This window comes from Coregonus lavaretus (genome assembly GCF_964263955.1).
Source record: "Coregonus lavaretus genome assembly, contig: HAP1_SCAFFOLD_536, whole genome shotgun sequence".
Lineage (NCBI taxonomy): Eukaryota > Metazoa > Chordata > Actinopteri > Salmoniformes > Salmonidae > Coregonus > Coregonus lavaretus.
The window spans coordinates 123,506-195,594 of record NW_028159977.1 but is presented as its reverse complement, the minus strand read 5'-3'; the positions used below and the strand labels follow the sequence as shown (position 1 = coordinate 195,594).

At 41.7% G+C, this 72,089-nt stretch overlaps 1 protein-coding gene across 1 annotated transcript; it reads left to right on the top strand.

Annotated features, from left to right (window-relative positions):
- Positions 1 to 44,096: 44,096 nt before the first annotated feature.
- LOC311122298 (uncharacterized protein) lies at positions 44,097 to 61,862 on the top strand. The gene is made up of 2 exons (XM_084196682.1): positions 44,097 to 44,679; positions 60,607 to 61,862. Exons 1-2 carry the CDS (start codon positions 44,139 to 44,141, stop codon positions 61,146 to 61,148), a joined length of 1,083 nt encoding a protein of 360 aa, XP_084052808.1. The 5' UTR covers positions 44,097 to 44,138; the 3' UTR covers positions 61,149 to 61,862.
- Positions 61,863 to 72,089: the final 10,227 nt, after the last annotated feature.

Sequence of the window (72,089 nt, the reverse complement as noted above, 5' to 3'; positions counted from 1 at the left end):
CTGTCCAGGTTAAGGGGTCTCCTACGTGGTATCATTTGTCACATTGTGTTAAAGCGCCTACAGAAGAGGTGCCACGCGCAGAGAGAGAGGATGGAGATAGGGGAGAACAGGAAGAGGGAGAGATTGTCAGTGTTGGGGTTAACGTTGATACTGGTGACACTTCTGATGATGCCAGAGATGACTATGCAGGGGATGGAAAGGACAGGGGATTTGGGGAAATTGATTTTCAATACGTCCCAAAAGCAACAGGGAATATTTCAGTGGGAGGTGAAGCAGCAGAGATCACCAAGGGCAACTCTGTTGCAGGAGAAGCTAGTGAGTCAGTTGGACAAAGTAGGCCTAGACCAGTTAGGAGAAAAGTCAGACCAAAACGTTACGAAAACTAGGAATGTAATAACAACAATAACACCAACACGTCAGTCTGTTATAACAACGGTGGGAAACAATTTAACTCTTTCAACTTTGATAGTTATTAAAGCCATAAATATATCGCATTCGATTACAAGGGAACCAATAGTGCCAGCAACTAAATCAACTACTTTAATGGTAACTTTGGAAGGATTTAATGGGACGACGGCAATAACAAATGTAGGAGGTATGATACCGACACCAACAACAACTTTTCTAAAAGTAAACGATGTAACAGAAATGACTCAGCAAATAGTGGTAGAGAACAATATAGGTTCATCTGAAATAGTACAGGATAATATAATGGAAGTACAGGAGGAGTTCTTTGGGGTAAACCTAACATCAGAAGATACATCTGATCAATATCGCTCGGTAGGGAAAAGAGACGCTAAATGGAAAGCATATGGATTTGATTCGGCTGTTTTGAAAATTAAAGATCAATGGGCAGGGAGAAATCTTTGATTCTAGCAATTAACTCATGCAGTAAGATCAGTGAGGAATCTTGAGGGTCCATGTCTGTTGAGAATTCCAGCACCAGAGACGTGGGGTTCAATTTTACAGACGGTCGCTCAACCGTTGTCGGGGGGGTGTCAGGCCTATGCGATGAGATGGCTGTTGTATCATCAACAAGCATTGACAGATAAAGACATGTTGTTGTCACAACATTTGTTTAAGCCTAGGTATAAGTGTTCTTGGTTAAGTGAGTTTCCCTATGTGAATATGTTGGATGGTAAAGAAAGTCAGGTGACAGCGCTCCCTGAAGCATTTGAGGTGAGAGCAGTGAGGGCTAAAAGTTGTGTTTGTTCTAATAATACAGATGAGGTAAATGGTATGTTCATGGGAATATCAGATTGTGATAATTATATGATGACTTTGGATAAACACGGACAAAAGGTTAAAGTTGACCAATATAATGTAACTTTTTATGCACCAGGTAGTAAGAAGAGCAGGACTTTGATGGTGAGAGATCAATTTTTCACTATGAATGTAACTATTGGGAATTTTAGAGATATTTGGTGGGTTTGTGGTGATAAAGCCTATATATTCTTACCCCATGGATGGAAAGGATGTTGTTACATGTCAACGTTGAAGCTTCCATATGAGGTTTTTACAATTAGAAGAGGAGTAGCACCGACCCCAGATCAATCTGACACTACTGTTGAAAATAGGGTGAAAAGAGACATGGCTAAATTTAATAATCTTGAAGCCTACCATTGGAGAATAAGTCTGGGAGAGAAGTGGGGACTTGGTCTTTTTCCATGGTATGGTGTAACATTCTTAGCAGATCATATTGATAATATTACATATACGTTGCAGGGCTTTGCGAATGAAACAATAAGAGGGTTTAACCTTCTGTCAAATGCTCAAAGAAGTCACAGACTGACGCTGTTGAAACATGACATGGCTCTTGATTATATTTTGGCAAAACAAGGTGGATTATGTTTGGCTATGAATCTGACGGGGGATGATTGTTATACTTTGATCCCAGATAGTTCAGATAATATCACGAGTGTTATCGATGCCTTGAAGAATATCAGGGATGCATTTGGAAGATCTGAGAAAGCTGGATGGTCAGCAAAGTCTTGGTTGCAAGATCAGTTAGGCCCAATAGGAGCAGTGATGGTTCAGATTTTAGTCGCAGCTCTGATAGCGCTGTGTGTGATGTTTTGCTTTTGTACTTTGTTACTGACCTTTGCAAAAGCTATGATATTAAGATGGGTTGGTGTTGTGATGCCTGGAGACAACACTCAGATGCCGTTGTTGATTGTTCCTGATCTGGACGAAGATGGACGAGGGGATCTAGATGGACTACTGATGGATAAATATCCTTTTTGATTATTTGATCATTTTACAATGTTTTTTTCAATATTAGTGTGATTTTTAGTATGATTTATGAATCAAGGGGGGAATGGGTTTATGTGATTCATGCATCATTTATATATCAGTTTTATAGTCTTAGTGGATAGTGATGTTTAATTTGAAAGTGTTTTTTGGGAAAGATACTGTTTGGTCTTTTTCTTTTTCTTCCAGAGGCATTTGGGAGAACATGTGGAGATTGGAATACTCAAACAAAGACAATATGAAGGGACAATATGACTGGAGGAGATGAAACAAGGAGGGTGTGGCTGATTCCATCATCAACAAGTCCATTGGAAGGGGACACTACAGGGAGATGAAGTGTAGTGGACTACATTCCAGTGTTGGCAATGAAATATAGACGTGTAATACATAATTGTGTCATATTCTTAGGTATTGATTTTAGTAGAATGATGTTTGATGTTATTGAATGCAGATGAGGATCTTAGATGCTTTTGTTTATTTCGATGGGTTTAGGGACAGAAGGTTTAGGAAGGGAGAGATTCATTGTACGATTCGATGGGTTGACCAGCCGTACAATGGATATTTTTGGATAGGATTTTGTTTACAGGGGTTTACATGTGTAGTTAATTGTATTATAGTTTCAAATGTATTTACATGGTTTATGAGGTTATCTGGAGTACCGACGGTGGTTGCCTGGGGCAGAGGGACCGTGAGAGAATTTTACTGTCTTGATTGATGGATGGATATCTGAAAAGATGGCTGCCGGACAGTTTTTCGCTCTTACACTCCATAGAGATTTCTTCATATGTCATAGTAATGTATTCACACTTCATAAACAGTTATTTCATAGAAAGGTATTTACACTCTAGAGAAGAATGTTCTTGGTTTAAGGTTAAAGATACTCAATGGGATAAATTGTTACTGGTCATAATCCTATTGTTGTCGAGACTTTTTAGTTTTGTCTCGAAGGGGGGAATATGTAGTGTATTAAAATTATGTCTTTGTTAAATGTTTTTCATGAAGAAATGGAAGGTTGATTATTGATATCCAGAGGGAAGGTTTTAGCGTGACGTCACCTATGACAGACAGGAAGGGGGTGGTAAGATACGGGGATTGAACAGTAGAGGGAGCCAGTCAACTCTTGGGCTATATAAAGGGGGGAGCAATGACGAAGAGTTAGAATACAGCAAGATATATTTGGGATCTGGTTCTCCGGATATTGTGTCCGTACTTACGCTGGAACCTCGTGGTTTGAATAAAGGCCTTTGAACACGATCCAACCTAAGCAGACTTCTTGATTGACGACAACACCTACAAATAACCTACACTACACCCTTCTTACATCAGCTAATATCTCGAAGTGCTGTACAGAAACCCAGCCTAAAACCCCAAACAGCTAGTAATGCAGGTGTAGAAGCACGGTGGCTATCCATTTAATTTCATATTTACGGTGTTGTTGTTATTGGTCAGCTAGCTGGCTGGTTAAGTTAGCACTAGCCTAGCTAGCTAACATCCCCGACCATGAGCTCACTAAGCTACTCTCCTCCTGCTAAAGAAGAGGAGGTCTGCTGGACGGAGAAAGAAGCTCTAGTGAAAGAGGAGGAGGAAGAGGAGGATGTTACAATACAAAAACAAGTAGAGGGTGAAGCTGTTACCGTGAAAGAAGAAGAGAAAGACATTACAGTGAAAGAAGAGGAAGACGCGTTCAGAGTGAAAGAGGAGGAGGATGTTACAGTGAAAGAAGAGATAGAGGAGGATGCCGTTTTTGGAGTGAAGAAGGAGGGAGAGATTACTGTCACGTTAAAAGATGAAGAGGAGGAGATAGGAGATCTGATTAACACCAGTAAGTACCGCCTTAAATTAGTTTTTCACTTTGGATATTTGGAGTTCGCTCGTCAATTCAATGGTGAGAGATGCTATGCTACTTGCATCATGTTATGAATTTGCAAAGCCATCTCCTATAGTGTTTTTTCTCTAAGTTGTCGGTATGTCACGTGTCCTACTTATCAGTACACTCAGAACAACTTAAGCATTACGAAACTTCTATTCGATCAAAGTAAACATCACGTAGCACGTAAACCATTCATTTTGTTGACCAACTTGGACCAGCTCATTGACCTCCATACAAAAACTCCACCTGCTGGAAGGAGAGATATTCCCGTGAGTTGGTTCTCTCTCTTCCTCTCTGGCTACACTAGCTTGTGCTAGCTAGCTAGTAATCTCCTTCCCAGACACTTCCACGCAGTGTGGGGACGAGGTTAGCCAGCTAGCTACATTCCCTCGGCGTAAAGCAGTGCTCGGCAGGCCGGGGCTAAGGACACAGTGTACCGATGCAAAATCGGCAGTGTATCAAATACTTGTTCTCAAACATATACTCATTAAAATACAAAAACACAGTCATGGGAAGATATATTGAGACCAAGGTGTCTTTTACACATGTATATACAGTGGGGAGAACAAGTATTTGCTACACTGCCGATTTTGCAGGTTTTCCTACTTACAAAGCATGTAGAGGTCTGTAATTTTTATCATAGGTACACTTCAACTGTGAGAGACGGAATCTAAAACAAAAATCCAGAAAATCACATTGTATGATTTTTAAGTAATTCATTTGCATTTTATTGCATCACATAGGTATTTGATACATCAGAAAAGCAGAACTTAATATTTGGTAAAGAAACCTTTGTTTGCAATTACAGAGATCATACGTTTCCTGTAGGTCTTGACCAGGTTTGCACACACTGCAGCAGGGATTTTGGCCCATTCCTCCATACAGACCTTCTCCAGATCCTTCAGGTTTCGGGGCTGTCGCTGAGCAATACGGACTTTCAGCTCCCTCCAAAGATTTTCTATTGGGTTCAGGTCTGGAGACTGGCTAGGCCACTCCAGGACCTTGAGATGCTTCTTACGAAGCCACTCCTTCGTTGCCCGGGCGGTGTGTTTGGGATCATTGTCATGCTGAAAGACCCAGCCACGTTTCATCTTCAATGCCCTTGCTGATGGAAGGAGGTTTTCACTCAAAATATCATGATACATGGCCCCATTCATTCTTTCCTTTACACAGATCAGTCGTCCTGGTCCCTTTGCAGACAAACAGCCCCAAAGCATGATGTTTCCACCCCCATGCTTCACAGTAGGTATGGTGATCTTTGGATGCAACTCAGCATTCTTTGTCCTCCAAACACGACGAGTTGAGTTTTTACCAAAAAGTTATATTTTGGTTTCATCTGACCATATGACATTCTCCCAATCCTCTTCTGGATCATCCAAATGCACTCTAGCAAACTTCAGACGGGCCTGGACATGTACTGGCTTAAGCAGGGGGACACATCTGGCACTGCAGGATTTGAGTCCCTGGCGGCGTAGTGTGTTACTGATGGTAGGCTTTGTTACTTTGGTCCCAGCTCTCTGCAGGTCATTCACTAGGTCCCCCCGTGTGGTTCTGGGATTTTTGCTCACCGTTCTTGTGATCATTTTGACCCCACGGAGTGAGATCTTGCGTGGAGCCCCAGATCGAGGGAGATTATCAGTGGTCTTGTATGTCTTCCATTTCCTAATAATTGCTCCCACAGTTGATTTCTTCAAACCAAGCTGCTTACCTATTGCAGATTCAGTCTTCCCAGCCTGGTGCAGGTCTACAATTTTGTTTCTGGTGTCCTTTGACAGCTCTTTGGTCTTGGCCATAGTGGAGTTTGGAGTGTGACTGTTTGAGGTTGTGGACAGGTGTCTTTTATACTGATAACAAGTTCAAACAGGTGCCATTAATACAGATAATGAGTGGAGGACAGAGGAGCCTCTTAAAGCAGAAGTTACAGGTCTGTGAGAGCCAGAAATCTTGCTTGTTTGTAGGTGACCAAATACTTATTTTCCACCATAATTTGCAAATAAATTCATTAAAAATCCTACAATGTGATTTTATGGAATTTTTTTCCTCAATTAGTCTGTCATAGTTGACCTGTACCTATGATGAAAAGTACAGGCCTCTCTCGTCTTTTTAAGTCGGAGAACCTGCACAATTGGTGGCTGACTAAATACTTTTTTACCCCACTGTACAAGCTTATGTTTTGGTTTTTGATGGGGAAATACATTTGAGGCATTTATAAGTTATATTCTTCAAGAATCAATGGCTATACAGTATATGGGTCTTTCTATAACTGCCAGTGAGGGTTTCCTTGCATTTATGGCAGTGTAGTTCCCTTAAGGGTCAGTCAACTTTGGTAAAACATACTATGGGGAGTCACACTCTCGCGACTTCGAGGCTATATACAGGGGGTACCTGTACCGAGGTAATGTGCTGGGGTACAGGTTAGTCAAGGTAATAATGAGGCTATATACAGGGGGTACCGGTACCGAGGTAATGGGCTGGGGTACAGGTTAGTCCAGGTAATAATGAGGCTATATATAGGGGGTACCGGTACCGAGGTAATGGGCTGGGGTACAGGTTAGTTCAGGTAATTTGTACATGTCGGTAGGGGTAAAGTGACTGTGCTTAGATAATAAACAGCGAGTAGCAGCAGTGTAAAAACAAAGGAGGGAGGGGATTAATTGTTCAGCAGTCTTATGGCTTGGGGGTAGAAGCTGTTAAGGAGCCTTTTGGTCCTAGACTTGGCGCTCCGGTACCGCTTGCTGTGCGGTAGCAGAGAGAACAGTCTATGACTTGGGTGACTGGAGTCTTTGACGATTTTCCTCTGACATGCCTAGTATCTAGGTCCTGGATGGCAGGAAGCTTGACCCCAGTGATGTAAAAAAACAAACAAAATATAACTATTGTAAAATAGATTGTGTCCGTAAAATGTTGGAAATAGAAGCCTAAGTGTTGTTGTTCATTAGTTTGCTGCAATTAGGGGAGAGGTGGTAGGGTTAGTGGAAAATAATACATTTACATTTAAGTCATTTAGCAGACGCTCTTATCCAGAGCGACTTACAGGCGCAATTAGGGTTAAGTGCCTTGCTTAAGGGCACATCGACAGATTTTTCACCTAGTCGGCTCGGGGATTAGAACCAGCGACCTTTCGGTTACTGGCACACCGCTCTTAACCACTAAGCTACCTGCCGCCATAATAAAGGAAAATATATTTTTAAAAGATATATATATATATATATATATGTCTGTGTATATTTATATGTGTATATTTACATTTGAGTCATTTAGCAGACGCTCTTATCCAGAGCAACTTACAGTTAGTGTACACTATGTACACTACCAGTCAAAAGTTTGGACACACCTACTCATTCAAGGGTTTTTCTTTATTTTTTACTATTTTCTACATTGTAGAATAATAGTGAAGACATCAAAACTATGAAATAACACATATGGAATCATGTAGTAACCAAAAAAGTGTTAAACAAAGAGATTCTGTAAAGTAGCCACCCTTTGCCTTGATGGCAGCTTTGCACTCTTGGCATTCTCTCAACCAGCTTCATGAGGTAGTCACCTGGAATGCATTTCAATTAACAGGTGTGCCTTAAGTTAATTTGTGGAATTTATTTCCTTCTTAATGCATTTGAGAAAATCAGTTGTGTTGTGACAAGGTAGGGTTGGTATACAGAAGATAGCCCTATTTGGTGAACGACCAAGTCCATATTATGGCAAGAACAGCTCAAATAAGCAAAGAGAAACGACAGTCCATCATTACTTTAAGACATGAAGGTCAGACAATACGGAACATTTCAAGAACTTTGAAAGTTTCTTCAAGTGCAGTCGCAAAAACCATCAAGTGCTATGATGAAACTGGCTCTCATGAGGACCGCCACAGGAATGGAAGACCCAGAGTTAGCTCTGCTGCAGAGGATAAGTTCATTAGAGTTACTTAATGTGAGTTTCCTTGAGTAGCACTCCCGATCTTGCTCTGATAATGTGTGGTAATATTCAGAATACATTGTGAGATCTTTGCTCACCATTGTTCCTCCATGCAGATATACTACATCCATAACTAGAGGTTATTAGCATGGAGGAGTTCAGATATACTACATCCATAACTAGAGGTTATTAGCATGGAGGAGTTCAGATATACTACATCCATAACTAGAGGTTATTAGCATGGAGGAGTTCAGATATACTACATCCATATCTAGCGGTTATTAGCATGGAGGAGTTCAGATATACTACATCCATAACTAGAGGTTATTAGCATGGAGGAGTTCAGATATACTACATCCATAACTAGAGGTTATTAGCATGGAGGAGTTCAGATATACTACATCCATAACTAGAGGTTATTAGCATGGAGGTGTTCAGATATACTACATCCATAACTAGAGGTTATTAGCATGGAGGAGTACAGATATACTACATCCATAACTAGAGGTTATTAGCATGGAGGAGTTCAGATATACTACATCCATAACTAGAGGTTATTAGCATGGAGGAGTTCAGATATACTACATCCATAACTAGCGGTTATTAGCATGGAGGAGTTTCTGCAGCCAAATTGTGTTGCATAGCAACAAGCAGCAAACACAGAAAGGGTCCTATATTGGAGAGTAAAAGTCGTCTGGCACTCTGCTTAGGATTTCAACAACTAATAACTTATTTCTAGCCTAGAATCATCGATGTTACTACTAATGTGAAAAAATGACAAAATATGACTTGTTGCTCACTTGACCTTCTTAAGACGATTGTCAAATCATGTGCATTACCTTTTAGCTTAAATAAACAATGGATTTCTGCGGTTGTGGGCCTTTAACCATCTGTCTGACTTTGTTGTTCACACAGGAGAGAGACGTGACTATCGTGGATCCTCTGGGGAACCTCAACAACATCATGATGCTGACAAGGCAGAGAAGAGTCTCTCCAGATCAGAACACCCCAAGAAACACCAGCAGAGACCCACAGGGAAGAAATGTCACTGCTGCTCTGACTGTGGGAAGAGTTGCAAATCTTCATCAAAACTTAAAATACACCAGCGAGTACACACAGCAGAGAAACCTCATCATTGTTTTGACTGTGGGAAGAGTTACTCAAGATCAGATTCACTAAAAGTACACCTGAGAACGCACACTGGAGAGAAACCTCACTGCTGCGTCGACTGTGGGAAGCGATTCACCTGTTCAGCAGACTTTAAAATACATAGAAGAATTCACACTGGAGAGAAACCTTTCAGCTGCTCTGACTGTGGGAAGAACTTTACAAAATCATATACATTACAATCACACCAGAGAATTCACACTGGAGAGAAATCTTATGGGTGTGATCAATGTGGGAAGAGTTTTACTCAGCCAAGCAGCCTGAATTCACACCAGAGAATACACACAGGAGAGAAACCTTGTAGCTGTACTCAATGTGGGAAGAGTTTTACTCATTCAAGCAGCCTGACTATACACCAGAGAACACACACAGGAGAGAAACCTTATAGCTGTGATCAATGTGGGAAGAGTTTTACTCAGTCAAGCAGCCTGACTATACACCAGAGAACGCACACAGGAGAGAAACCTTACCACTGCTCTGGCCGTGGGAAGAGTTTTGGTAGTTCAAGACATTTAAAATCACACCGGAAAACACACACAGGCGAGAAACCTTATAGCTGTAATCAATGTGACAAGAGTTTTACTCAGTCAAGCAACCTGATAGTACATCAGAGAACACACACAGGAGTGAAACCTTATAGCTGTAATCAATGTGACAAGAGTTTTACTAATTCAAGGTGCCTGATAGTACATCAGAGAACACACACAGGAGTGAAACCTTATAGCTGTGATCAATGTGGGAAGAGTTTTACTACATCTAGTAGTCTGACTATACACCAGAGAACACACACAGGAGTGAAACCTTATAGCTGTAATCAATGTGACAAGAGTTTTACTCATTCAAAGAGCCTGACTATACACCAGAGAACACACACAGGAGTGAAACCTTATAGCTGTGATCAATGTGGGAAGAGTTTTACTACATCTAGCAGTCTGACTATACACCAGAGAACGCACACAGGAGAGAAACCTTACCACTGCTCTGACTGTGGAAAGAGTTTTGGTAGTTCAATACATTTAAAATCACACCGGAAAACACACACAGGCGAGAAACCTTATAGCTGTGAACAATGTGACAAGAGATATACTGATAAAAGATATCTGATCAAACATCAGAAAATACATACATGAAGGAGTTGTTTCATGATATCAATGAAATAATGTCACAATGTAGAATGTTTTAACATTGTAGTAGGAGTATTTTAATTAATAATGTCACAATGTAGAACTCTAGTCGTTTGCCCCCTGTTCTATTGATTTCTGCGTGATATGGATATCAGGGGGAAAATATCTGTACTTTGCTCCGTTCATCTTTCCCTCGATCCTGACTGGTCTGCCAGTCCCTGCCACTGAAAACATCCCCAAAGCATGATGCTGTTGCCACCACCATGCTTCACCGTAGGGATGGTGCCAGGTTTCCTCCAGAGGTGACGCTTGGCATTCAGGCCAAAGAGTTCAATCTTGGATTCATCAGACCAGAGAATCTTGTTTCTCATTGTCTGAGATTCCTTTAGGTGCCTTTTGGCAAACTCCAAGCGGGCTGTCATGTGCCTTTTACTGAGGAGTGGCTTCCGTCTGGCCACTCTACCATAAAGGCCTGATTGGTGGAGTGCTGCAGAGATGGTTGACCTTCTAGAAGGTTCTCACATCTCCACAGAGGAACTCTGGCGCTCTGTCAGAGTGACCATCGGGTTCTTGGTCACCTCCCTGACCAAGGCCCTTCTCCCCCGATTGCTCAGTTTGGCCAGGCAGCCAACTCTATGAAGAGTCTTGGTGGTTCCAAACTTCTTCCATTTAAGAATGTTGGATGCCACTGTGTTCTTGGGTATCTTCAATGCTGGAGAAATGTTTTGCTACCCTTCCCCAGATCTGTGCCTCGACACAATCCTGTCTCGGAGCTCTACGGACAATTCCTTCGACCTCATGGCTTGATTTTTGCTCTGACATGCACTGTCAACTGTGGGACCTTACATAGGCAGGTGTGTGCCTTTCCAAATCATGTCCAATCAATTGAATTTACCACTGGTGGACTCCAATCAAGTTTTAGAAACATCTCAAATATGATCAATGGAAACAGGATGCACCTGAGCTCAATTTTGAGTCTCATAGCAAAGGGTCTGAATACTCATTTAAATAAGGTATTTCTGTTTTAAATTTTTAATGAATTTGCAAAACAAATCTAAAAACCTTATTTTGCTTTGTCATAATCGGTTATTGTGTGTAGATTGATGAGGAAAACAATTTATTTAATCAATTTTAGAATAAGGCTGTAACGTAACAAAATGTGGAAAAAGTCAAGGGGTCTAAATACTTTCTGAATGCTCTGTATATGCTATTGGTTTACTGTTAGAATTGGTTGTAGGACTACAACAATATTGTTAAAGCAACAATGTATAGACCTAGAACATGCATGGCCAACCTTACTGCTAGAGATCTAGCTACTGGGTGGGCAGGTTTCTGTTCCAGCCCCTGATTATTTGGATTAGACACTATTCATTCAACTATTCATTCTCTTCTTTTGGAGTTAGATGAATGTCTTAACCCGCCAAACCATTTACATAGGCGTTCTTTGTATGATATGAAATAAAGTGTTGATTCTTTGAATGAGGTATAGTGTCTTTTTTTGGTCCTTGAACATTCCCTGTTTGTCTGTTTTATTTGGTTGTTGCTCGCTCTAATTTTGTCTGATGATATTGATGTTCAGCTGCAGATGATGTCTGATCATTGGTGTAACAATCCCTGTATGGCTGACCCAGGATGAAACCCCTTTCCACAACAGCACTTCATACCCAAAAAGCAGCAGCCATTATCCTACCAAAACCCTGATCATGGTTGGGCAGGACAACAGTAGTGTAGGTCTCAGGGTGGGTGACATCACCACAAGATGGCTACTAGGGCTTTCTCACTTTGTCTTTCCTTGATTCGCATCCTGTTTCCTCACCTGTATTGGATCAACTGTATTGGAGGAGAAGGTACAAGGTCCCTCCCCTCTGACCTTCTTCTCCAATGGGTTTTAGAAGGAATGGAGGAGAGGAATGGAGGAAGAATGATTTGAGAAAGAGCCCTTTCCACAACAGCACTTCACGTTGTCTACAATCAGGTGATTTAATATACTAAATACCCAATACTAAACCAATCAGGTGATTTAATACACTAAACACCCAATACTAAACCAATCAGGTGATTTAATGTACTAAATACCCAATACTAAACCAATCAGGTGATTTAATATACTAAATACCCAATACTAAACCAAACAGGTGATTTAATATACTAAATACCCAATACTAAACCAATCAGGTGATTTAATACACTAAATACCCAATACTAAACCAATCAGGTGATTTAATATACTAAATACCCAATACTAAACCAATCAGGTGATTTAATGTACTAAATACCCAATACTAAACCAATCAGGTGATTTAATGTACTAAATACCCAATACTAAACCAATCAGGTGATTTAATATACTAAATACCCAATACTAAACCAATCAGGTGATTTAATATACTAAATACCCAATACTAAACCAATCAGGTGATTTAATATACTAAATACCCAATACTGAACCAATCAGGTGATTTAATGTACTAAATACCCAATACTGAACCAATCAGGTGATTTAATGTACTAAATACCCAATACTGAACCAATCAGGTGATTTAATATACTAAATACCCAATACTAAACCAATCAGGTGATTTAATATACTAAATACCCAATACTAAACCAATCAGGTGATTTAAGAAACTAAATACCCAATACTAAACCAATCAGGTGATTTAAGATACTAAATACCCAATACTAAACCAATCAGGTGATTTAATATACTAAATACCCAATACTAAACCAATCAGGTGATTTAATATACTAAATACCCAATACTAAACCAATCAGGTGATTTAATATACTAAATACCCAATACTAAACCAATCAGGTGATTTAATGTAGTAAATACCCAATACTAAACCAATCAGGTGATTTAATGTACTAAATACCCAATACTAAACCAATCAGGTGATTTAAGATACTAAATACCCAATACTGAACCAATCAGGTGATTTAATATACTAAATACCCAATACTGAACCAATCAGGTGATTTAATGTACTAAATACCCAATACTAAACCAATCAGGTGATTTAAGATACTAAATACCCAATACTAAACCAATCAGGTGATTTAATATACTAAATACCCAATACTAAACCAATCAGGTGATTTAATATACTAAATACCCAATACTAAACCAATCAGGTGATTTAATATACTAAATACCCAATGCGGAGTAGCAGTGCGGTCGTGGTTTTATTCTGTGTCCTAGTGTAAATATCCAGTTTCTTGTTTTTTTGTGTCTATTTTGTATATATTTCTCAATTTTACTTTTCATTCTTTAACTAAATATACTTTCCTGCAACCCGCCTCACCCAACGTGGAAAGGATTCTATTATTTCTTTATAACTTTCATCAAGAACCTTAAGCTGAAACTAGTGTAGCTGCAACTGAATGGCTACTTGCTATTAGCCACCGTTAGCGTCTTCACCATTGTCCGTGGCCTACACTATCCACCAGCCAGCTCTAGCTCTAGCCTGGACAATTCGTCGGCCAGTCTGCACAGCGTGCTATCGACCCAGAGCATATCGGATTTTCTGCCGGAATCACTGGACCCTAGCGCCGGATCATCGCAACCAGCTAGCTGCAACCTGTTGTTGGCTAATTACCATTGCCCCATAGCAAGCACCAGTTAGCCTTGAGCTAGCCTCGAGCCAGGCCTATCTCCCGGCTATCTACCTCTCTGTCAACCGGACGGGACCTCCTAGTGTTGACACTGAGCCCCGCTGATCCAACACGACTGGTTCGCCGACGAAATCGTCTGATGTGGTTTCAACAGGCTTCCCGTTGCGACGACCACGAAGATCCATCTGCTAGCCCCGGCCCGCTAGCACACGCAAACTACAACTGTGCTTCCTGCTAGCTGTGCTGAAGCACCAATTTGAACTGTTCTCGGACTCACATATTGCTGTTCACTGGATCTTATGATCACTCAGCTGCACAGCTGATGCCTGCTGGACTGTTCCTTTACACGGTACCCTGTCCTGTTTATTCTGTTTAGCCTCAGCCCAAACTTTATCGCTATTACCAGTTGTTGTCTTAGCTCTAACCTGTGATTGCTTTATGCCTCTCTCCCATGTCAATATGCCTTGCCTATTGCTGTTTGGTTTAGTTCTTATTATACAATTTCACTGTAGAACCCCAAGTCCCTCTCAAACTGCCTCAAATAGTTCCTTTGTTCCACCCCCCATACACGCCGAGACCGGCTCAATCGGTGCCTCCAGTGATGCTATCTCTTTCATTGTTACCCAACGCTTAGGTTTACCTCAACTGTACTCATATCCTTCCATATCCTTTTCTGTACATAATGCCCTGAATCTTTTCTACAACGCCCGGAAATCTGCCCCCTTTATTCTCTGTACCCAACGCACTAGAAGACCAGTTCTTAAAGCCTTTAGTCATATCCTTATTCTACTCCTCCTCTGTTCCTCTGGTGATGTAGAGGTTAACCCAGGCCCTGCAGCCCCCAGTATCACTCCTACTCCCCAGGAGCTATCATTTGTTGACTTCTGTAACCGTAAAAGCCTTGGTTTTCTGCACGTAAATATCAGAAGCCTCCTTCTTAAGTTTGAGTTATTCACTGCGTTAGCACACTCCGCCAACCCTGATGTTCTAGCAGTGTCTGAATCCTGGCTTAGGAAGGCCACCAAAAATTCTGAAATGTCCATCCCCAACTATAACATTTTCCGTCTAGATAGAACTGCCAAAGGGGGTGGAGTTGCAATCTACTGTAGAGAGCCTGCAGAGCTCTATCATACTATCCAGGTCCGTGCCCAAACAGTTTGAGCTTCTACTTCTAAAAATCCACCTTTCCAGAAATAAATCTCTCACTGTTGCCGCTTGCTACAGACCCCCCTCAGCCCCCAGCTGTGCCCTGGACACCATATGTGAATTGATTGCCCCCCATCTATCCTCAGAGTTCGTACTGCTTGGTGACCTAAATTGGGATATGCTTAACACCCCGGCCATCCTACAATCTAAACTAGATGCCCTCAATCTCACACAAATTATCAACGAACCTACCAGGTACAACCCTAAATCCGTAAACATGGGTACCCTCATAGATATCATCCTGACTAACTTACCCTCTAAATACACCTCCGCTGTCTTCAACCAGGATCTCAGAGATCACTGCCTTATTGCCTGCGTCCGTAACGGGTCCGCGGTCAAACGACCACCCCTCATCACTGTCAAACGATCCCTAAAACACTTTAGCAAGCAGGCCTTCCTAATTGACCTGGCCCAGGTATCCTGGATGGATATAGATCTCATTCCGTCAGTAGAGGATGCCTGGTTGTTCTTTAAAAGTAATTTCCTCTCAATCTTAAATAAACATGCCCCATTCAAAAAATACAGAACTAAGAACAGATATAGCCCCTGGTTCTCCTCAGACTTGACTGCCCTTGACCAGCACAAAAACATCCTGTGGCGTACTGCATTAGCATCAAATAGCCCCCGCGATATGCAACTTTTCAGGGAAGTTAGGAACCAATATACACAAGCAGTTAGGAAAGCAAAGGCTAACTTTTTCAAACAGAAATTTGCATCCTGTAGCACTAACTCCAAAAAGTTTTGGGACACTGTAAAGTCCATGGAGAATAAGGGCACTTCCTCCCAGCTGCCCACTGCACTGACGCTAGGAAACACTATCACCACCGATAAATCTACAATAATCGAGAATTTCAACAAGCATTTTGCTACCATGCTTTCCACCTGGCTACCACTACCCCGGCCACCAGCTCTGCACCCTCTGCTGCAACTTGCCCATGCCCCCCCCCTGCTTCTCCTTCACACAAATCCAGACAGCTGATGTTCTGAAAGAGCTGCACAATCTGGACCGCTACAAATCATCTGGGCTAGACAATCTGGACCCTTTCTTTCTAAAACTAGCCGCCAAAATTGTCGCAACCCCTATTACTAGCCTGTTCAACCTCTCTTTCGTAACATCTGAGATCCCCAGAGATTGGAAAGCTGCCGCGGTCATCCCCCTCTTCAAAGGGGGTGACACTCTAGATCCAAACTGTTACAGACCAAGTTAACAAACAGATCACCGACCATTTCGAATCCCACCGTACCTTGTCAAAAATGTTATAAATTGATTTGCATTTTAATGAGGGAAATAAGTATTTGACCCCTCTGCAAAACATGACTCAGTACTTGGTGGCAAAACCCTTGTTGGCAATCACAGAGGTCAGACGTTTCTTGTAGTTGGCCACCAGGTTTGCACACATCTCAGGAGGGATTTTGTCCCACTCCTCCTTGCATATCTTCTCCAAGTCATTAAGGTTTCGAGGCTGAGGTTTGGCAACTCGAACATTCAGCTCCCTCCACAGAGGGAATAAGGTCTGGAGACTGGCTAGGCCACTCCAGGTCCTTAATGTGCTTCTTCTTGAGCCACTCCTTTGTTGCCTTGGCCATGTGTTCTGGGTCATTGTCATGCTGGAATACCCATCCACGACCCATTTTCAATGCCCTGGCTGAGGGAAGGAGGTTCTCACCCAAGATTTGACAGTACATGGCCCCGTCCATCGTCGCTTTGATGCGGTGAAGTTGTCCTGTCCCCTTAGCAGAAAAACACCCCCAAAGCATAATGTTTCTACCTCCATGTTTGACGGTGGGGATGGTGTTCTTGGGGTCATAGGTAGCATTCCTCCTCCTCCAAACACGGCGAGTTGAGTTGATCCCAATGAGCTCCATTTTCGTCTCATCTGACCACAACACTTTCACCCAGTTCTCCTCTGAATCATTCAGATGTTCATTGGCAAACTTCAGACGGGCCTGTATATGTGCTTTCTTGAGCAGGGGGACCTTGCGGGCACTGCAGGATTTCAGTCCTTCATGGCGTAATGTGTTACCAATTGTTTTCTTGGTGACTATGGTCCCAGCTGCCTTGAGATCATTGACAAGATCCTCCTGTGTAGTTCTGGGCTGATTCCTCACCGTTCTCATAATCATTGCAACTCCACGAGGTGAGATCTTGCATGGAGCCCCAGGCTGAGGGAGATTGACAGTTATTTTGTGTTTCTTCCATTTGCGAATAATCGCACCAACTGTTGTCGCCTTCTCACCAAGCTGCTTGGCGATGGTCTTGTAGCCCATTCCAGCCTTGTGTAGGTCTACAATCTTGTGCCTGACATCCTTGGAGAGCTCTTTGGCCTTGGCCATGGTGGAGAGTTTGGAATCTGATTGATTGATTGCTTCTGTGGACAGGTGTCTTTTATACAGGTAACAAACTGAGATTAGGAGCACTCCCTTTAAGAGTGTGCTCCTAATCTCAGCTCGTTACCTGTATAAAAAGACACCTGGGAGCCAGAAATCTTTCTGATTGAGAGAGGGTCCAATACTTATTTCCCTCATTAAAATGCAAATCAATTTATAAAAATGTTGACATGCGTTTTTCTGGATTTTGTTGTTGTTATTCTGTCTCTCACTGTTCAAATAAACCTACTATTAAAATTATAGACTGATCATTTCTTTGTCAGTGGGCAAACATACAAAATCAGCAGGGGATCAAATACTTTTTTCCCTCACTGTATATTTTGTTGTATTTTTGACTTTATGTTTTGTTTTACCCCATATGTAACTCTGTGTTGTTGTTTTTATCGCACTGCTTTGCTTTATCTTGGCCAGGTCGCAGTTGTAAATGAGAACTTGTTCTCAACTGGCTTACCTGGTTAAATAAAGGTGAAAAAAAAAAAAATAATAATAATAATAAACATATACTAAATACCCAATACTAAACCAATCAGGTGATTTAATATACTAAATACCCAATACTGAACCAATCAGGTGATTTAATATACTAAATACCCAATACTAAACCAATCAGATGAATTAATGTACTAAATACCCAATACTAAACCAATCAGGTGATTTAATATACTAAATACCCAATACTAAACCAATCAGGTGATTTAAGATACTACATACCCAATACTAAACCAATCAGGTGATTTAATATACTAAATACCCAATACTAAACCAATCAGGTGATTTAATATACTAAATACCCAATACTAAACCAATCAGGTGATTTAAGATACTAAATACCCAATACTAAACCAATCAGGTGATTTAATATACTAAATACCCAATACTAAACCAATCAGGTGATTTAATATACTAAATACCCAATACTAAACCAATCAGGTGATTTATTATACTAAATACCCAATACTAAACCAATCAGGTGATTTAAGATACTAAATACCCAATACTAAACCAATCAGGTGATTTAATATACTAAATACCCAATACTAAACCAATCAGGTGATTTATTATACTAAATACCCAATACTAAACCAATCAGGTGATTTAATATACTAAATACCCAATACTGAACCAATCAGGTGATTTAATATACTAAATACCCAATACTAAACCAATCAGGTGATTTAATATACTAAATACCCAATACTAAACCAATCAGGTGATTTAATATACTAAATACCCAATACTGAACCAATCAGGTGATTTAATATACTAAATACCCAATACTAAACCAATCAGGTGATTTAATATACTAAATACCCAATACTAAACCAATCAGGTGATTTAATATACTAAATACCCAATACTAAACCAATCAGGTGATTTATTATACTAAATACCCAATACTAAACCAATCAGGTGATTTAAGATACTAAATACCCAATACTAAACCAATCAGGTGATTTAATATACTAAATACCCAATACTAAACCAATCAGGTGATTTATTATACTAAATACCCAATACTAAACCAATCAGGTGATTTAATATACTAAATACCCAATACTGAACCAATCAGGTGATTTAATATACTAAATACCCAATACTAAACCAATCAGGTGATTTAATATACTAAATACCCAATACTAAACCAATCAGGTGATTTAATATACTAAATACCCAATACTGAACCAATCAGGTGATTTAATATACTAAATACCCAATACTAAACCAATCAGGTGATTTAATATACTAAATACCCAATGCTAAACCAATCAGGTGATTTAATATACTAAATACCCAATACTGAACCAATCAGGTGATTTAATATACTAAATACCCAATACTAAACCAATCAGGTGATTTAATATACTAAATACCCAATACTAAACCAATCAGGTGATTTAATATACTAAATACCCAATACTGAACCAATCAGGTGATTTAAGATACTATAATAATAATAAATAACATGCCATTTAGCAGATGCTTTTATCCAAAGCGACTTACAGTCATGCGTGCATACATTTTTGTGTATGGGTGGTCCTGGGGATCGAACCCACTACCCTGGCGTTACAAGCGCCATGTTCTACCAGCTGAGCTACAGAGGACCACATACTAAATACCCAATACTAAACCAATCAGGTGATTTAATATACTAAATAAATCAGGTGATTTAATGTACTAAATACCCAATACTAAACCAATCAGGTGATTTGTAGATCAACCAGATCGTGACTACATTTACATTTTAGTCATTTAGCAGAAGCGCTTATCCAGAGCGACTTACAGGAGCAATTAGGGTTAAGTGCCTTGTTTAAGGGCACATCGACAGATTTTCCACCTAGTCGGCTCAGGGATTAGAACCAGCGACCTTTCGGTTACTGGCACAACGCTCTTACCCACTAAGCTACCTGCCGCCAAACCAAAGCAATTGGAACTTAAACTGTTACAGTGAATGCATGGAAGGATGTGGGTTTGAGAGTGAAAAGAAACACAGATTTGTTAAAAACAAATTATGAAAATAAAGAGTAAAGCGGAGTGGTTTTGTAATACGGCAGATCATATGAAGAGGGTGGACTTGAAGGGAAAGGTTGAGAGAAGGGGGAAGTCCTTGAGCTGTCTGTGTGGGCTAGATCACAGGTCCATCATGCTGAGGATCATCTCAGGGGTGAGATCTCCGTTGGACGCCAACCTCTGCTACAGGCAGCGCCTCCTCTGACTGCTCAACCACCACCTCTATGGCAGCCTGCTCAGCCTCTGGCTCATTCTTCACTACAACTAAGTTACTAAGTCTTTAAAACGACACTGTGTTGTTACATTGGTGAGTAAAAACTCATGCTTCCTAACCCTTTAACTTTTTGTCTGAAAATAAAATCTACATTTTTTTCTCAACTTCGTTACCCACTCCAGTCAGCAGATGGCGATGTGGGACTTTAAGGCTATGCTGCTAGTGTGACGTATAATCTAGTGGACGGGACGCTTCTTTCAACAGCAGCAACAGTTAGTCAGACACCTCGGTAGCTTGCTAGACAAAATAGCCCAACCAATAAAGCTCTTTAGACGCTTTCGTGTATATTAGCCACTGTGTTTTAAACCCACTTCTGTCGTCTAGTTAGTTATCCCATTTAATTTCATATTTACGGTGTTGTTGTTATTGGTCAGCTAGCTGGCTGGTTAAGTTAGCACTAGCCTAGCTAGCTAACATCCCCGACCATGAGCTCACTAAGCTACTCTCCTCCTGCTAAAGAAGAGGAGGTCTGCTGGACGGAGAAAGAAGCTCTAGTGAAAGAGGAGGAGGAAGAGGAGGATGTTACAATACAAAAACAAGTAGAGGGTGAAGCTGTTACCGTGAAAGAAGAAGAGAAGGACTTTACAGTGAAAGAAGAGGAAGACGTGTTCAGAGTGAAAGAGGAAGAGGATGTTACAATGAAAGAAGAGGAAGACGCGTTCAGAGTGAAAGAGGAGGAGGATGTTACAGTGAAAGAAGAGGAAGACGTGTTCAGAGTGAAAGAGGAGGAGGATGTTACAGTGAAAGAAGAGGAGGCTCCCGTGTTTGGAGTGAAAGAGGAGGAGGAGGAGATGACTGTCACATCGAAAAAGGAGGAGGAGGAGGAGGAAGAAGAGGAGGAAACTGGATATCTGGTTCCGGTTTCCCAAAGGCACCTTAAGGCATCCAATGGTTCTAATGATGAACTTAGCAGTAAGATGCTTTTGAGAAACCGGGCCCTGATTAACACTAGTAAGTACTGTCTTAAAAACAGAGGCACAAACTCTGCAGTTGTTGAACTGATGTGTGGTGTTAAAGGGGGAATCTGCAGTTGCTACATCCATATTTGGACTTTTAAATTATTTATATATATCCATTGATTCTTGAAGAATATAACACATGCCTCATAAACTTAGTTCAACTGTCGTACCCCATCAGATCCCAAAATAAGCTTTTTTTACTCCAATGTTTAGAAACAGTGTAAATGTAAATCAACATGGTTAAATCTATAATGTTGATACCATGGATGGTCAGTCCTTGCATCCATAGGTCTGTCTATGATTTTGAGAGTAGTTACATTTCTCCAGTCCCATCCTCATCTTATTACCAAAACAGTGGTGGAATGACAGCTTTGTTATTGTTTGAACTGCAGATTGGTGGATTGATTGATGTGTGGCTTTTTTAAAGGGACAACCTTGGATTTAAACATAAACAAAATGGCTGCCCTTAGACTTGGTTTGGTAAACAGCTGAGGGATGGGGGCTGGAGAAATGTAACCACTCTCAAATTCATAGAGAAAGCTATTGTAGCAACCTTAACCCAAAACCTAGTGACCTCATCAAGAAGTTTATTTATTTATTTATTATTTATTTTTATTTTATTTATTTTATTATTTTATTTTATAAGAAGTTCAGACATCTTGGTATAACAGTTATAAGGTGTTGGCTTGACAGTCTCTGGACCCAGGTTTGAGTCCAGCTCAGGGCTACCCCTGGAATTCACTACACTATGAATACAAGGACTGGCCACCCATAAGGTCAAAATCACAGTTTTAACCAAATTGAGGCTATACAGTGTTTGTTTACAAACAGTGGCGTTATATGAGCTTATGTTTTGGTTTCTGATGGGGTAAGACAGTTGAAACATTTGAGGCATTTAAAAGTTATATTCTTAAAGAATCAATGACTATCCAGTTTATGGGTCTTTCTATATCTGGCAGTGAGGCTTTCCTGTGGGGGTCAAATTGTTGGAGCTGTTGATAAATCATTGTATAATATTCTGCAAATGTATTTTCATTTTTTTTAGGGCTGACCCTAGTCGACTGGTCGATTGTTTGGTCGATAGGCTCTTTTGTCGACAGAGATTTTTTTAGACTGAGATTTTTTTAGTCGAGCAGTCGCAAATACACTATATATACAAAAGTGTGTGGACACCCCTTCAAATTAGTCGATTCAGCTGTTTCAGCCACAACCGTTGCTGACAGGTGTATAAAATCGAGCACACAGCCATGCAATTTCCATAGACAAACATTGGCAGTAGAATGGCCTTACTGAAGCGCTCAGTGACTTTAAACGTAGCACCGTCATAGGATGCCACCTTTCCAACAAGTCAGTTCGTCAAATTTCTGCCCTGCTAGAGCTGCCCCGGTCAACTGTAAGTGCTGTTATTGTGAAGTGAAAACGTCTAGGAGCAACAACGGCTGAACCGCGAAGTGGTAGGCCACACAAGCTCACAGAACGGGCCCGCTGTGTGCTGAAGCGCATTCCAAACTGCCTCTGGAAGCAACGTCAGCAGAATAAAACTGTTAGTCGGGAGCTTCATGAAATGGGTTTCCATGGCCGAGCAGCCGCACACAAGGCCCAGATCACCATGCTTAATGCCAAGTGTCGGCTGGAGTGGTGTAAAGCTCGCTGCCATTGGACTCTGGAGCAGTAGAAAGGCGTTCTCTGGAGTGATCAATCCGACGGACGAATCTGGGTTTAGCGGACGCCCGGAGAACACTACTTGCCCCAATGCATAGTGCCAACTGTAATGTTTGGTGGAGGAGGAATAATGGCCTGGGGCTGTTATTCATGGTTCGGTCCCCTTAGTTCCAGTGAAGGGAAATCTTAACGCTACAGCATACAGTGACATTCTAGACGATTCTGTGCTTCCAACTTTGTGGCAACAGTTTGGGGAAGGCCCTTTCCTGTTTCAGCATGACAATGCCCCTGTGCGTAAAGCAAAGTCCAAACAGAAATGGTTTGTCGAGATCGGTGTGGAAGAACTTGACTTGCCTGCACAGAGCCCTGACCTCAACCCCATCGAACACCTTTGGGATGAATTGGAAGGCCGACTTTGAGCCAGGCCTAATCCCCCAACGTCAGTGCCCCGACCTCACAAATGTACTTTCTCCCGCTTTGGATACTGTCGCTGTCCGCGGCTCTGAATGTAATTATATGCACAAGCACAAGCACAAAACACCACATCTGTAATTTTAGTTCCGTCTGAATCTGCCATGTCAGTCATTTTTACATGGCAGGAGAGTAACAATTCAAGCCAGAATAACCTACTGTTTTTTGGCGAACTCCAAGGTCCTCTGGTAATACTAGTCCCGTGGGAATCGACATCCCTGTGTTTTGAGAGAAATGAGTTTGACAGGTGTTGCTCCACGGTTTGATCAAGAAAACAATAACTGATTTGATCAATTTAACGAAGTGCTGCTCATAGCCTACATATGAAGGGCCTGCAAGTATCAACTTTCACAGTGGATGATTTTGTTCATATGTTTTGTGCGTATTAATATTTCTAGCCTACAATCATCGATGTTACTACTAATGTGAAAACAAGACAAAATATTACTATTATTGCTCACTTGACTGTCTTAAGACAATTGTCAAATAATTTAACAGATGTCAATTGTTGTACAGCTTCATGGGTACGCTCTGGGCATCACCTTTTACCTCAAATAAACAGTATTTCTGCTGTTGTGGGCCTTTAACCATCTGTCTGACTTTGTCGTTCACACAGAAGAGAGACGTGACTATCGTGGATCCTCTGGGGAGCCTCAACAACATCATGAAGCTGAGGAGGCAGAGAAGAGTCCCTCCAGATCAGAACACCTCAAGAAACACCAGCGGAAACCCACAGGGAAGAAATCTCACTGCTGCTCTGACTGTGGGAAGATATTCAACTCTTCAGCAGACCTTAAAAGACATATGAGAATCCATACAGGAGAGAAACCTTATAGCTGTAATCAATGTGGGAAGAGTTTTACTCACTCAAGCTGCCTGAAGGTACATTTGAGAACACACACAGGAGAGAAACCTTATAGCTGTGATCAATGTGGGGAGAGTTTTACTTCATCTAGCCATCTGACTATACACCAGAGAACACACACAGGAGAGAAACCTTATAGCTGTGATCAATGCGGGAAGCGTTTTGTTACATCTAGCCATCTGACTATACACCAGAGAACACACACAGGAGAAAAACCTTATAGCTGTGATCAATGTGGGAAGAGTTTTGTTACATCTAGCCATCTGACTATACACCAGAGAACACACACAGGAGAGAAATCTTATAGCTGCGATCAATGTGGGAAGAGTTTTACTCACTCAAGCAGCCTGAAGGTACATTTGAGAACACACACTGGAGAGAAACCACACGACTGTGGGAAGAGTTTTGTTTTGTCCCAATATTTAGAATCACACCAGAGAACACACACAGGAGAGAAACCTTATAGCTGGGATCAATGTGGGAAGAGTTTTAGTCAATCAAGCAACCTGATGGTACATTTGAGAACTCACACTGGAGAGAAGCCTTATAGCTGTGATCAATGTGGGAAGAGTTTTAGTCAATCAAGCATCCTGATGGTACATTTGAGAACGCACACTGGAGAGAAACCTTATAGCTGTGATCAATGTGGGAAGAGTTTTAGTGATTCAAGCAACCTGATGGCACATTTGAGAACACACACTAGAGAGAAACCTTATAGCTGTGATCAATGTGGGAAGAGTTTTAGTCGATCAAGCATCCTGATGGTACATTTGAGAACGCACACTGGAGAGAAACCTTATAGCTGTGATCAATGTGGGAAGAGTTTTAGTGATTCAAGCAACCTGAAGGTACATTTGAGAACACACACTAGAGAGAAACCTTATAGCTGTGATCAATGTGGCAAGAGATACGCTGGTAAAATAACTCTGATTAAACATCAGAAAGTACATACATGAAGGAGTTGTTTCATGATATCAATTAAATAATCAATCAATCAATCAATTTTATTTTATATAGCCCTTCTTACATCAGCTAATATCTCGAAGTGCTGTACAGAAACCCAGCCTAAAACCCCAAACAGCTAGTAATGCAGGTGTAGAAGCACGGTGGCTAGGAAAAACTCCCTAGAAAGGCGAAAACCTAGGAAGAAACCTAGAGAGGAACCAGGCTATGAGGGGTGGCCAGTCCTCTTCTGGCTGTGCCGGGTGGAGATTATAACAGAACCATGCCAAGATGTTCAAAAATGTTCATAAGTGACAAGCATGGTCAAATAATAATCAGGAATAAATCTCAGTTGGCTTTTCATAGCCGATCATTAAGAGTTGAAAACAGCAGGTCTGGGACAGGTAGGGGTTCCATAACCGCAGGCAGAACAGTTGAAACTGGAATAGCAGCAAGGCCAGGCGGACTGGGGACAGCAAGGAGTCACCACGGCCGGTAGTCCCGACGTATGGTCCTAGGGCTCAGGTCTCTCAGTTGGCTTTTCATAGCCGATCATTAAAGAGTTGAAAACAGCAGGTCTGGGACAGGTAGGGGTTTCGTAGCCGCAGGCAGAACAGTTGAAACTGGAATAGCAGCAAGGCCAGGCGGACTGGGGACAGCAAGGTGTCAGCATGCCCGGTAGTCCTGACGTATGGTCCTAGGGCTCAGGTTCTCAGAGAGAAAGAGAGAACGAGAGAATTAGAGAGAGCATACTTAAATTCACACAGGACACTGGATAAGACAGGAGAAGTACTCCAGGTATAACCAACTAACCCCAGCCCCCCGACACATAAACTACTGCAGCATAAATACTGGAGGCTGAGACAGGAGCGGTCCGGAGACACTGTGGCCCCATCCGAAGAAACCCCCGGACAGGGCCAAACAGGAAGGATATAACCCCACCCACTCCGCCAAAGCACAGCCCCCGCACCACTAGAGGGATATCCCCAACCACCAACTTACAATCCTGAGACAAGGCCGAGTATAGCCCACAGAGGTCTCCACCACAGCACAAACCAAGGGGGGGGGCGCCAACCCAGACAGGAAGATCACGTCAGTAACTCAACCCACTCAAGTGACGCACCCCTCCCAGGGACGGCATGAAAGAGCACCAGCAAGCCAGTGACTCAGCCCCTGCAACAGGGTTAGAGGCAGAGAACCCCAGTGGAGAGGGGAACCGGCCCGGCAGAGACAGCAAGGGCTGTTCGTTGCTCCAGCCTTTCCGTTCACCTTCACAATCCTGGGCCAGACTACACTCAATCATATGACCTACTGAAGAGATAAGTCTTCAGTAAAGACTTAAAGGTTGAGACCGAGTCTGCGTCTCTCACATGGGTAGGCAGACTGTTCCATAAAAATGGAGATCTATAGGAGAAAGCCCTGCCTCCCGCTGTTTGCTTAGAAATTCTAGGGACAATTAGGAGGCCTGCGTCTTGTGACCGTAGCGTACGTATTGGTATGTACGGCAGGACCAACTCGGAAAGATAGGTAGGAGCAAGCCCATGTAACGCTTTATAGGTTAACAGTAAAACCTTGAAATCAGCCCTTGCCTTAACAGGAAGCCAGTGTAGGGAAGCTAGCACTGGAGTAATATGATCAAATTTCTTGGTTCTAGTCAGGATTCTAGCAGCCGTATTTAGCACTAACTGAAGTTTATTTAGTGCTTTATCCGGGTAGCCGGAAAATAGAGCATTGCAGTAGTCTAACCTAGAAGTAACAAATGCATGGATTAATTTTTCTGCATCATTTTTGGACAGAAAATTTCTGATTTTTGCAATGTTACGTAGATGGAAAAAAGCTGTCCTTGAAACAGTCTTGATATGTTCGTCAAAAGAGAGATCAGGGTCAAGAGTAACGCCGAGGTCCTTCACAGTTTTATTTGAGACGACTTTACAACCATCAAGATGAATTGTCAGATTTAACAGAAGATCTCTTTGTTTCTTGGGACCTAGAACAAGCATCTCTGTTTTGTCCGAGTTTAAAAGTAAAAAGTTTTCAGCCATCCACTTCCTTATGTCTGAAACACAGGCTTCTAGCGAGGGCAATTTTGGGGCTTCACCATGTTTCATTGAAATGTACAGCTGTGTGTCATCCGTATAGCAGTGAAAGTTAACATTATGTTTTCGAATAACATCCCCAAGAGGTAAAATATATAGTGAAAACAATAGTGGTCGTAAAACGGAACCTTGAGGAACACCGAAATGTACAGTTGATTTGTCGGAGGACAGACCATTCACAGAGACAAACTGATATCTTTCCGAAAGGTAAGATCTAAACCAGGCCAGAACTTGTCCGTGTAGACCAATTTGGGTTTCCAGTCTCTCCAAAAGAATGTGGTGATCGATGGTGTCAAAGGCAGCACTAAGGTCTAGTAGCACGAGGACAGATGCAGAGCCTCGGTCTGACGCCATTAAAAGGTCATTTACCACCTTCACAAGTGCAGTCTCAGTGCTATGATGGGGTCTAAAACCAGACTGAAGCATTTCGTATACATTGTTTGTCTTCAGAAAGGCAGTGAGTTGCTGCGCAACAGCTTTTTCAAAAATTTTTGAGAGGAATGGAAGATTCGATATAGGCCGATAGTTTTTTATATTTTCCGGGTCAAGGAAAATAATGTCACAATGTTTTAACATTGTTGTATGAGTATTTTAATTAATTTCACAATGTAGAACCATTTACATTTTACATTCTTTGTCATTTAGCAGACGCTCTTATCCAGAGCAACTTACAAGTGCATACATTATTTTTTTATTTTTCATACTGGCCCCCCGTGGGAATCGAACCCACAACCCTGGCGTTGCAATCGCCATGCTCTACCAACTGAGCTACATCCCTGCTGGTTATTCCCTCCCCTACCCTGGACGACGCTGGGCCAATTGTGCGCCGCCCCAACCGTTTCCCCCCTGTTCTATTGATTTCAGCGTGATATGGATATTAGCCTCATCCGGGGGAAAATCCAGGCTCTGAAATGAGTTGTGTTACACTTACCACGTTGGCGACCCACTTGAATCAAAATTTAACACTTCTAAATGTAGCTAGCTGTTTTCTACAAATTGTCCTCTGACCAGTGATGTACACATTATTCAACATGATATCGATATGAGTGATGACAAATAAGTGTTGCGTTTCTCTTCGTTTTGGGGACCGCTAAATTTATATGCATCACTCCAAAATGTAGCTGACTGTCTTCTGCAGGTTGTCCTCTAACCAGTGAAGTAAAAGATATCGCCCGTTTCCATGTGTATTTTTTTGTTGTGTTAGTTTCAACAGCAGGTACAACCTGATTTCCCCCCTTTATTTTATTTATTTATTTCACCTTTATTTAACCAGGTAAGCCAGTTGAGAACAGGTTCTCATTTACAACTGCGACCTGGCCAAGACAAAGCAAAGTAGTGCAACAAAAACAACACAGAGTTACATATGGGGTAAAAAAAAAACATAAAGTCAGAGATACAACAGAAAATATATATACAGTGTGTGCAAATGTAGCAAGTTATGGAGGTAAGGCAATAAATAGGCTATAGTGCAGAATAATTACAAAAGTATTAACACTGGAATGCTAGATGTGCAAGAGATTATGTGCAAATAGAGATACTGGGGTGCAAAAGAGCAAATTAAATAACAATATAGGGATGAGGTAGTTGGGTGGGCTAATTTCAGATGGGCTGTGTACAGGTGCAGTGATCGGTAAGGTGCTCTGACAACTGATGCTTAAAGTTATTGAGGGAGATAGGAGTCTCCAGCTTCAGAGATTTTTGCAATTCGTTCCAGTCATTGGCAGCAGAGAACTGGAAGGAATGGCGGCCAAAGGAGGTGTTGGCTTTGGGAATGACCAGTGAGATATACCCCCTAATGGATATCAGTGATTTATTGCCACTTGTCAAAACAACTGTGTTTTTGGTGCTTGTGCAGTTAATAAGGTGGTTGTTTAAAAAAATACAAGTATTATGATTACTATTGTGGAACATGTTTGTGTCGATAGTACATGTTATGTTTAGGTTTTCCATTTATCACAAACTATTTCTGCATATTGGTTATTGATTTGGACACGTTAAAACTGTGTTTTGACATTGGGCAGTATCCCCCCTTGCAAAATATAGTTGAAAAATTGTTGAAAAGAAGACTATGCTCGAGGTCCAATCTACGTTTGGTTTTGGTTGAAAGTTAAAGTTAGAAATATGTATTCTTTAGGTCGTTGTTTCAACGACTTGAAAACAACTTCATTTCAACGTACTTGCAGCCTATAAACATTGACGCAGGATAACACATGCGTCTATGAACTGTTTTATTAACAATCTTACATCACTCCAGTATTTCTTTACAATATTCAAGAGCTAATTGTCTTTATTCCACTACTGAAGAAGCATGACTCAAATCACCTACTCATATTTCAAACATCCAGCCTGACAAAATATACATTTTTTATTATTCCATGCCTCCCTATTGGAAATGAATTATTGCCAATAAATATGAACAAAGGGGTGTACATTCGGTTTTGATATTTCATAATATTTCCATTTCATGTAACATTTAGTAATCATAATAATTTATGTGACTAACTGATTATTTTTTTTTGCACAATTATATTGTTTATAAACAGTGTAGTAAAACCAGCTTATATTTTGGGCTGGATATTACATCATATTCTTACTGTTTTAATCAATGTTATTTCCTTAGATGCTCTTTAGTCTTTCAGCTTTTATTGATATTCTTTAATTTTTTATCCACTGTTTGTTGTCTAGTAAATATTTCCGTTTTTATTTTCATAGCTTTTATTCATTTTTTCCTGTGAATTGCATTGCATTTCATGTCTGAAATGTGCTATATAAATAAACTATACTGAACAAAAATATAAACGCAACAACGTAAAGTGTTGGTCCCATGTTTCATGAGCTGAAATAAAAGATCCCAGAAATGTTCCATACTCACAAAAAGCTTATTTCTCTCAAATGTTGTTCACATCCCTGTTAGTGAGCATTTCTCCTCCTTTGCCATAATAATCCATCCACTTCACAGCTGTGGCATATCAAGAAGCTGATTAAACAGCATGATCATTACACAGGTGCACCTTGTGCTAGGCACAATAAAATGCCACTTTAAAATATGCAGTTTTATCACACAATGCAATGCCACAGATGACTAGAGTTTTGAAGAAGCATGTAATTGGCGTGCTGACTGCAGGAATGTCCACCAGAGTTGTTGCCAGAGAATTGAATGTTAATTTCTCTACCATAAGCCGCCTCCAACGTTGTTTTAGAGAATTTGGCCGTACGTCCAACCGGCCTCACAACTGCAGAGCACGTGTATGGCGTCGTGTGGGTGAGCGGTTTGCTGATGTCAACAGAATGCCCCATGGTGGGGTTAAGATATGGGCAGGCATAAGCTACGGACACAAATGCATTTTACTGATGGCAATTTAAATGCCAAAGATACCGTGACGAGATCCTGATCCTTTTTTTTGCGCCGCCTCATGGGTCTCACAGTCACGGCAGGCTGTGACACCGCCTGGGATCGTACCCGGGTCTGTAGTGACGCCTCAAGCACTGCGACACAGTGCCTTAGACCGCTACACCACTTGGGAGGCCTGGGTAAGTTACTTTCTAAATCTACAGTCCAGAATTCTCATCAGTAACTAACTTTTGGATTACTGACACTCAGTAACGTAATCGGATTACTTTCAGTTACTTTACACTGCTAACCCTAATGCCTAACCCTAACATGAAATAACCCTAACCTTAACCACACTGCTAACCCTAATGCCTAACCCTAACATGAAATAACCCTAACCTTAACCACACTGCTAACCCTAATGCCTAACCCTAACATGAAATAACCCTAACCTTAACCACACTGCTAACCCTAATGCCTAACCCTAACATGAAATAACCCTAACCTTAACCACACTGCTAACCCTAATGCCTAACCCTAACATTAAATAACCCTAACCTTAACCACACTGATAACCCTAATGCCTAACCCTAACATTAAATAACCCTAACCTTAACCACACTGCTAACCCTAATGCCTAACCCTAACATTAAATAACCCTAACCTTAACCACACTGCTAACCCTAATGCCTAACCCTAACATGAAATAACCCTAACCTTAACCACACTGCTAACCCTAATGCCTAACCCTAACATGAAATAACCCTAACCTTAACCACACTGCTAACCCTAATGCCTAACCCTAACATTAAATAACCCTAACCTTAACCACACTGCTAACCCTAATGCCTAACCCTAACATGAAATAACCCTAACCTTAACCACACTGCTAACCCTAATGCCTAACCCTAACATTAAATAACCCTAACCTTAACCACACTGATAACCCTAATGCCTAACCCTAACATTAAATAACCCTAACCTTAACCACACTGCTAACCCTAATGCCTAACCCTAACATTAAATAACCCTAACCTTAACCACACTGCTAACCCTAATGCCTAACCCTAACATTAAATAACCCTAACCTTAACCACACTGCTAACCCTAATGCCTAACCCTAACATTAAATAACCCTAACCTTAACCACACTGCTAACCCTAATGCCTAACCCTAACATGAAATAACCCTAACCTTAACCACACTGCTAACCCTAATGCCTAACCCTAACATTAAATAACCCTAACCTTAACCACACTGCTAACCCTAATGCCTAACCCTAACATGAAATAACCCTAACCTTAACCACACTGCTAACCCTAATGCCTAACCCTAACATTAAATAACCCTAACCTTAACCACACTGCTAACCCTAATGCCTAACCCTAACATTAAATAACCCTAACCTTAACCACACTGCTAACCCTAATGCCTAACCCTAACATTAAATAACCCTAACCTTAACCACGCTGCTAACCCTAATGCCTAACCCTAACATGAAATAACCCTAACCTTAACCACACTGCTAACCCTAATGCCTAACCCTAACATTAAATAACCCTAACCTTAACCACGCTGCTAACCCTAATGCCTAACCCTAACATTAAATAACCCTAACCTTACATTTGTGTTTTCATGAAAATTGACAGTATAGCCAATGTTGACTGCAGCTGGCCCATCTAGCAGAAATCCCTCAGTTCTGCCTCCAGGACAAGACTCATCACAATAAACGTCAACCTGCTTAAGAGGCATTAGAAGAAGACACATTTAATATTACCAATTGAACATCTATTGCAGGATAAGTCAATGTTAGAGGTTATGTAGCTGGCCATATTAGATGTTGCATTTAACTTTATGAGTTTGTTATGTAGGCATCTTCTAACCCATTGCTTTCTACTATAGATAATAATATGATTAGGTTATATATTTAGGCCTACAGAAAAAAACAGCGCACCGCTAACTAGCTAGCCATTTCACACCGGTTACATCAGCATTGTCAACGCTGGGAGAACAAGTACAGGGAACAAGTAGGATGACCCGGCAGAATAGACAGGCTCTGGATTGGCTCCTAGCAGAAAAAGGCGGAGTCTGTGTTATGTTCGGAAGCGAGGGCTGCACTTTTAGTCCTAATAATACTTCCCCCAGGAGGAATATTCTCTGAGGCAATGATCAAGCTTAAAGGATTGAGACAGGAAGTCAAGATAATACCTCCCCAGGAGGAATATTCTCTGAGGCAATGATCAAGCTTAAAGGATTGAGACAGGAAGTCAAGATAATACCTCCCCAGGAGGAATATTCTCTGAGGCAATGATCAAGCTTAAAGGATTGAGACAGGAAGTCAAGATAATACTGCCCCAGGAGGAATATTCTCTGAGGCAATGATCAAGCTTAAAGGATTGAGACAGGAAGTCAAGATAATACCTCCCCAGGAGGAATATTCTCTGAGGCAATGATCAAGCTTAAAGGATTGAGACAGGAAGTCAAGATAATACTGCCCCCAGGAGGAATATTCTCTGAGGCAATGATCAAGCTTAAAGGATTGAGACAGGAAGTCAAGATAATACCTCCCCAGGAGGAATATTCTCTGAGGCAATGATCAAGCTTAAAGGATTGAGACAGGAAGTCAAGATAATACCTCCCCAGGAGGAATATTCTCTGAAGCAATGATCAAGCTTAAAGGATTGAGACAGGAAGTCCAGAACAATGCTGGGCAGGACACGTGTGCCTGGGATTGGCTGGTTCTTGACATTTGGAAAACGGGGAGCAATGTTCACTAAAAATGGCAATGATAATAAGCATAGCACTGGTAGTAACGGGAATAGTCTTTTTGCTGTTTGTTGCCATTGCTGAAAACCCAGTTGATCAGAACCATGGTGAAACAAATGACTGTGAGGAGAACGACCATAAGGAACGGAACCCGAATGAGACATGAACTTGACAGAGGTGATCCCAGTTACCAGGGAAACCAGGACACTATACGAATTCTAATGGGAAGCAACGTCAAAGGAGGACCACTTGACTGCCCTTACGGAAACCCAGAATGTCTTTGATAGGGTGGTGGCAGGAGGAAGAGGAGGGGCTTGTCATGACTACAAGGACCAGCAACAGCTGGAGAAACCTGGACTTGGAGATATTCATCCTCCCATACTTATATATCCTGTTCCATATTACTTTTGTGGTGATAATGACTCTAGAATGACGTCAGAAATGGGATAATAAGCAAACATAGATGAAGCATTAGTTAAGGAAAGTAGGTGAGGTAACATTTGAAATGGATTTTGGTGTTGGAACTGGGAGTCCCATATGGGGGACGCCTGAGGAAAACCAGGAATCCTAAAAAAGATAGACTACGCCTCTCTCATGTCTTAACCTATGTAGTAGATGTATGTTACAAAGGGTTTTCCGGTTACGAGTGTCCACGGACATGTCTCTTAATCCCCTAAACAAGGTTCTGCTTAGATTCAGAAGTCGGTTGTTAGGGAAGTAAACAGGTTCTGCTTAGATTCAGAAGTCGGTTGTTAGGGAAGTGAACAGGTTCTGCTTAGATTCAGAAGTCGGTTGTTAGGGAAGTGAACAGGTTCTGCTTAGATTCAGAAGTCGGTTGTTAGGGAAGTGAACAGGTTCTGCTTAGATTCAGAAGTCGGTTGTTAGGGAAGTAAACAGGTTCTGCTTAGATTCAGAAGTCGGTTGTTAGGGAAGTGAACAGGTTCTGCTTAGATTCAGAAGTCGGTTGATAGGGAAGTAAACAGGTTCTGCTTAGATTCAGAAGTCGGTTGTTAGGGAAGTAAACAGGTTCTGCTTAGATTCAGAAGTCTGTTGTTAGGGAAGTAAACAGGTTCTGCTTAGATTCAGAAGTCTGTTGTTAGGGAAGTAAACAGGTTCTGCTTAGATTCAGAAGTCTGTTGTTAGGGAAGTAAACAGGTTCTGCTTATATTCAGAAGTCGGTTGTTAGGGAAGTAAACAGGTTCTGCTTAGATTCAGAAGTCTGTTGTTAGGGAAGTAAACAGGTTCTGCTTAGATTCAGAAGTCGGTTGTTAGGGAAGTAAACAGTTTCTGCTTAGAGTCAGAAGCCGGTTGTTAGGGAAGTAAACAGGTTCTGCTTAGATTCAGAAGTCGGTTGTTAGGGAAGTAAACAGGTTCTGCTTAGATTCAGAAGTCGGTTGTTAGGGAAGTGTCCGAAATGGAGAGCAAGCATTACTAGACCTTGTAAACATTAATAAATTATATTATAAGAAATAATATTGGAAATAATTCACTAGTTCATGTATTGCTTATACAATTGCAAGATAACTGCCTTAAATAGATATTATGGTTGAAACAGAGCTGCATTATTGTTGTGTATTTTTAATGTGTTTGGATACTGACACTTATATTTTATTTTGAGTAGAAACATTTATGTTGTTACCTTTGGAATTGGTAATGTTTGAAAGTATAACCTTAGTGGTTTATATCGTAAACATGGTTGTTCTTATGTTAGTCACTACATATCCCTGTATTCATATATTAGTCACTATATCCATTTGTAAAGATGTGGGACCAATAAAGTCCCAGAGGGGGGATAAGATGGGAATTATTCAGTGGACTATACAGTAGTTACATCTCTTCAGACTCAGACTACAGATAAACATAGTTAATCACAACATGACCAACACGGAGCTAAAAAAATTGATGTTATTTTTTAAATTTTTATATATTGTAAAGTGGTTGTCCCACTGGCTATCATAAGGTGAATGCACCAATTTGTAAGTCGCTCTGGATAAGAGCGTCTGCTAAATGACGAAAATGTAAATGTTAATCACAACATGACGAACACGGAGCCAGAGTTAAACATGGGTACATCTCTGTTGCTAGGCAAGAACTTAATTGGTTCCTCTCACTGGTGTAGTTACTGCCCTGCCTGGTATACAGTTGAAGTCGGAAGTTTACATACACCTTAGCCAAATACATTTAAACTCAGTTTCACAATTCCTGACATTTAATCCTAGTACAAATTCCCTGTTTTAGGTCAGTTAGGATCACCACTTTATTTTAAGAATGTGAAATGTCAGAATAAAAGTAGAGAGAATGATTTATTTCAGCTTTTATTTCATTCATAACATTCCCAGTGGGTCAGAAGTTTACATACACTCAATTAGTATTTGGTAGCATTGCCTTTAAATTGTTTAACTTGGGTCAAACATTTCGGGTAGCCTTCCACAAGCTTCCCACAATAAGTTGGTTGAATTTTGGCCCATTCCTCCTGACAGAGCTGGTGTAACGGATTCAGGTTTGTAGGCCTCCTTGCTCGCACACACTTTTTCAGTTCTGCCCACAAATGTTCTATAGGATTGAGGTCAGGGCTTTGTGATGGCCACTCCAATACCTTGACTTTGTTGTCCTTAAACCATCTTGCCACAACTTTGGAAGTATGCTTGGGGTCATTGTCCATTTGGAAGACCCATTTGCGACCAAGCTTTAACTTCCTGACTGATGTCATGAGATGTTGCTTCAATACATCCACATAATTTTCCTTCCTCATGATGCCATCTATTTTGTGAAGTGCACCAGTCCCTCCTGCAGCAAAGCACCCCCACAGCATGATGCTGCCACCCCCGTGCAGCACGGTTGGGATGGTGTTCTTCGGCTTGCAAGACCCCCTTTTTCCTCCAAACATAACGATGGTTATTATGGCCAAACAGTTCTATTTTTGTTTCATCAGACCAGAGGACATTTCTCAAAAAAGTACGATCTTTGTCCCCACGTGCAATTGCAAACCGTAGTCTGGTTTTTTTTTTTATGGCGGGGGGGGGGGCTTCCTCTTCAAAGTGAAGTCATCTTGGCATGGATGCTGCTATTCCAGACTGTACCACTGGGGGGAGCTTCCTCTTCAAAGTGAAGTCATCATGGCATGGATCCAACAGGCCATCGGCAAACTGCAACCCTTGTGGCAACAGGAACAAACCACCAGGTTTGTAGATGCTGAGTGTGAAGCCCCCTTCTGACATTCCCTCAAGCACTGAAGATAGTTAGGACTCTAGGACACTATCGGCAGAGTTGGTTATTGACAACATTTTCCCTCACATTGCACTCTCGAAAACGATTGACAATTCTCTCCAAGGATCATCCAGACCTGCCTAAAGACCCAAGAACCCTGCTGGGAAAAGAACAGACCTCTGGAGGTATATAATAATAATAATATGCCATTTAGCAGACGCTTTTATCCAAAGCGACTTACAGTCATGCGTGCATAATTTTTTTTGTGTATGGGTGGTCCCGGGGATCGAACCCACTACCTTGGCGTTACAAGCGCCGTGCTCTACCAGTTGAGCTACAGAGGACCATGGTATATATCACCATTCTGTAATTGAGCATGGAATACTGGCCCAGAATTCCCAGACTTGCAGACATTTAAGTCAATTTCTATCCAAATCAACATTGATGGCACTCCCACTTTACAAAAGTTCAACTGCCCAGTTCTGGCCAATCCTTGGATGAATTTAGCAATAGGTGGATAATGTCCAGCAAAACAAACTCCCGTTTCTCATTGGCCTTTACTTTGGGAAGAAGAAGCCAAACAGTCTGGGTTTTTGAATCATTTTGTTGAGGAGGCACAGCCACCGGAAAGGGAAGGAGTTCGGAAGGGACACGGCTTCCTTTCAAGATGTCAGCGTTCATCTGTGACACCCCTGCTCAGGCAATTGGGGGAAAAATGTTAAGGGCCACAGTGGACGCTGTGGATGTGACAAGTGCACTCAAAAAGGGCTCTACTACGAGAAGAGAATGACTTTCCCTCAAACAGATGCAACAATGAGGTCCCTGATGAACTCCCTGATGACAGCCATCGGTGTGGAGAAACACGACTTGCTTTGCTGTCTGTTGGTTTGGTGACACAGTTCCCACTGGATACATCTGGTGACTAGGAGTGACAAGGAAGTTGTTGCATCTTTTGGCTAAAAAGGACGTCTGGCAACAAGATTGGCGCCCCAGTGTGGTAAAGGAGACCTCCAAAGTACTCATGACCTTCAGACCCAATGTTCCGTGCGAGTTCAACAGGAAGCAAAGATCCATGGAGGAAGTTGAGCGCTGGAAAGCTACTGAATTCAGACAGTTCCTCGTGTACACTGGGCCAGTCAGATTGAAAGGGCTTGTACCAACTCGAGTGTACAACACCTCCATGCTTCTTGCAGTTGGCATCACCATCCTGTTGAACGTGTCCCTCCAGATCAAGCTGCCCCACAGCCTCTTGGTTCTGTTTGTTGACCACTGCAGCAAACTTGATGGAAAAGAACAAGTGTCATACAACATGCATGGGATTGGTGCACCGCTGCCAAGAATTGATTTATTTTATTTAACCCTTGTTTTACCAGTTAAGTTGACTGAGAACACATTCTCATTTACAGCAACGACCTGGGGAATTGTTACAAGGGAGAGGAGGAAGCCAAGAAGTATAGTGCCCTTGACAACATCTCTTGTTTCCCATTTGAGAACTTCCTTGGGCAAATGAAGGGACTGCTTGGCAAGCCTGCCAACTGGAGCAGGTTGTTCATCAGCCCACCCACTGGAGCAGGTTGTTCATCAGCCCACCCACTGGAGCAGGTTGTTCATCAGCCCACCCACTGGAGCAGGTTGTTCATCAGCCCACCCACTGGAGCAGGTTGTTCATCAGCCCACCCACTGGAGCAGGTTGTTCATCAGCCCACCCACTGGAGCAGGTTGTTCATCAGCCCACCCACTGGAGCAGGTTGTTCATCAGCCCACCCACTGGAGCAGGTTGTTCATCAGCCCACCCACTGGAGCAGGTTGTTCATCAGCCCACCCACTGGAGCAGGTTGTTCATCAGCCCACCCACTGGAGCAGGTTGTTCATCAGCCCACCCACTGGAGCAGGTTGTTCATCAGCCCACCCACTGGAGCAGGTTGTCCATCAGCCCACCCACTGGAGCAGGTTGTTCATCAGCCCACCCACTGGAGCAGGTTGTTCATCAGCCCACCCACTGGAGCAGGTTGTTCATCAGCCCACCCACTGGAGCAGGTTGTTCATCAGCCCACCCACTGGAGCAGGTTGTTCATCAGCCCACCCACTGGAGCAGGTTGTTCATCAGCCCACCCACCCACTGGAGCAGGTTGTTCATCAGCCCACCCACTGGAGCAGGTTGTTCATCAGCCCACCCACTGGAGCAGGTTGTTGGTCGGCTATCAGAGAAGAAACAACACCTCCAGTTCTCTGAGAGCACAACAGAGGACAGCAGTGACCAATCAGCATGAGCAGTTTTACTTTGGAGAATTTGCTGTGAAAAGGTCAGAGGGAGACAACTGTGTCCTGTTACAAAACCAAGACATTGCTGTTGTACAGAATGTGGTCGTCAATGAAATGGGCAGCACTTTCGTAATCTACAAGAGGTTCAGGAACACGGTTGATTTCTTCACCTACCCTTTGCCAAGATAGGCATTTTTCACCTCTCTGGATTATCCGATAATCTTCGCTTCACCAACGCTACAAATGTGCTGAAGAAATACTATCTTCTTCCTTGCCAGGATGGATATGCTGGGTTTCCATTGAGCCACTCATAGACATAGCATAGCCCTTGTTTGTTTCTGTTCGCCTCTCACAAGGTAAATATCTTAGGGTTTCACTGGGTATCGTGTGATTGTAAATGATTATTAGTTAATTGTAAGTATTTACGCTTAGTTCTCCCTCTTTTCTCCTGCCTTTAGATCATGAAGCTTGCAGTAGTTCAGTTCCTGGATGAAAAGAAAGTCCACCACAAGAACAAAATAAACCATGTATCCATGGCATCACCTGGGAAAGAAGCTGCTTCAAGTTAATGAAGGGAGCAGGTCATCTGGCCTGATGTTATGTCTCTGATATTGTCACGATCGACGTAGTAATGAGTAGACCAAGGCGCAGCGTGAGAAACAAATATGACTTTAATTAGTTAAAGTTTCTAAATACAAAACAAAACATGACTCGTGAAGTCCACGGTGACAATGACCGAACACGGAACAAAAACCCACAAACCCAAAGTGAAACACAGACAGTTAAATATGGCTCCCAATCAGAGACAACCAGCAAACAGCTGACACTCGTTGCCTCTGATTGGGAGTCACTCAGCCAAACATAGAAAATGAACACATAGAATGAACACACCCTGGCTCAACATAATGAGTCCCAGAGCCAGGGTGTGACAGTACCCCCCCCTAAAGGCGCGGACTGCGACCGCGCCTCAACTAACCAAAACAGGGGAGGGCTGGGCGGGCATACCTCCTCGGCGGCGGTTCTGGCTCCGGCCTTGACCACCACCCTCCAATACACCCCCCATAGTGCCCCTGGTCCAGTCTGTCGACTCGCACCCCTGGCTTGGTGCGTGGAGGAGGAACGGGCCTTACCAGGCTGACTTCTCGCACCCCTGGCTTAGTGCGAGTGGCAGGAACAGGCCGGACCGGGCTGGCGACGCGCACCGCAGGTTTGGTGCGAGTGGCAGGAACAGGCCGGGTCGGGCTGGCGACGCGCACCGTAGACTTGGTGCGGGTGGCAGGAACAGGCCGGGTCGGGCTGGCGACGCGCACCGTAGACTTGGTGCGGGTGGCAGGAACAGGCCGGACCGGGCTGGCGACGCGCACCGTAGGTTTAGTGCGTGGAGCAGGGACAGGCCGGGCTGGGCTGTCGACGCACACCGTAGGCTTGGTGCGTGGAGCAGGGACAGGCCGGACAGGGCTGACGACGCACACCGTAGGCTTGGTGCGTGGAGCAGGGACAGGCCGGGCTGGCGACGCACACCGTAGGCTTGGTGCGTGGAGCAGGAACAGGCCGGACCGTACTGGGAACACACACCACTGGCCTTAAACGGGGATCAGGAACGGGCCGGACCGGACTGGCAATACACCTCAGTACCTCTCGCCGTGCCTCTACAACTTCCTTCCCTCCTCTCGCCAATGGCTCCCGTAACCCAGTGGCCTTCTCTCCTCGTCTCCCATTTCGCCCTGTGGCAGCCTCCTGCTGCCCAGTCGCCCATGCCGTGTGCCCCCCCCTAAAAAATTATTGGGGGTGCCTCTCGTCCGTCCGACGATGGCACTGCTGACGCCGCTGCTCCTCTCTCGCCAGGGCCTTAATCCTACCCCAAGGTCCCTTGCCCCCGAGCATGTCCTCCCAGGACCACGATTTGCCCACCTGGGCCATCGCCAGCCTCTCCATCTCCTTTCCTGCCGCTTCCTCCCATGTCCAGTCTGCCTGCTCCTGGACACGCTGCTTGGTCCTTTTATGGTGGGTTTTTCTGTCACAATCGTCGTAGTAATGAGTAGACCAAGGCGCAGCGTGAGAAACAAACATGACTTTAATTAGTTAAAGTTTCTAAATACAAAACAAAACACGACTCGTGAAGTCCACGGTGACAATGACCGAACACGGAACAAAAACCCACAAACCCAAAGTGAAACACAGACAGTTAAATATGGCTCCCAATCAGAGACAACCAGCAAACAGCTGACACTTGTTGCCTCTGATTGGGAGTCACTCAGCCAAACATAGAAAATGAACACATAGAACGAACACACCCTGGCTCAACATAATGAGTCCCAGAGCCAGGGTGTGACAGATATACCCTCACTTTAACTGTTAGAGTAATTCACTTGCCTGATGTGAAAGTCAGTGTTTTGCAGGATAATGAATGACTCTACCTTTATTATTCACTGGTCTAGCCAATTGGGAGATGGCACAGTGGACGGTGGTGTTGATGTGTTGAACGTTTCTCTTCCAGATGCATCGCCAGTCTCACCTTATCAGGAGCTTCTATCGAACTGTGAAAACAGTGCGGTGCCAGCGGATTTTAGAGCTGGTATGTAAAATATTTTTTTTAAATACTTCATTATATGCAAAGTTCAATTTCTGAACCATAATCAGCTTTCATGTTCAATTTCCAAATGTACTTATCAGTTTTCGTCTTCTTAGAACTATAACACGGGTGCCAATTACATTTACATCATTTAGCAGACGCTCTTATCCAGAGAGACTTACAGTTAGTTAGTGCAAACATTTTCATACTGGCCCCCCATGGGAAACGAACCCACAACCCTGGCGTTGCAAGCGCCATGCTCTACCAACTGAGCTACATGGGGACACTTCAAGGGGCCAAGAGACCGAAGACAAAAATATAAACGCAACATGCAACAATTAACGATTTTGCTTAGTTACAGTTCATATGAGGAAATCAGTCAATTGAAACACATTCATTAGGTCCTAGTCTATGGATTTAACATGACTGGGAATACAGATATGCATCTGTTGGTCAGAGATACTGTAAAAAATAATAATAATAAAAGTACGGGCGTGACTACCATTTGCCTCATGCTGTGCGACACAAATATTAGAAATAATCCACTAGTTCATGTATTGCTTATTCAATTGCTAGATAACTGCCTTAAATAGATATTATGGTTGAAACAGAGCTCCTGCGCATAGAGTTGATCAGGCTGTTGGTTGTGGCCTGTGGAATGTTGTCCCACTCCTCTTCAATGGCTGTGCAAAGTTGCTGGATATTGGCGGGAACTGGAACACGCTGTCGATCCAGAGCATCCCAAACATGCTCAATGGGTATGTCACCCATGTCATCTGGCGAGTGTGCAGGCCATGGAAGAACTGGGACATTTTCAGCTCCCAGGACGTGTACGGATCCTTGGGGCCGTGCATTATCATGCTAAAACATGAGGTGATGGCAGCTGATGAATGGCACGACAATGGGCCTCAGGAACTCGTCATGGTATCTCTGTGCATTCAAATTGCCATCGATAAAATGCAATTGTGTTTGTTGTCCATAGCTTATGCCTGCCTGCCCATACCATAACCCCACCGCCACCATGGGGCACTATGTTCACAATGATGACATCAGCAAACATGACGCCTCGATGTCTCGGAGCTCTACAGACAATTCCTTCGACCTCATGGTTTGGTCTTTGCTCTGACGTGCACTGTCAACTGTGGGACCTTATATAGACAGGTGTGTGCGCCTTTCCAAATCATGTCCAATCATTTGAATTTACCCCAGGAGGACTCCAATTCAAGTTGTTGAAACATCTCAAGGATGATCAATGGAAAGAGGGTGGGGTCATCCGGTAACTGACTAATAATGATCTCCTGCAGTAGAAATACTCTTTAAAACACTTCTCTTAATATGAGAAGTAAGAAGCTGTGTGTCTAATAGGAAGAGAGGTGAACTTGGTCACCCTTGTCTGATACCCCACATTAATTCAAACCTTGTGGTCCTCTGTAGCTCAATTGGTAGAGCACGGCGCTTGTAATGCCAGTGTAGTAGGTTCGATCCCCGGGACCACCCATGCGTAAAAATGTATGCACACATGACTGTAAGTTGCTTTGGATAAAAGCGTCTGCTAAATGGCATATTAAGTACGTTTCTGCTTTCAATTTGATAGAGCTATTATCATTTCTATATAGAGTATTAATAGATTTACAAAATAAATCTCCAAAGACAAATGTTTTAAGGGCATGAAAAATAGTAATGTTCTACTTTATCCCTGTAGCTCAGTTGGTAGAGCATGGCGCTTTCAACGCCAGGGTTGTGGGTTCGTTTCCCACGGGGGGGACAGTATGAAAATGTATGCACTCACTAACTGTAAGTCGCTCTGGATAAGAGCGTCTGCTAAAATGACTAAAATGTATCGAAGGCTTTATAAAATCCCAAAAGAGAATAAAACCTCTCATCAGAGACCAAATCTGAGTAATCTATGATATTTAATACCAGTGTGACATTATTCGAGATTTGTCTATTTCTCATCAACCCTGACCGGGACTCATCTATAACGGCATCCAAAACCAGAGCTATTAGCTTAGAATCGTTATTTAAAAGACAAAATGGACGCCAATTATCAATGAGTAACAAGTATTTGTTTTAGGTTAGAGTAATTAAACCTTTCGTAAGAGGGGCTAGCATACAAACTGAAGCACAGACTAGATCAATATGATGTGGAGAAATAGTGCATTGTGGGTAGTTTAGAAGATATTGGAAATAAGTTAATAAATATGTAATAACCCAAAAACATAATAATGTTTGTACTTATAGGTAACCAGATTATGACTACAACTACGTTATTACGTCTTTAAAACGCCACTGTGTTGTTACATTGGTGAGTAAAAACTCATGCTTCCTACCCTTTAACTTTTTGTCTGAAAATAAAATCTACATTTTCCTCAACTTCGTTACCCACTCCAGTCAGCAGATGGCGATGTGGGACTTTAAGGCTATGCTGCTAGTGTGACGTATAATCTAGTGGACGGGACGCTTCTTTCAACAGCAGCAACAGTTAGTCAGACACCTCGGTAGCTTGCTAGACAAAATAGCCCAACCAATAAAGCTCTTTAGACGCTTTCGTGTATATTAGCCACTGTGTTTTAAACCCACTTCTGTCGTCTAGTTAGTTATCCCATTTAATTTCATATTTACGGTGTTGTTGTTATTGGTCAGCTAGCTGGCTGGTTAAGTTAGCACTAGCCTAGCTAGCTAACATCCCCGACCATGAGCTCACTAAGCTACTCTCCTCCTGCTAAAGAAGAGGAGGTCTGCTGGACGGAGGAAGAAGCTCTAGTGAAAGAGGAGGAGGAAGAGGAGGATGTTACAATACAAAAACAAGTAGAGGGAGAGGCTGTTACCGTGAAAGAAGAAGAGAAAGACGTTACAGTGAAAGAAGAGGAAGACGCGTTCAGAGTGAAAGAGGAGGAGGATGTTACAGTGAAAGAAGAGGAAGACGCGTTCAGAGTGAAAGAGGAGGAGGATGTTACAGTGAAAGAAGAGGAAGACGCGTTCAGAGTGAAAGAGGAGGAGGATGTTACAGTGAAAGAAGAGGAAGACGCGTTCAGAGTGAAAGAGGAGGAGGATGTTACAGTGAAAGAAGAGGAAGACGCGTTCAGAGTGAAAGAGGAGGAGGATGTTACAGTGAAAGAAGAGGAGGAAGAGATAGAGGAGGATGCCGTTTTTGGAGTGAAGAAGGAGGGAGAGATTACTGTCACGTTGAAAGATGAAGATGAAGAGGAGGAGATAGGAGATCTGATTAACACCAGTAAGTACCGCCTTAAATGTGTTTTTCACTTTGGATATTTGGAGTTCGCTCGTCAATTCAATGGAGAGAGATGCTATGCTACTAGCCTCATGTCATGAATTTGCAAAGCCATCTCCTATAGTGTTTTTTCTCAAAGTTGTCGGTATGTCACGTGTACTACTGTAACCTACTGGTCACCATAGCAACATCCACCCTACTGACCTGGAGAGCTAAAGTTTTAAAGTTCCCGGATTTTAAATGAATATTTTCCAGTAATAATAATAAGTTGTGTCTTCCTATCCACACGTCCTAGAGATCTACAGACCACTACTGTGGGTTCCCTCTCCAATAACAGACAACTACTGTGGGTTCCCTCTCCAATAACAGACAACTACTGTGGGTTCCCTCTCCAATAACAGACAACTACTGTGGGTTCCCTCTCCAATAACAGACAACTACTGTGGGTTCCCTCTCCAATAACTACTGTGGGTTCCCTCTCCAATAACAGACCACTACTGTGGGTTCCCTCTCCAATAACAGACAACTACTGTGGGTTCCCTCTCCAATAACAGACAACTACTGTGGGTTCCCTCTCCAATAACTACTGTGGGTTCCCTCTCCAATAACAGACAACTACTGTGGGTTTTCTCTCCAATAACAGACAACTACTGTGGGTTCCCTCTCCAATAACAGACAACTACTGTGGGTTCCCTCTCCAATAACAGACAACTACTGTGGGTTCCCTCTCCAATAACAGACAACTACTGTGGGTTCCCTCTCCAATAACTACTGTGGGTTCCCTCTCCAATAACAGACCACTACTGTGGGTTCCCTCTCCAATAACAGACCACTACCGTGGGTTCCCTCTCCAATAACAGACCACTACTGTGGGTTCCCTCTCCAATAACAGACAACTACTGTGGGTTCCCTCTCCAATAACAGACCACTACTGTGGGTTCCCTCTCCAATAACAGACAACTACTGTGGGTTCCCTCTCCAATAACAGACAACTACTGTGGGTTCCCTCTCCAATAACAGACAACTACTGTGGGTTCCCTCTCCAATAACTTCTGTGGGTTCCCTCTCAAATAACAGACAACTACTGTGGGTTCCCTCTCCAATAACAGACAACTACTGTGGGTTCCTTCTCCAATAACAGACAACTACTGTGGGTTCCCTCTCCAATAACAGACAACTACTGTGGGTTCCCTCTCCAATAACAGACAACTACTGTGGGTTCCCTCTCCAATAACTACTGTGGGTTCCCTCTCCAATAACAGACAACTACTGTGGGTTTTCTCTCCAATAACAGACAACTACTGTGGGTTCCCTCTCCAATAACAGACAACTACTGTGGGTTCCCTCTCCAATAACAGACAACTACTGTGGGTTCCCTCTCCAATAACAGACAACTACTGTGGGTTCCCTCTCCAATAACTACTGTGGGTTCTCTCTCCAATAACAGACAACTACTGTGGGTTCCCTCTCCAATAACAGACCACTACCGTGGGTTCCCTCTCCAATAACAGACAACTACTGTGGGTTCCCTCTCCAATAACAGACAACTACTGTGGGTTCCCTCTCCAATAACAGACAACTACTGTGGGTTCCCTCTCCAATAACAGACAACTACTGTGGGTTCCCTCTCCAATAACAGACCACTACTGTGGGTTCCCTCTCCAATAACAGACAACTACTGTGGGTTCCCTCTCCAATAACAGACAACTACTCTGGGTTCCCTCTCCAATAACAGACAACTACTGTGGGTTCCTTCTCCAATAACAGACAACTACTGTGGGTTCCCTCTCCAATAACAGACAACTACTCTGGGTTCCCTCTCCAATAACAGACCACTACTGTGGGTTCCTTCTCCAATAACAGACAACTACTGTGGGTTCCCTCTCCAATAACAGACAACTACTGTGGGTTCCCTCTCCAATAACAGACAACTACTGTGGGTTCCCTCTCCTTTGTCATCCACTCTACACATATTCCTCTCCTTTGATTTCTTTAAAATATTCAGTTGAGACACTTATATGTTTTATTTCCTACATTTAAAAAAAAGCTTCCTATCCACATCACATTGAGATCTACAACCAGTTTGGGTGATGGCACTGACCTCGCTCAGTAATGCTACACCCATTATAATGTATAATATAATATATACACATTACATGCTAACAATGCTAAATGCTAAATAATGCTACCAGGGTTTCTGTTAGGAAGATGTGGCGTCGGACAAAGTGACCGGGAAGATTTTAATTTACCGGCCATTTGAGAACTTTACCGGACCCACCGTATGTATTGGGTGCATAACCCATTAGGCTCGTCGACCCACGGTGATCGACCCACGGTGCTCGACCCACGGTGCTCAGAATGACAGAAATCACATTTAGATTATGGTAATGAATCTTAACAGGACATGCAACTCATGTAATGAAGCAGCCAATAAAACATACACCACCTTTCAAAAGTTTGGGGGTCACTTAGAAATGTCCTTGTTTTCTAAATAAAATCTATTTTTTTGCCCATTTTAAAATAACATCAAATTGATCAGAAATTGAGTGTAGACATTGTTAATGTTGTGAATGGCTATTGTAGCTGGAAACGGCTGATTTTTTTAAATGGAATATCTACATAGGCGTAAAGAGGCTCATTATCAGCAACCATCAGTCCTGTGTTCCAATGGCACGTTGTGTTTCCTAATCCAAGTTTATCATTTTAAAACCCTTTTGCAATTATGTTAGCATAGCTTAAAACTGTTGTGCTGATTAAAGAAGCAATACAACTGGCCTTCTTGAGACTAGTTGAGGATCTGGAGCATCAGCAATTGTGGGTTCGATTACAGGCTTAAAACGTCCAGAAACAAAGAACTTTCTTCTGAAACTCGTCAGTCTATTCTTGTTCTGAGAAATGAAGGCTATTCCATGCGAGAAATTGCCAAGAAACAGAAGATCTCGTACAACGCTGTGTACTACTCCCTTCACAGAACAGCGCAAACTGGCTCTAACCAGAATAGAAAGAGGAGTGGGAGGCCCCGGTGCACAACTGAGCAAGAAGACAAATACATTAGTGTCTAGTTTGAGAAATAGGCGCCTCACAGGTCCTCAACTGGCAGCTTCATTAAATAGTACCCGCAAAACACCAGTCTCGACGTCAACAGTGAAGACGTGACTCCGGGATGCTGACCTTCTAGGCAGAGTTGCAAAGAAAAAGCCATATCTCAGACTGGCCAATAAAAATAAAAGATTAAGATGGGCAAAATAACACAGACACTGGACAGAGGAAGATTGTAAAAAAGTATTATGGACAGACGAATCAAAGTTTGAGGTTTTCGGATCACAAAGAAGAACATTTGTGAGACGCAGACCAAATGAAAAGATGCTGGAGGAGTGCTTGATGCCATCTGTCAAGCATGGTGGAGGCAATGTGATGGTCTAGGGGTGCTTTGGTGGTGGTAAAGTGGGAGATGTGTACAGGGTAAAAGGGATCTTGAAGAAGGAAGGCTATCACTCCATTTTGCAACGCCATGCCATACCCTGTGGACGGCGCTTGATTGAGAGTCCCAACCAGAGACTTAATGAGAGTCTCAACCAGAGACTTAATGAGAGTCCCAACCAGAGACTTAATGAGAGTCCCAACCAGAGACTTAATGAGAGACCCCAGTCCCAACCAGAGACTTAATGAGAGACCCCAGTCCCAACCAGAGACTTAATGAGAGACCCCAGTCCCAACCAGAGACTTAATGAGAGACCCCAGTCCCAACCAGATACTTAATGAGAGACCCCAGTCCCAACCAGAGACTTAATGAGAGACCCCAGTCCCAACCAGAGACTTAATGAGAGACCCCAGTCCCAACCAGAGACTTAATGAGAGACCCCAGTCCCAACCAGAGACTTAATGAGAGACCCCAGTCCCAACCAGAGACTTAATGAGAGACCCCAGTCCCAACCAGAGACTTAATGAGAGACCCCAGTCCCAACCAGAGACTTAATGAGAGACCCCAGTCCCAACCAGAGACTTAATGAGAGACCCCAGTCCCAACCAGAGACTTAATGAGATACACCAGTCCCAACCAGAGACTTAATGAGAGACCCAACCAGAGACTTAATGAGAGACCCCAGTCCCAACCAGAGACTTAATGAGAGTCCCAACCAGAGACTTAATGAGAGTCCCAACCAGAGACTTAATGAGAGACCCCAGTCCCAACCAGAGACTTAATGAGAGACCCCAGTCCCAACCAGAGACTTAATGAGAGACCCCAGTCCCAACCAGAGACTTAATGAGAGACCCCAGTCCCAACCAGAGACTTAATGAGAGACCCCAGTCCCAACCAGAGACTTAATGAGAAACCCCAGTCCCAACCAGAGACTTAATGAGAGACCCCAGTCCCAACCAGAGACTTAATGAGAGACCCCAGTCCCAACCAGAGACTTAATGAGAGACCCCAGTCCCAACCAGAGACTTAATGAGAGACCCCAGTCCCAACCAGAGACTTAATGAGAGTCCCAACCAGATACTTAATGAGAGACCCCAGGCCCAACCAGAGACTTAATGGGCTGGAGTTCTCCCACAAGAAGAAACATATTTTTCTGTTTCAACTTAGGACACTGAGAAACAATGTGTCCTTTCTCACGGCAGTAATTACTAACGGGTGGAGACGATAAACCAGTTTTCTGTCGATCTTTATCTTTTGGCTTCTGGAGAAAAGGACTAAAATCTCGCAGTAGGAGGTGACTTCTCTGGATTGATTTTTTGCATAGGGAGAACTACTGGGTGCTTTGTTTGGGAAGTAACTTTTATGTGTAAACTCAAACTCATCTGCCAGAACTGCAGCTTTCTCAAGTGAGATCCTTGTGCTCATAAATGTAGGTAGCAACCCCCTTTTCGTGAAGTTAATTTTTTGAATTGCTCGAGAAGTACGAGTCTTTTAAATCCTCAAGGTCCTTGACCTCTTGAGAACCACACCACCAAGCCAAAAAGACATGCTTGTTCCCTTGCCAACTCAATATGGCTTTGTTATTCTGTCTTTCGTAATTTTAGGGAACTGTTGTCTGTATGCCTCTGGGACCAACTCGTAAGCCTGAAGGATAGCAGCTTTAACAGTGTCTTAATCTGAACTCTGGTCAAGAAAGAAAGCGGTGTTTCCCTTCCTGAGCCTTTCCAACCAGAACACTATGGAGGAGCAGTGACCAAATATCCCGCCGCCATTTTAGGGACCAAATATCCCGCCGCCATTTTAGGGACCAGATATCCCACCGCCATTTTAGGGATGTGGCAAGTGGCTCAAACAGAATAAAATATACATCCACCTCCTTTACGTTGAGAGGCGGGACAAGCCGGCTGTTCCAACCAAGATGAAACTCTGAGGGTGCAGGACGGCCTGACTGGATTCGGAGCGTTTCCAGATCTCTCTCTTTTAGTCGAATGGCGTGTTCCTGATGTCTTTCCCTGTACTCCAACTCTAATTTCTGTTTGTTCCAGTCTCTCCTCATGTTCTCTTTCCCTGTACTCCAACTCTAATTTCTGTTGCTCCAACTTTGCCTTCATTTCTAACTCTGGCAGTCGCCCGTCTACAGGATCCAACTTTGCCTTCAGTTCTAACTCTGGCAGTCGCCCGTCTACAGGATCCAACGTTGCCTTCAGTTCTAACTCTGGCAGTCGCCCGTCTACAGGATCCAACTTTGCCTTCAGTTCTAACTCTGGCAGTCGCCCGTCTACAGGATCCAACTTTGCCTTCAGTTCTAACTCTGGCAGTCGCCCGTCTACAGGATCCAACTTTGCCTTCAGTTCTAACTCTGGCAGTCGCCCGTCTACAGGATCCAACTTTGCCTTCAGTTCTAACTCTGGCAGTCGCCCGTCTACAGGATCCAATGTTGCCTTCAGTTCTAACTCTGGCAGTCGCCCGTCTACAGGATCCAACGTTGCCTTCAGTTCTAACTCTGGCAGTCGCCCGTCTACAGGACTCACCCTGCTACCTGTAGGACCCTTTTCAACCTCCTTCCAGAAGGATTTCCTCCTCCACCAAAGCAGTAACCAATCAACTCTTTGACTACTGCTTTTGGATCGCCAGATGGCACCTTGATGTCATGGTGCTTTGCAATGACGAGCAGATTCACCTTTGTACATTTGTGACCGACCCACTCGATTCGGTCTTATGTAGCTCAATTTGAAATGGTGTTTTTTTACATTGGATAAAAGTAGAGACTCAGAGCTAGAAAATTGTATATAAATACACTACAGTTGAGGAACAATGGGAAAGTAATTCTTGCTTTCAAAGTTGATAAACTTTTAACCTCACTTTTTTAGAAAATGGCCCTTGAATGTTTTGGTAAACCTGCTGGAGAGCTCTGTCCGTCGTGGGATAATATACGTGTTGTTTTAGCCAATACGTAATGTAGAATGATGAAACAAGATTGGTTGCCTTCTAGAGTGTCTGAGGATTGCACAGAAACCGAACTTGACTGGGTGAAACAAGGTTTAGCGTTTAGATTTCATCGATTGTTTTGTTGCCAGTTGAGAGAGTCGGAATTCATGCGAAAGACTGCATACAACATGGTTCGTGTTAGGATATAAAAATGGATTTGATCAAACAAAACTACGCTACATTTTATTACTTTTTTGTTGTTGTCACGTACGCTGAAGGAGGAGGACCAAGGCGCAGCGTGGAAGGTGAACATACTTGTTTATTTAATGATTACACGAACAAAACAACAAATCGATACGTGACGTCCAAAGGTGCAAAACACAAACCTACACAGGAACAAGATCCCACACCAAACAATGCCAAACGGCTACCTAAGTATGGCTCCCAATCAGAGACAACGAGCTACAGCCGTCTCCGATTGGGAGCCACCCTGGCCAACATAGAAATACTAACCTAGAACAAAACCCAATGAAAACTCACACCCTGGCTCAACATACTAGAGTCCCCAGAGCCAGGGCGTGACAGTTGTTGTGCACTGTCCTCAAACAATAGCATGGTATTTTTTCACTGTAATAGCTACTGTAAATTGGACAGTGCAGTTAGATTATCGAGAATTTAAGCTTTTCTGCCCATATAAGACATGTCTATGTCCCGGAAAGTTGGCTGTTGTTTACAACGTCATTCTAGTCACATTATCGCATATCGAGCAACAACCGTCCCGATTTCGGGACACTGATCCAGTAGAGGCCCTTAACCAACGATGCAGTTTTAATAACAAAAAATACAAAATAAGTGTTCAAGTATTTACTAAATAAACTGAAGTAAACAATAAAATAAATAAAATAATAAACTGTTCATTACTATTGTGTCTAAGTTTAATGGTTTTAACACACAGTGGTTAAAAAAACTTGGGTCACAAAAATGTAATGACATTGAACAATAGACCACGTTACTTGTTACTACTAATATATTTCTGGTTTTAGAAACAAAGCATGGTCATTTATTACTTGTTACTACTAATATATTTCTGGTTTTAGAAACAAAGCATGGTCATTCATTACTTGTTACTACTAATATATTTCTGGTTTTAGAAACAACGCATGGTCATTCATTTTTGTGATTTTTGGTGTAATCATGGCAAAAAAATATATTTTGGCTGGTAACAAACTGAATGGCTGGTATATTCTTTAATCTGCCTGCTACAGTGGCTGGTATATTCTTTAACCTGCCTGCTACAGTGGCTGGTATATTCTTTAATCTGCCTGCTACAGTGGCTGGTATAATCTTTAATCTGCCTGCTACAGTGGCTGGTATATTATTTCATCTGCCTGCCACAGAGGCTGGTATATTCTTTAATCTGCCTGCCACAGTGGCTGGTATATTCTTTAACCTGCCTGCTACAGTGGCTGGTATATTCTTTAACCTGCCTGCTACAGTGGCTGGTATATTATTTAACCTGCCTGCTACAGTGGCTGGTATATTCTTTAATCTGCCTGCTACAGTGGCTGGTATATTCTTTAACCTGCCTGCTACGGTGGCTGGTATATTCTTTAACCTGCCTGCTACGGTGGCTGGTATATTCTTTAATCTGCCTGCTACAGTGGCTGGTATATTCTTTAATCTGCCTGCTACAGTGGCTGGTGGACCAAAAACGAACCAAAACAAGACTTAGAAGACAATTGTCAAAGTTTGTGAAAAACATTTTTAAAATTCACTAGATTAGCTAGGTTTCCTTCCAATTTTTGACAGATTTTCATGTGAATATTCAAAATATATTCATACAAAAATATGCACGTTTCCATCCCACCTGTTTTCAGATAAAGGTCAGTGCGTGATGACGTAGTAGCAGAATAACTCCTGGGGTTAAATTCCCATCTACCGAATAAAGAAACAACAAGTTCAATGGGAATCGGCAGCCAAGCATCGATCATCATGTCACCAGAATAAGACCGTCGATACTTATTGGAATTGGAGCGTCAAGCTCATCACCTTGGCACTTTCACCAACCCTGTGAAGTTCATCGTAACTTATTTAATCTGTAGCCTAATAAACATAAAAGCGTTTCCGCTGCCATTTCTCGAATAATTAATTTTACTGACAGAAAAGATTCCCACCATGTTGAATGAACAAATGCCTGTCGGTATTTATAAAATTGTACCTGCATTTCCTGTTTCCATCAGCCCAGTCCTGACCTTTTTCATGTGTTCATCTGAATGAAATGGTTGAATGGAAACCTGGTTAGTGACTGTGTGACTTTGTCGTTCACACAGGAGAGAGACGTGACTATCGTGGATCCTCTGGGGAGCCTCAACAACATCATGATGCTGACGAGGCAGAGAAGAGTCTCTCCACATCAGAACACCTCAAGAAACCTCACTGTGGGAAACGTTGCAAATCTTCATCAAAACATGAAATAGACCAGCGAGTACACACAGGAGAGAAACCTTTTAGCTGTGATCAATGTGACAAGAGTTTTACTCATTCAAGAAATATGAAAACACACCAGCGGACACACACAGGAGAGAAACCTTATAGCTGTGATGAATGTGACAAGAGTTTTGCTCAGCCAAGCAACCTGAAAACACACCAGCGGACACACACAGGAGAGAAGCTTCACCACTGTTCAGATTGTGGGAAAAGCTTTTCAACATCACAGACTTTGATGCTGCACCAGAGAACCCACACAGGAGAGAAGCCTTATAGCTGTGATCGGTGTGGGAAAAGTTTTTCTCGTATAGAACACCTTAAAGAACACCAGAGAACCCACACAGGAGAGAAGCCTTATAGCTGTGATCAATGTGGGAAGAGATTCACTCAGTCAGCACACCTGACTGTACACCAGAGAATCCACACGGGAGTGAATCCTTATAGCTGTGATCGGTGTGGGAAAAGTTTTTCTCGTATAGAACACCTTAAAGAACACCAGAGAACACACACAGGAGAGAAACCTTATAGCTGTGATCAGTGTGGGAAAAGCTTTGGTAGAGCTTATTATCTGACTGAACATAAGCAAACACACACAGGAGACAAACCTTACCACTGCTCTGACTGTGGGAAGAGCTTTGCTTCCCTAAGAAACCTGACACAACACCAGAGAACACACACAGGAGAGAAACCTTATAGCTGTGATCAATGTGACAAGAGATACTCTCATTCAAGTTCTCTGATTAAACATCAGAAAATACATGCGGGAGATCCACAGAGTGTGGAATGATCTCCAACACCAGACCTGGGTAGTAGAACACAGAGTGTGGAATGATCTCCAACACCAGACCTGGGTAGTAGAACACAAAGTGTGGAATGATCTCCAATACCAGACCTGGGTAGCAGAACACAGAGTGTGGAATGATCTCCAACACCAGACCTGGGTAGTAGAACACAGAGTGTGGAATGATCTCCAACACCAGACCTGGGTAGTAGAACACAGAGTGTGGAATGATCTCCAACACCAGACCTGGGTAGTAGAACACAGAGTGGAATGATCTCCAACACCAGACCTGGGTAGTAGAACACAGAGTGTGGAATGATCTCCAACACCAGACCTGGGTAGTAGAACACAAAGTGTGGAATGATCTCCAACACCAGACCTGGGTAGTAGAACACAGAGTGGAATGATCTCCAACACCAGACCTGGGTAGTAGAACACAGTGTGGAATGATCTCCAACACCAGACCTGGGTAGTAGAACACAGAGTGTGGAATGATCTCCAACACCAGACCTGGGTAGTAGAACACAGAGTGTGGAATGATCTCCAACACCAGACCTGGGTAGTAGAACACAGAGTGTGGAATGATCTCCAACACCAGACCTGGGTAGTAGAACACAGAGTGGAATGATCTCCAACACCAGACCTGGGTAGTAGAACACAGTGTGGAATGATCTCCAACACCAGACCTGGGTAGTAGAACACAGTGTGGAATGATCTCCAATACCAGACCTGGGTAGCAGAACAATCATCATTGCATATCGTTTTTATATAGCACATGCGCAGAGCGTTATATGTCAGACATTTAGAAAATGCAAAAAAGTGTGTTTGTGTTGGAGGTGTTTTTATTCACACTCATGGGTTATTAAATCACTTTTTATCTTTAGTTTTTACCGCATGGAATGGGCTTTAAAATTATATGCTCCCTAGTGAAAATGATTGTTATCAATCAATAATGACAAACCTCCTGGCATTGACAACTTAGATGAAAAGCTACTGAGGATGTTAGCTGACTCTATAGCCACTCCTATCGGTCATATCTTTAATCTGAGCCTAGAGGAAAGTCTTTGTCCTCAGGCCTGGAGGGAAGCCAAAGTCATTCCGCTACCCAAGAGTGGTAAAGCAGCCTTTACTGGTTCCACCAGCCGACCTATCAGCTGCCAGCTCTTAGTAAACTGTTGGACCAAATACATTTTCTCTGTAAACAACAGACTTTTCAGCGTGCTTATAGAGAAAGGCACTCAACATGTACTGCACTGACGCAAATTACTGATGATTGGTTGAAAGAAATTGATCATTAGAAGATTGTGGGAGCTATACTGTTAGATTTCAGTGCAGCCTTTGATATGATTGACCATAACCTGTTGTTGAAAAAGCGTATGTGTTATGGCTTTTCAACCTCCGCCATATCGTGGATTCAGAGCTATCTGTGTAAAAGAACACAGAGGGTTTTCTTTAATGGAAGCTTCTCTAATGTTTAACATGTAAAGTGTGGTGTACCGCAGGGCAGCTCTCTAGGCCCTCGACTGTTTTCTATTTTTACCAATGACAACGTAATGGATCCAGATAAAATAAAATAAAATAAAATAAATACTCAATTCTGTTCTTTGTATTTTATGCTACCCTTGTAAAAGAGACAGTCTCAATGTAACCGAGAACTAAAATATTTCTAAATTTGGTCAGATGCTCTATTTAATTCTGGTTTAAATTGAGATTTTCCACCCTCACCAATGGAAACTCTCAGCAAAAGGCTGATGTTTACATGCACACCATGTGAAGCAGTGAAGGAACATGGAAGTGTTCAGACTACATTTTACATTCGGAAAGTATCCAGTGAGCTCGGGACAGACACAGCTGTAGGCGATTTTGCGCCAAGGGATAAGAAGCGGTGGTTGACTAGCTGAGTACCAGCACCTCAGATGTTCTACTGCTTGAGCTCCTGTTCCTTCCTTTTATAGAATTATTAGCTCAAAAGAATTGTGGAGCTCCTACACCTAAATATAAACAGTACCAGCACCCAAAATGAGTACCGGAACCTATTTCAGTCCAAGTCAAGCACTGATAAGAAGGAATCGGCTAGGCCTGTTTTATGATGTTTCCACTGGATCAGAGCATGACATTTTTCTCTTTCACGCTGAGTGGTTATCGAAAGGGAGAGAGCTGGAAAGATTTTTTTCAGGCCAGGTAGCCTATAGTCCTACTTCTATGCGTAATCAGGTGAGTGTCCATTACTCAACATTGACAGGAGCGCTCCAAACAAAAGACAAAACTCGTAAATGTTAATTTAGGTTAATCAAAATTCTATCTAAATCTAAATGAAGATTATACAAATCTAAAAGTAACTTCTATTGCCATGGTCAACTATTTAAAAATAGCCAACATAAAGCTAACCCAAAAAAATCTTTGCAGCCTGCAGGTAGAAAATCTCCTGATCAAAATAAATATCCTATAAATCACATTGACTACGAATGGCCTGTCTGCAACGAACTTGAAACATGGTATCAACTGGGTCCGGCCTGAAGCTCATGCTGGCAAACTTGCAACATTGTATAAAATATTCTGGGCCCTCAGACTTTTCGATGCCAGTGAGCTCCGAACAGACACAGCTGTAAGCTATTTGCGGGATAAGAAGTAATCAGGTAAGGCCCTATTTTATGATGTTTCCACTGGATCAGAGCAAGACCATTTCTTTCCTTTCACGGTGAGTGATTATCGAAAGGGAGAGAGCTGGAAAGATTTGAGGAACTATTGTAATTCTCAATTAATGTAAAAACAGACTTTGTTTACTTGCTGTTTGAGGTGAAGAAAAAATAATAATTTGAGAAGCTCTACAGCTCATTAGTGGTGGTGCGTTAAGCCAATCAGAAATACTATCAGATCCCCAAATGGGGACAATGAATAAATTGACAAAACTCATAAATGCAATGAAATAAACCATAACTTGTTTCTCACAAGTGTAGCAGGTTGTTGTGGTCCTCAAACAACGTGTCCACTCTGACAATGAGAATGTTTAAAGACTGGAATAATAATATATTGAATGCATTAACAGAAGTTACCGCAACAAACATTGTAGAAATTATAGAAATTACGGTAAATGTACTTCTGGTGATGTATGTAATGGGGAATTGATAGACACTGACAATCAAACACAAACAATTCACACAATGAAGTTATGAAACAATGAATGTGCACAAATTGGCGGGAGAGAGCGCATTCTGGAGAGAGAAGTGCATTGTGCATCTGAGTGCATGGTCAATCCCAACGTCTCCATTGGCCATGCAGTATTTACGGTGATACGGCCTCAGCAGAAGTTAGGGCATTCACACTTCTTGCTCTTCACGGAGCAGTTAATTGTTACAAACATTTGGGAGGCGCACGGCAATGCGGTACAGAGCTCGATTTGGCCTCTGGAGGTCTTAATATGGAGCCTCTGACCACATATGGAGCCTCTGACCACATTTTTGGATCAAGCATTAATTGTATTTTAGTCTAGGACTCCGCATTGGATTAGAACACAGAGATGGGCGCAAGTTTAAATTGATTTGAGCTGCAAATATACAGCCTTTTTTTTATTGAACCTTTACTTTAGCAGGGAAATTATATTTTACACATGTACAAACACAGTCATGGGAAAATATATTGAGTCCTAGGTCTCTTTTACACATGTACATACAACATCAATATACACATTATACCCAAACATATACTCATTAAAATACAAAAACACAGTCATGGGAAGCAAAAATAAAACATCGCAAAATCTCCCAGAAAAACAGTTACAATTCCTCCACAAATAATTCCCCAATCAATACTTTAAATTGCCTGAACAGCGCCAGAACATCAAGATAAAATGTATTTAGAATTTTATTCCAGCAACACGGTGTGTGATGGACATTTTATTTTATATTTAGCACAATGCTGCTTTTCTAATATCCAACTTGCGAGTGACTGACTGATTGTACATCGAGGAATCCCTTCTATCACTGATAAGCATTGGCAGTACGCCCAGAACATTGCTCTGGGAACTATAAGGAGTATCACAGTTTCAAGGTAAGAAGCCTGGTGTGGTATATCTGTCAGTCTCATGCAGGAACCAACCATGCTTATATGACTTGTTTGTGTAGCAGTATAAAGGGACTGAAAAGGGAACGTCCCTTTTTCAGAGTTTCATCGGGCTTGTATTGAGTTTGTGAACCTCTCCGTGATAATAAAGATTGCTTCATTTACTTTGAATTTGAGTCCTTTAGTGGTGAATTTAAACTAAAAGCAGATTTACCCAGCTCGGTGGAGAACCTAGGAAACTCAAGAGTTAACCAATCCTGTGAACGAGTTAAACAACTCAGGTGTCTATACTTCAACAGCAAAGTTAGATAAGACAGAAGGTTATGAAGTAGGGCCTTGGAAACAAAAAGGGGGTAATGTAGAAATCTACGGGTCTTTAGCGAAGTCCAGCCAACCTTTTGAAACAGGATGCAGTGATGAGTATCAAAACTGTCACCTGTAACAAAACGAAGGGCACTATGGTAGACGGCATCCAAAGGTTTAGGAGTCGTAGCAGATAAAAAGGTTGACTGAATAATCTGCTTCCTACTGCTTAGAGAAAGGCACGATTTGTTTCTGTAGAAAATTCCAACTTTAAATCTTAGCTTCTTAACCAGCTCATCTATATGTATTTTAAACATAAAATCCATGTCAATCCAAATGATTAAGTATTTATATGCGGGGCACACGTTCGATTGGAGAACCATCTAATGAGTGAACATGTAGTTCATCTGAAACATTCTTACGAGAGTTTGAAAACAACATGTATTTAGTTTTACTTGTATTAAGCACACGTTTTAAATCAGCAAGGGATTCCCGCATAGCTCTAAATTCTGACTAGTTTTGACACAGCCAGATCATTATCCATCATACCATGAGACATCCATGTCTTCATCACTGGAAAAGATAAAACGGTTCAGATCGATATCATTTAAAACAAACAGGGTTATCAAACTATTTCATCATTTCTGGGAAAAAATCAAATAAAATCTGTAATATTTGCACCTTTAAAGTCAATTATCTTAAACTTGTAAACTCTGATTTTTTTTCATATTCGCATACAGTATGTTGTAGCTTAGACCCTATTTTACATGTGAGGTTCCTGTGTTGTGCCGTCTGTTGAGAATAAAAGGTGGTGTCATGTTTTGGCTGATACATTTTACTAAAATGGGAATAACATTTCAACTTTCAAATGGAACCACAAAGATCGTTGGAGGTCCACAGAGAATGTTGACTTGAAAATATGTGTTGTTTTTAAATCCGGGACGGGCAGCTCCAGTCCTCGGGGACGGAGTGGTGTCACACTTTTCCCCCCATCCCTAGCAAACACAGCTGATTTTTAAACGAATTGCATTCTAAACTGAAGATCACGATTAGTTGATTGTTGGAGTCAGGTTTGTTAGCTGGGGCTGGGGGCACAAGTGACACCAATCAGGCCCCCCCGGGGGGACTGTCAATCCTCCATAGGGAACCCTATTGAAATAATAGAAATATGGATAATAGAATAGACATTACCATTTAACTTGACATTGGACGGTGGGTGGACCGGTGGTCTTTTTTGTGTTGTAGTAATTAGAAGTAAACATTTCAATCCAATTAAAATGTCATTATGGTGTATCAGCTAAATTGCAGCGGTCTGAAGGGATAGGTCCATTCTATGAATTATATTCAAGAGAATGCTGTCTCAACCGATGGCAGCACAACCCAAAAAACCTCAGATGATGTAAAGTAGAGTCCAAGCTACAACGTGAAAATATATATTTTTTTAATCGGAGTTTAAACGTTTTTAGATCATTGACGTTAAAGGGATTACATTAGTTTTTATTAAAACACTTTCCCCCCCCCCCAATAAATAATCAAATAGTTTGACAACACTGTTTGGAAGCTTTTATATGATATCGAACTAAACCGTTAATATTTTCCAGTGATGAAGACGATGGATGATTCATTGCATGGTGGGGTTTGCAAAAAGAGTCAACTTTGAGCACCTTTTATGTCATGAATGTTTTGGCTTTCAGTTCCAAAAAGTCACTGTCTTGCCACTTCTTCCAAAGGCAAATATGTAAGGAAAACTTTTTTTAAATCAAAAGGGATGCTGTCAAAGATGTATTGAATTCAAATGGATTTACCCAGTCTACAAAGCACTACAGCCACTCTGATGACAAGCTCTGCTCTTTTATTGAGGGATCTAGTCTGGATTAAACCTCATAGGAAGACAGTTTTATCATGTGGAGGTTTCATTCAAGTCTCTAAATAATCTGTTTGTCTTTGGCAGGAGAGAGACCAGACAGCGGGAAGAGTCCTACAGGGGAACCAGAACCAGAGACGTCCAAACCAGCGACACACCACCACTGCTCCCACTGTGGAAAGAGTTTTAGCTGCTTAGGGAACCTAAAACGGCATGAGTGGACACACACAGGAGAAAAGCCTTTCCAATGTTCCCACTGTGGAAATAGTTTTACCATGTTAAATAATCTGAAAAGGCATGAGCGAATACACACAGGAGAAAAGCCATTCCAATGTTCCCAGTGTGGAAACAGTTTTACTCAGATAGGGCATCTAAAAGAGCATGAGACAAAACACACAGGAGAAAAGCCTTACCACTGCTCCCAGTGTAAAAATAGATTTTCCCGAGTAGGGTACCTAAAAGCTCATGAGAGGACACACGCAGGAGAAAAGCCTTTCCAATGTTCCCAGTGTGGAAAGAGTTTTACCTGGTTAAGGAACCTGAAGGAGCATAAGAGAACACACACGAAAAAATCCCCACCACTGCTCTCTCCCCGTGTAGAAGGACAATTTCCCAGTCAGAGAACCTGAAATCACATGAGAGAATAGAGAGGCTGTGTTCTGACTTATGCTTTTAACTGACAATTTGTGTTTTTGTTTATGCCACATGAAATCATTTTGTTTATATGAATTCTTACTCAAAAATAGGCATATTTTTGTTTTTTCACCTCGAGACCTGATCATGTCTAAAATCAGATTAAATACTTTATAAAATGTGTATTTTGTTTTGGTTATGAACTTTAATGCATTGGTTACAGGTATAAACCCTCAGTTGTTCATTATATTATTTGGATATTGCTAAATGTAAATTATTATATAGATGAATGGAACTTTGCATTTCTTGATTCTAACCTTGAAACCTATAGACTTTGATTTTATATATAAGATTAGGCTTTTGCTAAATGAATTTGATTGAAATTGATTGGATATATGATTTGGATATTGCAAAATGAATTTGATCACATGATTTGGATATTGCAAAATGTAAATGATGAACTAGATTCATAGCATGTGCATTTCTTGATTCTAACATTGAAACCTTTTGAATTGACTTGTTGTGTTTCATTGAGTTAATTTGTGTACTAGTCCTCAAGCTAAAGGAATATGAAAATGTGATGATGTTGTTCTGATAACATTGATAAGTTGTTGACATGAAAAACATTCGCTACCTCATGAATGTTCCCATCAGTATTATTCCACCATGTCGGAGACAACACTGGTGCTGATTGTAAAAAGGATTTGATTAATGCAGCGTAATTTTATCTGAATATAAATAAAATCACATGAGAGAATAGTGAGGCTGTGTTCTGACTTATGTTTTTGACTGGGAATTAGTGTTTTTGTTCATGGCACATGAAATCATATTGTTTACGATTATACCTGTCTATATAAGGTCCCACAATTGACAATGCATGTGAGAGCAAAAACCAAGCCATGAGGTCGAAGGAGTTGTCCGTAGCGCTCTGAGACAGGATTGTGTCTGGGGAAGGGTACCAAAAAATGTCTGCAATATTGAAGGTTCCCAAGAACACAGTGGCCTCCATCATTCTTAAATGGAAGAAGTTTGGAACCACCAAGACTCTTCCTAGAGTTGGCCGCCCGGCCAAACTGAGCAATCGGGGGAGAAGGGCCTTGGTCAGGGAGGTGACCAAGAACCCGATGGCCACTGACAGAGTTCCAGAGTTCCTCAGTTGGGATGGGAGAACCTTCCAGAAGGACAACAATCTCTGTAGCACTCTACAAATCAAGCCTTTACGGTAGAGTGGCCAGACGGAAGCCACTCCTCAGTGAAAGGCACATGACAGCCTGCTTGGAGTTTGCCAAAAGGTACCTAAAGACTCTCAGACCATGAGAAAGAAGATTCTCTGGTCTGATGAAACCAAGATTGAACTCTTTGGCCTGAATGCCAAGCGTCACGGGTGGCGTAAACCTGGCATCCTCCCTACGGTGAAGCATGGTGGTGGCAGCATCATGCTGTGGGGATGTTTTTCAGTGGTAGGGAGGGACTAGTCAGGATCGAGGGAAAGATGAATGGAGCAAAGTACAGATGAAAACCTGCTCCAGAGCTCTCAGGACCTCAGACTGGGGTGAATGTTCACCTTCCAATAGGACAACGACCCTAAGCACACAACCAAGACAACGCAGGAGTGGCTTCGGGACAAGTCTCTGAATAACCTTGAGTGGACCAGCCAGAGCCCGACTTGAACCCGATCTAACATCTCTGTAGAGACCTGAAAATAGCTGTGTAGCGACGCTCCCCATCCAACCTGACAGAGCTTGAGAGGATCTGCAGAGAAGCTTGTCTCCTGAGTGGCGCAGTGGTCTAAGGCGCCGCATCGCAGTGCTAACTGTGCCACTAGAGATCCTGGTTCGAATCCAGGCTCTGTCGCAGCCGGCCGCGATCGGGAGACTCATGTGCGGCGCACAATTGGCCCAGCGTCGTCCAGGGTAGGGGAGGGAATGGCCGGCAGGGATGTAGCTCAGTTGATAGAGCATGGCGTTTGCAACGCCAGGGTTGTGGGTTCGATTCCCACGGGGGGCCAGTATAAAAAAATATATATATGTTTTCACTAACTGTAAGTCGCTCTGGATAAGAGCGTCTGCTAAATGACTAAAATGTAAATATAAGAATGGGAGAAACTACCCAAATACAGGTGTGCCAAGCTTGTAGCATCACACCCAATAAGACTCGATGCTGTAATCGCTGCCAAAGGTGCTTCAACAAAGTACGTAGTAAAGGGTCTGAATACATATGTAAATGATATATTAACGTTTTTATTAATTAATTAATTAATGTTAATATTAATATTCATGTAAATGTGATACTTCATTATTTCTTTATTTATATAAATTAGCAACAAAAACAAAAACGTGTTTTTGCTTCGTCAATAATTATTTATGTATTGATGAGGATTTTTATTTTATTTTAGTCTATTTTAGAATGAGGCTGTAACATAACAAAATGTGGGAAAAGCCAATGGGTCTGAACACTTTCCGAATGCACTGTATTGTTACTCCATGTAGGAGCAGTATAGACCTAGTCTGTTCATTATATACATCTATATGATGTATTGTTACACCATGTAGGAGCAGTATAGACCTAGTCTGTTCATTATATACATCTATATGATGTATTGTTACTCCATGTAGGAGCAGTATAGACCTAGTCTGTTCATTATATACATCTATATGATGTATTGTTACTCCATGTAGGAGCAGTATAGACCTAGTCTGTTCATTATATACATCTATATGATGTATTGTTACACCATGTAGGAGCAGTATAGACCTAGTCTGTTCATTATATACATCTACATTATGTATTGTTACACCATGTAGGAGCAGTATAGACCTAGTCTGTTCATTATATACATCTACATGATGTATTGTTACACCATGTAGGAGCAGTATAGACCTAGTCTGTTCATTATATACATCTATATGATGTATTGTTACACCATGTAGGAGCAGTATAGATCTAGTCTGTTCATTATATACATCTATATGATGTATTGTTACACCATGTTGGAGCAGCATGTTAGATAGTTACTTATTTAGATTTTGTTTGACTTAATGAAACTGCCTTAAATGCGGATGTGCTGTAGTATAATTTTTTTAATTTGAACAAGTTAAAAATCTGCACTAATCAATCAACACATCCCTGTCTTTGTAGGTCTCAATATAATAGTATTATTTAATTATATACATTTAAAATAAACTTTGAAAATAAAATATTTTCCTAAACCGCGATACCCACTCCAGTCAGCAGATGGCGATGTGCGTCTTTCAGGCGATGCTGGAAGCGTGACGTATAATCTAGTGGACGGGAGGCAACAGTCAACCACCTCCGTAGCTGGTTAGCCAACAGCCGAAAGATTCAAGCACTAGACGCTTTCGTGTATATTAGCCACTGTGTTTTAAACCCACTTCTGTCGTCTAGTTAGTTATCCCATTTAATTTAATATTTACGGTGTTGTTGTTATTGGTCAGCTAGCTGGCTGGTTAAGTTAGCACTAGCCTAGCTAGCTAACATCCCCGACCATGAGCTCACTAAGCTACTCTCCTCCTGCTAAAGAAGAGGAGGTCTGCTGGACGGAGAAAGAAGCTCTAGTGAAAGAGGAGGAGGAAGAGGAGGATGTTACAATACAAAAACAAGTAGAGGGTGAGGCTGTTACCGTGAAAGAAGAAGAGAAAGACGTTACAGTGAAAGACGAGGAAGACGCGTTCAGAGTGAAAGAGGAGGAGGATGTTACAGTGAAAGAAGAGGAAGACGCGTTCAGAGTGAAAGAGGAGGAGGATGTTACAGTGAAAGAAGAGGAAGACGCGTTCAGAGTGAAAGAGGAGGAGGATGTTACAGTGAAAGAAGAGGAAGACGCGTTCAGAGTGAAAGAGGAGGAGGATGTTACAGTGAAAGAAGAGGAAGACGCGTTCAGAGTGAAAGAGGAGGAGGAAGAGATAGAGGAGGATGCCGTTTTTGGAGTGAAGAAGGAGGGAGAGATTACTGTCACGTTGAAAGATGAAGAGGAGGAGATAGGAGATCTGATTAACACCAGTAAGTACCGCCTTAAATGTGTTTTTCACTTTGGATATTTGGAGTTCGCTCGTCAATTCAATGGAGAGAGATGCTATGCTACTAGCATCATGTTATGAATTTGCAAAGCCATCTCCTATAGTGTTTTTTCTCAAAGTTGTCGGTATGTCACGTGTCCTACTTATCAGTACACTCAGAACAACTTAAGCATTACGAAACTTCTATTCGATCAAAGTAAACATCACGTAGCACGTAAGCCATTCATTTTGTTGACCAACTTGGACCAGCTCATTGACCTCCATACAAAAACTCCACCTGCTGGAAGGAGAGATATTCCCGTGAGTTGGTTCTCTCTCTTCCTCTCTGGCTACACTAGCTTGTGCTAGCTAGCTAGTAATCTCCTTCCCAGACACTTCCACGCAGTGTGGGACGAGGTTAGCCAGCTAGCTACTTCCCTCGGCGTAAAGCAGTGCTCGGCAGGCCGGGGCTAAGGACACAGTGAAACACAGACTAGCCGTGCAGGCTGTTGTGCTGCTTACAACTTGGAGGAAAACATTTGGCCACGTTAACTACCGCCGGCGACACCGTGATACAGCTGCCCAGTGGGAAGCACCTCAGGCCGGCATGCACCTCGAACACCGGTGATTTGGTATTTTATTAGGTGTAATGGTCGTTCGCACGGCTCGTCTTCCTGCTCCTGAAATCAGTAACGTGTTGGTGCTTTCAAGAGAACTCGGAACCTCATAGTTAAAGTGTATGGAAGTTTGTTGTGTAGAGCTTCCTGTTGGTCGATTCCGATATTTTCCAAGTGGGGAAACCAAGGAAATGTTTCTATGATTGTTCAAGTCGGAAATGTCAGAATGACCGATTCCTCAGTTGTCTTGAAAGCGGAAGGAACAGTATGTTGTATCATAGACCCATACAATATGTTAGACCCATACAGTATGTTGTATCTTAGTCCCATACAGTATGTTGTATCTTAGACCCATACAGTATGTTGTATCTTAGACCCATACAGTATGTTGTATCTTAGACCCATACAGTATGTTGTATCTTAGACCCATACAGTATGTTGTATCTTAGACCCATACAGTATGTTGTATCTTAGACCCATACAGTATGTTGTATCTTAGACCCATACAGTATGTTGTTAGACCCATACAGTATGTTGTATCTTAGACCCATACAGTATGTTGTATCTTAGACCCATACAGTATGTTGTATCTTAGACCCATACAGTATGTTGTATCTTAGACCCATACAGTATGTTGTATCTTAGACCCATACAGTATGTTGTATCTTAGACCCATACAGTATGTTGTATCTTAGACCCATACAGTATGTTGTATCTTAGACCCATACAGTATGTTGTATCTTAGACCCATACAGTATGTTGTATCTTAGACCCATACAGTATGTTGTATCTTAGACCCATACAGTACATTGTATCTTAGACCCATACAGTATGTTGTTAGACCCATACAGTATGTTGTATCTTAGACCCATACAGTATGTTGTATCTTAGACCCATACAGTATGTTGTATCTTAGACCCATACAGTACGTTGTATCTTAGACCCATACAGTATGTTGTTAGACCCATACAGTATGTTGTATCTTAGACCCATACAGTATGTTGTATCTTAGACCCATACAGTATGTTGTATCTTAGACCCATACAGTATGTTGTTAGACCCATACAGTATGTTGTATCTTAGACCCATACAGTATGTTGTATCTTAGACCCATACAGTATGTTGTATCTTAGACCCATACAGTATGTTGTATCTTAGACCCATACAGTATGTTGTATCTTAGACCCATACAGTATGTTGTATCTTATACCCATACAGTATGTTGTATCTTAGACCCATACAGTATGTTGTTAGACCCATACAGTATGTTGTATCTTAGACCCATACAGTATGTTGTATCTTATACCCATACAGTATGTTGTATCTTAGACCCATACAGTATGTTGTTAGACCCATACAGTATGTTGTATCTTAGACCCATACAGTATGTTGTATCTTAGACCCATACAGTATGTTTTATCTTAGACCCATACAGTATGTTGTATCTTAGACCCATACAGTATGTTGTATCTTAGACCCATACAGTATGTTGTATCTTAGACCCATACAGTATGTTGTATCTTAGACCCATACAGTATGTTGTATCTTAGACCCATACAGTATGTTGTATCTTAGACCCATACAGTATGTTGTATCTTAGACCCATACAGTATGTTGTATCATAGACCCATACAGTATGTTGTATCTTATACCCATACAGTATGTTGTATCTTAGAACCATACAGTATGTTGTATCTTAGACCCATACAGTATGATTTTTAGACCCATTCAGTATGTTGTATCTTAGACCTATACAGTATGTTGTATCTTAGACCCATACAGTATGTTGTTAGACACATACAGTATGTTGTATCTTAGACCCATACAGTATGTTGTATCTTAGACCCATACAGTATGTTGTATCTTAGACCCATTCAGTATGTTGTATCTTAGACCCATACAGTATGTTGTATCTTAGACCCATACAGTATGTTGTTAGACCCATACAGTATGTTGTATCTTAGACCCATACAGTATGTTGTTAGACCCATACAGTACGTTGTATCTTAGACCCATACAGTATGTTGTATCTTAGACCCATACAGTATGTTGTATCTTAGACCCATACAGTATGTTGTTAGACCCATACAGTACGTTGTATCTTAGACCCATACAGTATGTTGTATTTTAGACCCATACAGTATGTTGTTAGACCCATACAGTATGTTGTATCTTAGACCCATACAGTATGTTGTATCTTAGACCCATACAGTATGTTGTTAGACCCATACAGTATGTTGTATCTTAGACCCATACAGTATGTTGTATCTTAGACCCATACAGTATGTTGTATCTTAGACCCATACAGTATGTTGTATCTTAGACCCATACAGTATGTTGTATCTTAGACCCATACAGTATGTTGTATCTTAGACCCATACAGTATGTTGTTAGACCCATACAGTATGTTGTATCTTAGACCCATACAGTATGTTGTATCTTAGACCCATACAGTACGTTGTATCTTAGACCCATACAGTATGTTGTATCTTAGACCCATACAGTATGTTGTATTTTAGACCCATACAGTATGTTGTTAGACCCATACAGTATGTTGTATCTTAGACCCATACAGTATGTTGTATCTTAGACCCATACAGTATGTTGTATCTTAGACCCATACAGTATGTTGTATCTTAGACCCATACAGTATGTTGTATTTTAGACCCATACAGTATGTTGTTAGACCCATACAGTATGTTGTATCTTAGACCCATACAGTATGTTGTATCTTAGACCCATACAGTATGTTGTAGCTTAGACCCATACAGTACGTTGTATCTTAGACCCATACAGTATGTTGTATCTTAGACCCATACAGTATGTTGTATCTTAGACCCATACAGTATGTTGTATCTTAGACCCATACAGTATGTTGTTAGACCCATACAGTATGTTGTATCTTAGACCCATACAGTATGTTGTATCTTAGACCCATACAGTACGTTGTATCTTAGACCCATACAGTATGTTGTATCTTAGACCCATACAGTATGTTGTATCTTAGACCCATACAGTATGTTGTTAGACCCATACAGTATGTTGTATCTTAGACCCATACAGTATGTTGTATCTTAGACCCATACAGTATGTTGTATCTTAGACCCATACAGTATGTTGTATCTTAGACCCATACAGTATGTTGTTAGACCCATACAGTATGTTGTATCTTAGACCCATACAGTATGTTGTATCTTAGACCCATACAGTATGTTGTATCTTAGACCCATACAGTATGTTGTATCTTAGACCCATACAGTATGTTGTATCTTAGACCCATACAGTATGTTGTATCTTAGACCCATACAGTATGTTGTATCATAGACCCATACAGTATGTTGTATCTTAGACCCATACAGTATGTTGTATCTTAGAACCACTACAGTATGTTGTATCTTAGACCCATACAGTATGTTGTATCTTAGACCCATACAGTATGTCGTTAGACCCATACAGTATGTTGTATCTTAGACCCATACAGTATGTTGTATCTTAGACCCATACAGTATGTTGTATCTTAGACCCATACAGTATGTTGTATCTTAGACCCATACAGTATGTTGTATCTTAGACCCATACAGTATGTTGTATCTTAGACCCATACAGTATGTTGTTAGACCCATACAGTATGTTGTATCTTAGACCCATACAGTATGTTGTATCTTAGACCCATACAGTACATTGTATCTTAGACCCATACAGTATGTTGTATCTTAGACCCATACAGTATGTTGTATCTTAGACCCATACAGTATGTTGTATCTTAGACCCATACAGTATGTTGTATCTTAGACCCATACAGTATGTTGTATCTTAGACCCATACAGTATGTTGTATCTTAGACCCATACAGTATGTTGTATCTTAGACCCATACAGTATGTTGTATCTTAGACCCATACAGTATGTTGTATCTTAGACCCATACAGTATGTTGTATTTTAGACCCATACAGTATGTCGTTAGACCCATACAGTATGTTGTATCTTAGACCCATACAGTATTTTGTATCTTAGATCCATACAGTATATTGTATCTTAGACCCATACAGTACGTTGTATCTTAGATCCATACAGTATGTTGTTAGACCCATACAGTATGTTGTATCTTAGACCCATACAGTATGTTGTATCTTAGACCCATACAGTATGTTGTAGCTTAGACCCATACAGTACGTTGTATCTTAGACCCATACAGTATGTTGTATCTTAGACCCATACAGTATGTTGTATCTTAGACCCATACAGTATGTTGTATCTTAGACCCATACAGTATGTTGTTAGACCCATACAGTATGTTGTATCTTAGACCCATACAGTATGTTGTATCTTAGACCCATACAGTATGTTGTATTTTAGACCCATACAGTATGTTGTTAGACCCATACAGTATGTTGTATCTTAGACCCATACAGTATGTTGTATCTTAGACCCATACAGTATGTTGTATCTTAGACCCATACAGTATGTTGTAGCTTAGACCCATACAGTATGTTGTATCTTAGACCCATACAGTATGTTGTATTTTAGACCCATACAGTATGTTGTATCTTAGACCCATACAGTATGTTGTATCATAGACCCATACAGTATGTTGTATCTTAGACCCATACAGTATGTTGTTAGACCATACAGTATGTTGTATCTTAGACCCATACAGTATGTTGTATCTTAGACCCATACAGTATGTTGTTAGACCCATACAGTATGTTGTATCTTAGACCCATACAGTATGTTGTATCTTAGACCCATACAGTATGTTGTTAGACCCATACAGTATGTTGTTAGACCCATACAGTATGTTGTATCTTAGACCCATACAGTATGTTGTATCTTAGACCCATACAGTATGTTGTATCTTAGACCCATACAGTATGTTGTATCTTAGACCCATACAGTATGTTAGACCCATACAGTATGTTGTTAGACCCATACAGTATGTTGTATCTTAGACCCATACAGTATGTTGTATCTTAGACCCATACAGTATGTTGTATCTTAGACCCATACAGTATGTTGTATCTTAGACCTATACAGTATGTTGTTAGACCCATACAGTTTGTTGTATCTTAGACCCATACAGTATGTTGTTAGACCCATACAGTATGTTGTAGCTTAGACCCATACAGTATGTTGTTAGACCCATACAGTACGTTGTATCTTAGACCCATACAGTACGTTGTATCTTAGACCCATACAGTAAGTTGTTAGACCCATACAGTATGTTGTATCTTAGACCCATACAGTATGTTGTATCTTAGACCCATACAGTATGTTGTATCATAGACCCATACAGTATGTTGTATCTTAGACCCTAACAGTATGTTGTTAGACCCATACAGTATGTTGTATCTTAGACCCATACAGTATGTTGTAGCTTAGACCCATACAGTAAGTTGTTAGACCCATACAGTATGTTGTATCTTAGACCCATACAGTATGTTGTATCTTAGACCCATACAGTATGTTGTATCATAGACCCATACAGTATGTTGTATCTTAGACCCATACAGTACGTTGTATCTTAGACCCATACAGTATGTTGTATCTTAGACCCATACAGTATGTTGTTAGACCCATACAGTATGTTGTTAGACCCATACAGTATGTTGTATGTTAGACCCATACAGTATGTTGTATCTTAGACCCATACAGTATGTTGTATCTTAGACCCATACAGTATGTTGTATCTTAGACCCATACAGTATGTTGTATTTTAGACCCATACAGTATGTTGTATCTTAGACCCATACAGTATGTTGTATCATAGACCCATACAGTATGTTGTATCTTAGACCCATACAGTATGTTGTTAGACCATACAGTATGTTGTATCTTAGACCCATACAGTATGTTGTATCTTAGACCCATACAGTATGTTGTTAGACCCATACAGTATGTTGTATCTTAGACCCATACAGTATGTTGTATCTTAGACCCATACAGTATGTTGTTAGACCCATACAGTATGTTGTTAGACCCATACAGTATGTTGTATCTTAGACCCATACAGTATGTTGTATCTTAGACCCATACAGTATGTTGTATCTTAGACCCATACAGTATGTTGTATCTTAGACCCATACAGTATGTTAGACCCATACAGTATGTTGTTAGACCCATACAGTATGTTGTATCTTAGACCCATACAGTATGTTGTATCTTAGACCCATACAGTATGTTGTATCTTAGACCCATACAGTATGTTGTATCTTAGACCTATACAGTATGTTGTTAGACCCATACAGTTTGTTGTATCTTAGACCCATACAGTATGTTGTTAGACCCATACAGTATGTTGTAGCTTAGAC

Excerpts from the sequence above, each read along its gene's own strand:
- LOC311122298 (XM_084196682.1), top strand. The coding sequence starts at position 44,139 with ATGAGCTCACTAAGCTACTCTCCTCCTGCTAAAGAAGAGGAGGTCTGC. Across the intron at positions 44,680-60,606 it reads AGGAGATCTGATTAACACCA|GAGAGAGACCAGACAGCGGG; the intron begins GTAAGTACCGCC and ends TGTCTTTGGCAG.